The sequence below is a fragment of the Anoplopoma fimbria genome, chromosome 13 (assembly GCF_027596085.1).
Source record: "Anoplopoma fimbria isolate UVic2021 breed Golden Eagle Sablefish chromosome 13, Afim_UVic_2022, whole genome shotgun sequence".
Taxonomy (NCBI): domain Eukaryota; kingdom Metazoa; phylum Chordata; class Actinopteri; order Perciformes; family Anoplopomatidae; genus Anoplopoma; species Anoplopoma fimbria.
In genome coordinates, this window is record NC_072461.1 from 24,205,732 (window position 1) to 24,277,820 (window position 72,089).

General features: G+C 40.0%; 2 protein-coding genes across 2 annotated transcripts; one reads left to right on the forward strand and one right to left on the reverse strand.

Annotated features, from left to right (window-relative positions):
* Positions 1 to 20,375: 20,375 nt before the first annotated feature.
* hs3st1l2 (heparan sulfate (glucosamine) 3-O-sulfotransferase 1-like 2) lies at positions 20,376 to 48,638 on the forward strand. The gene is made up of 3 exons (XM_054611095.1): positions 20,376 to 20,618; positions 44,175 to 44,692; positions 47,084 to 48,638. Exons 2-3 carry the CDS (start codon positions 44,402 to 44,404, stop codon positions 47,747 to 47,749), a joined length of 957 nt encoding a protein of 318 aa, XP_054467070.1. The 5' UTR covers positions 20,376 to 20,618; positions 44,175 to 44,401; the 3' UTR covers positions 47,750 to 48,638.
* Positions 48,639 to 56,313: 7,675 nt separating this feature from the next.
* LOC129100966 (histone H2A.V) lies at positions 56,314 to 58,815 on the reverse strand. Its single transcript, XM_054610534.1, has 5 exons — positions 58,671 to 58,815; positions 57,872 to 57,949; positions 57,666 to 57,779; positions 57,444 to 57,573; positions 56,314 to 57,282 (listed from the first exon to the last, which is right to left on the reverse strand). Exons 1-5 carry the CDS (start codon positions 58,671 to 58,673, stop codon positions 57,221 to 57,223), a joined length of 387 nt encoding a protein of 128 aa, XP_054466509.1. The 5' UTR covers positions 58,674 to 58,815; the 3' UTR covers positions 56,314 to 57,220.
* Between the last annotated feature and the right edge of the window lie 13,274 nt (positions 58,816 to 72,089).

Consider the following 72,089-nt stretch of genomic DNA (forward strand, 5'->3'; position numbering starts at 1 on the left):
AAATTCAGCAAAACTGAAATTTGTTTGTGAGCATTTTTACAAAACATGCATTGACCCCCTCTCAGACACACACACACACACACACACACACACACACACACACACACACACACACACACAGTTGTGCACACACTCCTCAGGGCTTGTGTCATCCCCTCATCATCATTAGGCTCACAGGAGACCATGCAGATCTGTTGTCCTTACCGATGTCAGTCATGAAAATCATCTTGTTCTTCCCCCGTGCGCACACACACACACACACACTCACGAACACGCACACACACTATTCTACTTTCTGGAGTGACGGCCAGACTGACACAGCTCCTCTGGACAGTTGGGTTTGTGTCACCAGCTGTCTTGGATGCATTTTCCTACCAGGCTGAAATGGCAGCCTCGCCTCAGTCCCCTGGCGAGCTACACATCATTAACCGCCATCTTGGCCCTGACGCTTGCTGCGTCCCTCAGAACCAGAGGGAGGCCACGGACAGACTGCGTGGAAGTGTGTCTGCTGTGATTTATGTCGATGAATGATGACTGGGAAGGAAGTTTTTTTAAGAGAGAAACCGAGTCATTATTTTTGGTTCCAGCTTTTTGAAGTCTACTTTTTTGTAAATAAACATGTAGTAGGACACAAAATAAATCAGTGTATTAGGTTCATGGAGACTTATTTTTTTTTACAGTTGTTGGAATTAAAAAGAAGCAGAACATTAATCGAAACAGACGTCACTTTGTTCCCCACTTTGGTCCGGACTGAATTATCTCAACAATTATTGGATGATTTCGTTGAAACTTGGAACAGACATTCATGTTTTCACAGTCTTATACTTCAACAGTTTTTACGACAAAATGAAACTTCCTTGACGTGCATTTGAAATTATCTTTTAAATTAACAAACATCATATGTGTAACTCATGCCACAATTCAAATGGAATCAAATCATTTCTTGTATCTTGCCATTGATTATCATACTTTTTATTTTTTCAGAAATAAGGTTCCATGGTGGTTCAATGGAAGAGGCGTGACTTTGCCTCTCTATATGTGAGGCGCCTTGCTAAATTGAGTGCTTGCATACTGTAGCAGCGTCGTTGGTGGTTCAGAAAGTCGTCTCTTCCAAATATCCCTGGAGAGCTTCCTTCAGCCCCTGGTATAATGTTGTTATGACGGTTGAGCTAATGCAGCATCCTCTCATGTTGTGTGGCTGCTTCCCTCAGGAAGTGTGTGTGTGTGTGTGTGTGTGTGTGTGTGTGTGTGTGTGTGTGTGTGTGTGTGTGTGTGTGTGTGTGTGTGTGTGTGTGTGTGTGTGTGTGTGTGTGTGTGTGTGTGTGTGTGTGTGTTTGTACAGAGTGTCTCAGTGAAGACGAGCAGAGGAAGGGATGAGGGTTATTACAGTACATTAAGAGAGGGATTATAGCATACTGACCATGCTGACATCAACATGTTAGCTAATTGAGATGGGGGGTGGGGGGGTATACTCTCTGTTTACCAAATCCTCTTTGGGCTCAGACGGAATAAAACACTTAGAGACACATAGACACTTACACACAAGCTAGGATTAAAGAACTCTTTTTGAAAAGTTGTACATGACCCACAACTGTCTGATGAAAACCTGAGATGGTCCGCCTGAAAAGATGGACCTCAATGGAGCCAGACCCAGGTGTTAAAGTTTTACTCTATGAACTGTAGACAACAGATTTCTCCAAGTACACATATCGTATTTGTATCTCAAGTTACAGTTACAACATGTTTACATGTGTTAATGCTCATAATCCTCCTTGTTTTTCTCATCCTGGCTGTCCTGCAGCACCTCTTCTCACCCTCTCTCTGAAACGCTCGTTGTAGCGCTTGCTCCTCCCTCCAGAAAGCAAAGTCTGCTCTGATTGGTCAGCTAGCCCGCTCTGTTGTGATTGGTCAACATTTCACATTTCCAAAAACTCTTCCTCCAGAGCTCCAGCTCCGTCTCTCTCTTTTGTTGTTTGAGGGCCAAACTAGCAGGAAGGAGTTTTACGTCACTTCTGTAACATTATGACCTCATAAAGTTACATTGTGACCTCACAAAGTTACAGAAGTGAAGGAGAGAATTCAATGGAGCCGTTTCAGGAGCTCAGGACCTTCTGAGGGGAGGGTAACTCATTTTAGGCGTGGACTTCAGGTTTTACACTCTACGGACCTTTTACATGTACAAAAATATATATAACACACTAAAGGAGAGGGAAAAAGTGGAAAAGCATAATAGGGCCACTTTAATACTTATTTATTCATGATTACGTTAATAACATACGAAATAAATTGGTGTGATATCTTTGAATTCCGGCACATTATTTTTATATGTTTTGCTACAAATTCTGGATGAGATCAGCCAGATGTGAAAGTCTGTACGTGTGTAAATGTCTTGAGACAAGACAAGACTGACTAAATCTGTGGTAGATTCGAGACAAAGGGGACGACTTGCAGGTCAAGGAGATTCGCAAATCGGTCTGCAATCAGTTAAAGTTAAACACTAAACAAAACCAAAGATAACTCTCTGGCATGAGCAAGTCAGCTGAAATGTATTCAGTTCGTTTTTAAATGTTTTGGTTTTTTTTACATTACTGCTGTGACTAAGGGGCCTAAAACAACGGTAGATGTTGCTGTCTCCTTGTCAGCTCCTGAAGGGCCCAATCACTTGTATCATGCATGCACAGATTCGTAATATCAGCGAATGTTACTGCAGCCTTGACCTGGATGTAGCTCAATAAATTATACTTTGACGGGTCATTTGTGCGGCAAGGAGCAACATGTTGAGCGGTTGATTTGTGGGTCACGTGTTCGAGGCCAAGGCTCAAAGCCGCTTTATCGCCGTTACAGTGCGACTCATGTAAAATTCATAGATATTTTCAATCGAACATACAACCTCTTCTCCGCCCACGTCCTTCATATTCTGCTCTCCGCTCTGCTTTTTGCCTTGTTTCCTCTTCTTGTTTCCTATTTTGTCTCCTCATGGTTTCCTCACCTCACCTCTTTTTGGTTCCTCCACTTCCCTCTTTTTTTCCTTTTCTTGTTTTTGGTCACCCTGCCTCCTCTCTTCTGCTTCCCTCTCCTTGTTTCTTCCGCATTCCATATTTCTTATTTCCCCCTTGCTCCATTTCCCGTCTCCTTATTCACTTTCTCATCTCCTCTTTGCATTTCCTTTTTCTGCTCTCATTTTCTTTTTTCCACTCTTTGCCTCCTTTCCTCTCCTTTCTTTGTTACCTCTCGTGCCTCCTCTCCTCTCTCTCCTTGTTTTCAGTCCTATCATTACCCTGCCTCCTCTCTTCTTCTTCTGATTGTTTCTTTTGTTTGCTATTTTCTGCTCGCCTCATTTCCTTTTTTGTCCCCTCACCTCTTATCCTGTCTGTCCTCATTTCCTCTTTGTATTTCCTTTCTCTGCTCTCCTCTCCTTGTTTCCACTCTATGCCTCCTTTTTCTCATATCCTCGTATCCTCTCTTGTCTCCTTACCTCTCCCTTCTTTGTTTTCGTCACCCTGCCTCCTCTCCTCTTCTTTCCTCTGCTTGCTTCTTCTCCTTTTCAGTTTTCTCTTCTTCTTACTTTCTTTTTATGTGTCCTCATTTCCTCTCTCCCTTTCTTCTCTCTTCTGGTTACCTCAACACTTATCATTTCCTTTCTTCTCCTTTACCTTTTCCTCTAAAATCTCTTCCCCTCTCTCTCTTTGTTTCATCTCCTGTCTTCGTCTCCTTTCCTCTGCTCCCCTCTCCTATTATTTCCTCCTTTCTTGTTTGGTCTTTTCTCCTCCCCTAAATCTATTTCCTCTCTCCTTATTTCCTCTCTCCTCTCCCCTTTCCTCTGCTGTCATCCAGCCACAAAGGCTCAGAGGAGCGTCATAGTGGAGCATCTCTAGGCTCAGGGCTCCAGACACAACACACCCAATTCACTGTGCTGGGCCAGAGGGAGCGAGTCCGACAGAGAGAATTAACAATGAGCAACACTGACAACAATAACATGAGCGTTCTTGCTTAAACCAGGCAAACTCATTAAGGTTTCCCCTTCATGAGCATTTTTTTTCAGTACTCCGATGTGAATAAAAACTCAACCAGAGAAGCAGCTCTTCTTAAAGCAACCACATGTGGAATGGATTATTTCATGATTCAGTATCATCTTTCAAATATCTTTTTGTCTGAGACACTGTGTAACTTTCAGTCCTTAAAAAAAGGTACCACGTGAAGTTTTTCACCACTAGAGGTGCTATGGATCAGGGTTTTAACAAGTGCTCCTTGTTTTCTCTGGTTAAAGCTTGGTTTATAATCGCCGGCACAAGGTGTGCACGCCAGAAAATGACGTAATTGAAAGTCTTTGTGATTATGCATGCACGATAAGAGCTTTTCAGATGTGACTGTCACAAATATTCACTGATAAAAGCACTTTTAACAAGACTAAGGAAGAAGGCCAATTGTTTAAATGCTTAAGGAACTGGTGGTTTTAAAAAAAAAACATCTATATTTGAGTCTATATTTTACCTGCAAAATCTAATTGTTTGCAGGATATTCAACCTTTTGTTTCTTAACAATGCATCTAATACTTTTACACTATTTTGCCGGTTACACTTGTTGTCTTCTTACTCTTACAGTACATTTTGTTCGTCTGCTACATGGCGCTTTGGAGAATAATGTGACAAACAGAGCATTTGTTCTTGCTCGCGCTACGGTAGAAGCTTTATGTGGCTAAACACGTGGATGAGGCAATACACTTTTCTGCCGCTTACCTTGAAATTCAACTGACTTACAGAAGGTGGAGGTGATTGTGAAGCGCAAATAATTATAGCTTCAAACGCATAAAGAGGAAGACTGCAAGCTAGCATTCATTGATGTAAACATTGCACAATTATGATATTCAAAAACTTGGTTATGCAGGTGTTTTATGAGCAAGGGAATACATTTAATGCATTAGTTGGACCTCACGTATTCTCACACATTTTGTGTAGGCACTTTTAAGTCTGTGTCCCTCGATCAGATCGTCTGTGAGTTGGGTTTAGAACCGAGGGGTGCCAAAGTCAGACAGAATTTCCTATTTCTACACACACTGGCTTTTTTTAGTGCAGTAAAAAGTTTCACATTTGTTCAGGGCATTGAATTATCAACCAGCAAAATGTTGAGGTGAAAACTACTTTTAATCAGAGGACCATTTTATTCAAACATCAAAAGGATGATAATGTGTAAATATGTTTTTTTTTTTACAGCTGGTAGACATAGTGCAATATTTTGTTACGATGTTAAATCCCTTCCAGATTAATATTATCATATGAAACTGTTGGATATTAAATGTGGATACTACAAAGATCAGAGCAAATGCATTTAACTCATTGTAATTAAAAGTGAGTAAAGATAACTTGCTGCATCTCTCTGACCCGTCTCTCTATGATTTCTTAATGTGGTAGAAAAAAAGTATGGTATGTGCATTTTCAATGTTTGGTATTTTGAAAGGTATCTGAGTCCTTAACCCTTGGCATGCTTTATGTGAGATGGCTCGGGTGTCTGGAGGTTAAGATGAGATGAAGACCTTGGAGATGTTCTCGACTCCTGTATAAATTGTCTGGACCGACGGTTACACAACATCGATTTGCCTCCTCCCTGCTGGTTATAAGTGATTCCATGTGATCTGGGGCAAAGTGCACAAAGCTGAGAGGTTGTAATGTTACTTTCAATTTTCGGAATATTTCTGCATGTATGCTCTATCAAGATCTTCATGACTTCAGATTGGTTTTGAAATAAACCAACGTATCCTCACACAACGGTTTCGTACGATATCCTACAAAAACGTTTCTCCTCATTTTTCATGCTTTTACCCACGAAAGCCCAGCAACACATGTCAATTTCCACTCGTTACACGCATACTGTCTTTTCAAATTATACTTCCATCCTCACAGGAACAAACTCAGCCAACAAAACTACTTAGGTTGAGGAAAAGATCGTTATTGGAGTTAAAATAACAACAGAAGTGCCGTTATCGAAGTTATGTGACGAATAAATTAACTCTGACTTATCGTCTTATCGTCTAACGGTCTCCTGGCTGAAAGATCGCTGCTTGTTAGACCCATCCACCTCCTCTCCCGTGGATCCTTTGTGGGATTATAGGGTCTTTATACTTCCTGGTTCAAACATATATGGATAACATACAAATTATAGCACATTACTTATTAGGAATAGCTATAAATGTTGGATGAGACCAGTCTGAATAAATTTACATATTCAAGTAAGGACAACTGGGAATCTTACAATAATTCCTTTTATTTATCTATAGTGAAGATTGACTTAAGTAGAATTTTTTTCACGTCACTATCTAATAATGGCATAAAATTACCTAAAGAAATCTAAATAAATGAACTTTAAAATGTATGCAGTGAGGGAAAAATATCCCAAAGTGGGGCTGTAAACAGGGAAACACTCACTTAAAGCTCATTAACCTCAGTAGTGCAGAGAAGCAGGCCTGCAGTGTCTGATTAAATGCAGGATAAAGAGAAGCCCCTTTGTGCAAAAAGAAGCTGCAAGCAGCTGTTCAGCCTTTAAACTCAGTCAGTCTCTGGTCGGCTGCCAGTGGAGTCGTCCCTCGAGGATGTCAGAGAGCGTCCTCTCGTCTGTCTCGTTTCAAGCTTCTGGAGCGAGTGATCTTTGTTCACAAATATCGGTTGTACCAAAAAGTTTTAGCTCAAACTTAAATATCCATGCTGGACACAAACCATTAAGTCAAATTTAGAGAATGGAGAATGAAAAAAAAGGTCCTTGATTCTTCTGTTTGCTAAGAAGATATTTTAAGAAATTGCAAAAAAACTATGTTGCACGTGACAAAAAAAAGGTTTCGCTTCGATATAAAGATTTGCTGTGGCTGCCTATTTATATCTGAAATCTCTAAAAAATAACCAAATTTGACGAGAAACTCACACCAGAAAACACTTGAAAACTGAAAAACAATCTGTATAAATGTTTCACCAAAAATAAAAGTTGAGATCAAGTTCTCAACTGAAATCCCCTGCTACCTGGGGTGGTAAACGAAAATCTGTCTTGAGCAGTGAAGCTCCTCTGGTTGTCTGGTTGTATAGAAGTCTATGAGAAAATGACTTGATTTATTCCCTCAGTAAACATTGTAAACATGAGTTTATGGTCTCAATCTCTAGTTTCAAGTCTTCTCCAATACATCATGATGTTCATTTAGTTAATTATGGTCCATTTAGAGTCAAATAGACCATAAAGAAGAGTATGCTTTAGGGCGTGGCTACCTTGTGATTGACAGGTTGCTACCACGGCGTTGTCCGGTCTTGGAGCTGTCTGCGTTTTCGTCTTACAACTTTAACCCTTTCATAGTGTTTCTTTCAGTTGATGATAGTTAACTTTAACATTTATATCACCTAAAAATGTATTTTCCAGCTTTCGGATGTCACTTGTGTTTCGCAAAACAGATGGCAGCGGCCAAAATGCCGAACACGAGGGTTCAAAACTGTAGTCCAAACTAATCTGTGACATGGTGAGGATGTCCACTTACTATATACAGTCTATGGTCTTAACTAATATGAGTCTTCACATGGCAGAGAAAGCATATCTTTACAATCTTCATTCCTAAGCTGTTGCTACACTGACTGAAAGCAAAGCTTGAAAAACTCTCGTCAAACAAAAACGTGTGATTTCCTCTGTAATGAACCATGTCTTCAATCAGTCTATCATGAAACTATTTCCCTTCAAATCCGTTTCAGTGGTTCTTTGTTTTATTGCCACCCAGATGTGGCTGCTTCCTGTTTTTCACTGTGAGCTATGTGTTTGTAATTCAAGCCATTTAAAACTGATTATGAGATCAAGCTCATCTCATCTTCTAAAAGAGATGAAAAGGGCAAATGTTGCCACATCTGACTTTTACTACAAGTTACTTTTCTGTGCGGCATATTTACGATGCTTAGAAGTATATATTGTGGTTATTGTTGAGACCGGGGCTGTTGTTTGCATTTTGGGGTCCAGTGAGATTTTCCTTTGGGAACCCACCAATCATTTCACCACCTTGATTTCAAACACAATTTCCTTTTTTTCTAAATCAAAAGAAGATTCTCTTCCAGGATCTAAAGATTGAGGGTGTCCTATACAACAGATTGTATAGCCTCAAATTTGTCGTCGGTGATTGTGAGCAAAATAAATTGATTTGACTTATTGTAAACTCGATCTCTCTTGCATGAGGCTGTTGTTTTTGTGTTGTATTTCCTTATATTTTCAATATCTTTTACACACCAAGCTGTTCATACATGCCAATAAAATACGGTTACCAATTACAGGGACTATATCTTTAGTATAAAGTATGAAAACAGTGTTTTCTGTGGATTATTCAGACTTTTTAGTGGTCATGCTTTTAATGGTGCATATTCCTCTTCATTGTTTTGTGTTAGAAGCAAAAATCTGATTAAAAAATGTGTGGCGAGATAACACTGAGAACTTATTTTTTACCTTTTTTGAGTAATTTGGGTAAAAATTCACCACTAAAATATTCTCAAAAGAAGATATTTTTGGAATAATTAGTGTCATGAAATGTTGGAATACCATCTCGTGGCTTAATTTGCCTATTTAATAACTTTAGGTTGTATTCATGGATAAACTTACACAATAAAACCACAACTGCAAATATTGTAAGTTATATATTGGCAGCATATAAAAATGTCATATTGGCACGACAGACAAAAATAGTATTGTAGGTCATGGTTTTAAGTCTGAAGCTGGAAACGTATGTCTGGTTCCAAAAGCAGGAGAGTTTGGCAACCCTGAAAAACGCTGATCTTCAGAAGCAATGCTCCTTTTCTTTGGTGTAAATAAACTAGAGGGTTGTGAAAATAGAAGAAACTTGCACATGAATGACATCTCATGGAAAAACTATTGGTGCAGAAATGATCATTGCTCAAAAATACAAACAACGAGGCAACAGTTAAACCTTTCCATTAAAGTGTTGCACAAGTTTTCAGCAAAGCTTTAAAAATCTTGTAAAAAGCATTTGAATCAGTGCACATTTTCATCATCTAAAGTAAAATGTGCTCTGTGGAGTTTTGATAACAAAAGTTACATTCAGTGTTTTGCAACAAACACATTGTGAATATCTTTGAGGTCTAAAAACTGTGTTGAATGCATCTCCTTCTGCTTTGTTTCATGTTTACTCGCTAGCGGTTTTCTTCTTTCTGTATTGCATTGCGTGTGTGCAAATGTGCATCCTTGTGCATATATGTATCCCAGTAACCCCGAAACTTTATGGCATTCATTGTGATTAAGAGGGGCTGACATGCAACCAGGACTCGAGCGGTGATGTCGCTCAAACACACTTTATATTTAAGGCTCGGAGTCGGGGGGAGAGATTGAGTGACAGCAAGCATGAATTATTTGATTAAGGCAGAAACAGCAACACGGAGACATCCATCACTTTTTTATGACATCTATTTTTCTGAATGCCAAGTTCTCCGTGTTCAGAAAAGCACCAAAAAAAAAAATTGTTCCGAAAGACAATCTGGCAATGGGATGAATGCTGTCTGAGGAGTATTTATATACTGGCAGGTGATTGGGCAGTTGAGCAAGGACAGGTGAGGTGAAATGAGCAGGAGAAATTAGGGATTGTTGGACAAGAGCAGGAGAGATTTCTCCTATCGGTGAAATTTAACTCACTAAGATGTTGAGTTTGCACCGGCATCCTTTTTCCTCTCTTACTTCCCACTCCTCATTCGTGTCTTTCCTTATTTAGTTCTCGCTAACCTACGCTCGCCGACAGGCCGCCAAAAAGTCTGTGATGTGTGTGTGTGTGTGTCTGTTTATTTAAACTATGTGTGTGTATGCGGGTGTCTGAGCGGCTACAGTCCCACCGCAGGCCTTCATGCTCGGTTCTGAATCGCTGCTTGAATCTGAGTTTTTCGTACTTGGATGACAGTTCATGTCTATTCTAGGATGTAGCACATATCTCCTACCAACATGCACTGACAGCAGTGTCAAGAAGGTACGTGTGTGTGTGTGTGTGTGTGTGTGTGTGTGTGTGTGTGTGTGTGTGTGTGTGTGTGTGTGTGTGTGTGTGTGTGTGTGTGTGTGTGTGTGTGTGTGCAGAGTCAGTGTTACAAAATGTGTCACAGCTGATCTTGTACCTATACTTCTTCTGCTTGTTTTCATACATATTTTTAGATAAAAAGCAAAATACACCTCCTGGTTTTGACAGAGCCGAGGTGTCTGCACACACCAACATGCAGATCTGTTTTTGAATAAGCCTTGAAGCGGTGGCAGCCTTCGGCGGCCGTGGTATTTTAACGTGGCCTTCCAGACCACTTCAACACACTTTTTCAACAAAAAATGCTCTTTCAACCAGGAGACCGCTGTTCGTGCCGCGCTTGAAAAGAAAAAGTCAACATTGATTTATTTTTCATGTAACTTCAATTCCGTAGTTATTTTAACTCAAAAAGCGATCTTTTCCTCAACATAACCAGGTATTGTTGTTGCCTGGACATAACAAAATTGACAGACATATATTTCGTAAAGACTGTCGGAAATGATCACTTTTGTAGAAAAACGCACCAAACATTAGAGGTAACTTTCCGTAAGATATCATACAAACTGATGTATGAGTATATGTTGGTGAAAAAGTATTTTCTGTCGGAAAAAGTCTCTTTTACTCTCCAGAGAATACATAGCAAGTTATTAGTTAGAGACCCAGTATATGTGCACAGACACAATTGCATTAACCCTGCTTCTGAGGTTTTATTTAAAATCTATCAAGTCAGCAGTTGGTTAAAAATCACAGTTGCATTTTTGTCACTTAAAGCCACAGGGACTCTGGATTTTTCACACACTTAAAACTCGAAGACTGCTAAAAAAAAAATCTGATTCAAAACATGAAATAAATTATTTTGAATTGAATTTTGAATATCAGAGTTAAACTTTGACATGAATTCAACACATTGAACGCTTGACTGACTTTTAAACCAGACAATCCAGAATGTCTCATTCATGTCACTACCTCAATTACTCTTTTTGACAAAACATGGAAACAAAACATCACTAATCTTCCAGCACCACCTTATTCATGTGAAAGTGAAACAATTTTGCTGTTCAACACTAATCTTTTATATACATATTTGTGTCCTTTAAAAAATTCAAACTGTGTTCTATGCTCATTGGTTTGACTTCAGTATATTTTAAAACCCTTGGCTTCCACAGAGGTGTTGTCACTTGTTCTGGCTGATTAGGCCTCCTTTTAAGAAGTTGTCCAACCTGAACAGACAAATCAAGTGCAATCTGCAGACACAGACCTCCCTCTGAGGCCAAAGTAATGAAAGTCACCTGTGTGAGTTTACAATAGACTTTAAAGTCCAGGTAAAGGATGTAAATATGCGTCTGATGTTTGTCACAGAGAAAAATTGGGTAATTAACCACCCAGCACAAATTTGAATTAATAAAGAATTATGACAAATATAACAAATTTGGTTTTAAAATTGTGGAAAAATAAGCAGTATTTTCTGCTATGAAAACTCTTGTTTTCAGTTTACCAAGTTAAACTGGTTCTTCACAACTGGAGTCCACTTGACTTTTCAGAGTACTTGAACTTCACTTAATTTGGCGACAGGAATTTCCAGCGTGGGACATTTACAGATGGGAAGTGAATGATACATTTGTCTTTTTTTACTCAAGGCGTTCAGAGCGGTCCCGCAAAAATGTGAGGCACAGCGTGGGAAAAACGTGAGGCGCTCAGCAATGCAATCAAAGCACTTCACTACCATTTAAACAATTACAAACAAAATACCCCAAGACGCTAAAACACTCTCTGTCTGATCAGGGCCCGATAAATTATCCTTCACACTTCCCATGTGGGGTGACAATGTGGTCATAGGGAGGGACATGTTTTCAAAAAAGGAACAAATGCAAACCTCATAATCATAAAATCCAAAGACAAAATAAGCACTTAAATATGAACAGGATGGTCTCATCCAGAATTCGTAGCTATAACTACAATAAATAATGCGCCGTAACTCGAAGATAGCCACAAAATCATTTCGTATGTTATCCTTGAATCAAGAACGAGGAAGTGTGAAGACCGCAAAAGACACATGAAGAGGGCGGGGAGGCGGTGGTTTGATCCAACAAAAAAATGAAGCCAGAAGCCTGTTGTTTGTTCCCGATGTGAAACGAATGATGACTTATTTGTCATTTAATTTGTTGACTTCAGTGAGCCCAAACGACGATCTTCTCCTAAATCGTACTTAGTTGTTTAGTTGCCTTAACTGAACTGTTGTGTACTATGAAAATGGAAGTTTATTTTGAAAAGACTGTTTGCGTGTAACGAGCGTAAATCGACACTTGCTGCTGGCTTTCATATGAAAACGCACGAAAAATGAGGAGTAACTTTTTTGTAAGGTATCATACAAATGAGGAAACGCTAACCTGAGACATGTAAGGAAGCACTCTTCAACACTTTCAATAATCAGACGTCATCCCACATGTAAACCAAACAGCCACCACCTCTTACAACTACAAAGTCTGTCGCTGAACCAGTAAGATCACAGCCTCTCCTGGGATCTCTTCTCTACTGTGGCTGCTCTCTTATTTACTCGGCCCAGACACAAAGACAAAAAACCCAATCTAGGGGCGCAAAGGTTTGACGTCCCAGCTGGCAAGCGGTTGGCTAATTAGCCTCCGTTCTCGTTTGGCCTGTCGCAGCTACACGACTCATCAGTGGCTAATGAACAGCATTTGTTCCTATGCAACATGGAGAGTTTAGCCGCTCCGGCAGAGACCAAATGTTCACCGAGCGGGGGTTTTCTCTCTTCAGAGAGCAAATAGCTGTTTATCTCAGCTCTACAAAATATGTCCAGTTAAATGAGCACAAACTCTGTAATGCAATTATTGGACTTATTATGTGACTGTGTAGTGCTCAGGAACTTTTTCTGTAATCACAATCCTTTTCTGTATAATAATAATAAAATATTTGATGTCGATGTATTTCATTAATTAACTTGTTTCAATCTTGTTGCGTATTGTCAACGGTGGTAAGAATGTTATAGAGCTTGTTTATGCTGAAACTGTTTCTCATTTACCTTCTCAAGTATTGCCATATTTAATTATGATCACTTTGTGCAAAATCAGAAGATCTCGAGAAAGTCATCCTGTTGTCAGCTAGAGATGATTCTGCCCTCAACTGCCTGCTAAAGGAGATTGTTTTAAGTCCTTCAGGTTCCCACTAAGGTCCTTTCTAAAATCGCATAAAGATTTAAAATTTAGTATGTATTATGTAGTATTTATACTGCATAGAATGTGGACTTTGTGTACGTGATAAATGCCCAGATGATTACTAGATTGGTAAGAATTGCTGAGAATGACGTGAGCTTTTAGACATATTTGACTGCCCCAAAATGCATTGCTTCTTTCAAGACCAATGAAGCAATGGCGGACTGTGAAACATACGGTTTAAATAATGCACTGGTTGGATAAGGTTATTACAAATGATGGCGAGGAAAAGCACGGGCGTACATGTATAATGTGCTGTCGAAAAAACAACTTGAGGAACTTTTAACTGGTTATGAAATAGTCTCAATGCAATACTGAAGGCTCTATATGACCTTCATATGTAAACCAGACCATCAGCGAGAAGATTGTCTATTTCTGAATAGTTATACGTTATGCTGATCATCTCTACACCTGGCAGAAGCATCTTCCTATCATCTCAGGCTCTCCATGTTCCAAACACCAAAATATGGCTCAATTTACCAAAAACGATAAATCTTCAGAACCTCAAGGAGGGGAATAGCATGACACAGAAGCAGAAGACTGAGCTTAATCGGGATATATGTGATAGTATAAATGTCTTAGAGGGTGTTTTTCCAATAAAAGTTAAGTTCATGTAAAAAGATGGATGCTGTAAACTTACCCATTGTTCTTTCCAGTCATTTCTGTTGTGCTTGAGTGAGATAACCTTTATTAGAATTTCAGTTTCAGCTCTTTTTGTGAATCAATTTATCCACAGGAACAAAACAGTCAGTGAAGCAATACAAATAATAATAATAAAATTGTAGTTTTCTTATCTGTGGCACGAAATGCTGTGAAGTAAAACGAGCAAAACAATCATATTAACAAACACAATAAAGAGAGAATTTGTGCTGCTCGTGATAAAGGCGGACTCAGCAGAAGAAATGCATCCGAAAGGTATTATCATTACAACGTAAATTTACATAGAAATAATATTACTGCAAGCAACAAAGGCCACTCAGTCCAAAGTACACCATTAAACTGAAGCCACGAGGGCAGCTGATAAAGATGTGGAGCCTCTTTTGAAGGCAAGACTTTGCATTTCCTCTGAGTTATACATCTTTTTTAAACACCTATAAAGAAACAGAGCATTGTGGAAGAGTTACTGATTTCAATAAGAGAAGGTAAATGCGTAGCTTTCAGCCAGTGACAACTTTGAAAAATGTGAAAAACAAGAGGTAGCAAATGCTCACCAAGTAATTCAATATAAACATATATATCTATGTGTTCATAGCTCAGAAATGTATTATTTAGCTGTATCTCTTGAGCTTTAAACATGAGAAAAACCTGATCAAGTCCCCACATTTCATCCTTTTGTGTTTCTTGCATTTAACAGACCAATTTTCAACAAAAACATGGTCAAACGGAGAGAGTGCATGCATGTTTTATCAAAGCCAGAGTCGCTTTTTTGTAAAAAATTAGAGCCTCAGTTTTCCCAACTCTTTTAGAAAGGCTTCGCTTTCCCAGAACACAACTCCCCTCAGGCTATGTGTTGTGCCGACCAAGCTTTTTAGCCATTTCTTCGTTTTCTTTTTACTTTCCGTTTTGGTGATGGAGCATGTTGCATAGCGTGGTAAGCATCCTCCATTTAAACCTGAATAAACTGATTATTTCAGCCACTTGGAAGCAATGGAAACAAGGTGGGAACTCGACACTGACTACGGTTGCATGACCACTAATATTCCATTATTATTCTGAAAATGTTAATATTCTGAATTTGATATGGGCTATGCAAATATTCCAAATTAGGCCTTATTCCCAATGTAGCATTTTCCAATTAAGGCATGATGGATATGTCTATTATTTTGGGTTTTGGCATCATTCTTTGGACATGGTATTGTTGGTTTACAGCGCATTTGGAGCATACGTCTAAAAATACGTTTTTACGGCAGTTTGCAACACAAGGCTTCTGTTTACGGCGATGGATTGTTCTAGTGCACAGTATTTAAAAGAAAAGCTTGGAGAACATAGTTTTGCAAAACCGGCAAAATAAATGAGGTCACAGCAAAGGAGCAACATGACTGCAGCTGGAAAAGGAAGGCAATTTAGTTCATTTTCTTTAATTCAACCTTCATATAAATCCAGTGGATTCATTTATGGCATGCGTTTATTGTCAATGATGTCAAGAGATCAATTAAAACTGAATAAATGAGCGCATAAAAAAATGATTAACAACTAAACTAACTAGACAACAAAATAACACAATTACATTCAGGAGCGCATTAGTTAGTACTCATGGTATTAAATTGACCTAAAGGTGCTGTAAGAGCCAAATATCCAGAAATATTAATAATTTACACTTGTTACATGTATACAGTCATTAAATAATAAACTCCCTTTTTAAAAAGAAACAAATTAGTACGGTTGAATTAGTACAAAACTGAAATTTCGTCAATATAACAAGGGAAGTTACGTTACTTAAGTACGACACACGAACAGAGGTCTCCTGGAGGAAAGTCTGTTGTTTGATGAACCCATCGACCTCCCCTCCCGCACGCCCTTTGTGACATTTTGCGATCTTTATACTTCCTGGTTAATAATAACATGGATCACATACCTTTTGCTTTTGTGGGATATCTACAGATAACAGTGCATTATTTTTTTGCTATATGAGAACAGCCTGCTTTAAGCGAACCCTTTCACATTAGTCAGGGTATACATTTTTTGATATATTAGAATATTGATGACAGCCTCTATAAGGAAACCCACTGTGTTCACAAACTAGCTGTAATATGCCTGCAAACTACGTAATAGTGAGAGTTTATTAAAGATGTTTACACTCAATACATTATTTCATATTTTGATTATCAGTGAGTTCAAAACAACACAAACGTTGTCACATATTTTTTGTAAAAGCCACAGCTAATGATGTATAGGTGAAAATATCATGTCAGATTTTTACATTAACATTCTCCCCATGGTATCTCTTGCTCAATTCTACTTATATAAACTTTTTTTTTTAAGTTTTGGAAGCTGTTTTTTTGTGGGTTTCCTCCCCTGCACACACATCTGGTCTCCTCCAAGTCTGAGTCGGGTTATGTAGCTCACAGCGGTGAGATGGAGAGCGGAGACGAAGAGTCCAAGTGTGCGGCTTTGTAGTCGGAGGGGTTGCTTCCTGTCCTGCATTATTAATACCTGATGTTCACAGTTGACCTGGCGCTAACACACTTCCCTCACCGGGGCCATGAATGGAGGAGTGTGTGTCTGTGTAGCGGAGAGAGACAGATAATTAAATTGGTGCTACAACATCCATGGAAGGATGAGCCCCGGCCAGTTCTTTGCACGAAATGTTTCCCTTTTTATGGAGGCAAATTGCTCAGAAATGGCTTAATCCTTATCAGAGTCTCATTGGCTGGGCGTGTGAGGTGCAATTTGTTCTCAATGATCTTCCTTAGTTCAGCCAGAATTGTCGGTTCATTACTTCCTTAAATGAGACTGGTTTCATCCCAAAAAAAGAACTGAAAAACAGTAATGCAATATAGATAATTTGCCTTGAAAAGAATTAGACGGAGCGGAGTGGAGCAGAGCGATCCGTCACAAAGCCCTGTGAGAAAACTTCACTGACAACCATATAATGAGCCTCTGTGAGGATCTCCAACCATTTTATTGTGTCTTTATCTCCCCTCTCTAAACTGGGTGGGTGAAAAGAAGAAGAAAAAATAAGGTTTGGGAGCAAATTACCCATGCTTATTTATTCAGAGATGTCGCTTCATAGAGCAACCAACCCCCTGGGTTCTTCTCACAGGCTCCAGCGAGCGCCAAATCACGGGGAGAAAAAACGACAGAATAAAAATAAAAAAAAGGGGGAGAAGAGAGAAGGGAGAGAAAAAAGGCAGTGTTTTCCCAAGAAGTTGTAAAAAGACAGATAAGAGGAGGGAGATTACAGGCCGGGGTCAGAGGAGGGGAAGGTCGAGAGACAGCAAGAGAGGAGAGGAGATAACTACCTGAACACAAAGGAAAGATGACAAAAAAGAGAGGAGAAGAGTTGTTTTCTGGGGGAAAAGCGATCAGAGCGAGAGTTAAGTGAAGCCTCGGAGGGAGGGAAATGAGAAGAGAGAGGGATTGGGGGAGGGTGGGGGTGGGGGTGATGGAGACTAACAAGGGAGGAGGGGAGGAGGGGCTGGTGGAGTGTCTCCCAGAGGGAGAGGAAGATGGCTCGGCGAGTGCGGCCCCCCGCAGACAATCTCAACGGGGGGTCAGCTTTTTGTTTTGGAGAGAAAAAAGAAAGAAAACCCTCTTCAGAAACATGGAGATACCAGAGGCTCCATATTCACTCCATATTTCAGCTGGTGGAGCAGCTTTGTTTAGAGAGACGGACGGGGGGGGGGGGGGGGCTTCTTTAAAAAATTCTATCTCCCCCCACAGTCTCACACGCCCTGCCCACCTACCTACATGATTTAACACGCATTCACTCACACAGATATATAGATGTGCAGTCTGTCAGAGATATGTTTCTCATTGTTTTGGCTCTCTGCTCCAACACGAAAAATAAAAAAAAAAGCATTTTCAATCCACTTGCATTCATAAACATAAAAAAATAATAATAAAGTATTTTGCACATTTAAAGAACCTGAATAGCAACACGAGAAATTATCAAAAAAAGGTATTATAAATACTATAAGTTGGTGTATCGGTAAAAACAAAATGTGTTTTGACTAAGTGGAAGCAGACTTGGAGAACGAATGAGGGAAAACATGAAGCATGTGATTTAAATTTGTATCAAAACTTAACTGATGACTTTGCAAACCTTATTTATTAGTGCAATAAAACATGTTTAAATAATACAAATTTCCTTAAAGGAAATACTTCACCCTTAAAATCATTTTAAAACATTTTTATATCGTTTTAATGTGACTTTGACAGTAGAGACTGGATTTTGTGTGATATAACGACATTTTTTCTCAAATTTTTCGTGCAATTTCCAACAAAAGTCAAGCAACACCTGCCAATTTCCATTCATTACGTGCATACAGTCTTTTCAAAATAAACGTTTGTAATATATAGATATATATATATTGTAAATTCCTCTATGCCATTGAGCTCCGTTGTCCTACAAATTAAAACATAAAAATCTGACTTATACTCTAAAAGTTCACCTTTAATGTATAGTAAAAGATATCAATTGCCTCTCAACTTGCAGCTAACAGTGCTGACAGAGCTAACAGTGTTTACCTGAGGGGGAACGCGAGGGTTTGGTGCTATATTTCCGCGACGACGCTGTCGATTAGGGTGGCGTTACCGTCTTTAATCGGCGTACGTGAGCAGTGCGGAGCAAACCAGTGGTGCACGCTCACATGCACTAAAATACACGAGCGGCGGGCCTGAAAATGTATGAAAACTATCAGGCAAAGCACAGAGAAGCTCAGATAACAACACAAATAGAGGGTGAGCAGCTTCATTGCTTCATTATATCTTTACATAGCAAACATTTGTTCTTTGCTATATTAATACTCCGACTGTTTAATTAAGCACCCTGACCGAATGCTTCGAGTTGCCTTAACATAACCAACGTAGTAGAAAGTGTAAAGTAGAAATTGGAAGGAAAATATGTAACACATTAATTGGGTGATATTTGCTAATGCTGTATAAGATGTATATTAAATGAAATGTTATAAGACAGGGTTGAATATGAAGTTAAAGTACAAAGTTTCATCTTTAAGGGTGTTTTAGGTTGTTTACATCCATACTTGGGCTCGTAGCCCTTCTTACCCAAAGGCGTGTTAATACAGATGTGGATATAAACACCTTCGAAACTGACGCAGAATGTTTGTATTTTCAACTTTAATTTCAAATGCGTTGCAAGAACAGAGACCAAAACCAAATACTTCAAGAAACTGTGAGTTATTGCACACCCCGTCTGCTCAGCCTACCGAGGAGCAGTTTAATGTGGATCTAGAGCAGATTATCAGGCTAAAGCTAAATTCTGTAATCGCTGTGATGGGCTTAAAGAGAATTGAGTAGGGGTCTCCTCAAGGTTAAACTGCTGGCTGTCATTTTGTATTAGCAGTCAGTGTTCATTCATGTGCTCAGCGTTTTTTTTTTTCTTCTCTGCAACATGTCTAGGGATTGATCTGGATGGCAAATTTGGCAAATTGTGTCTTTAAAAAAAACGTATTGATTGAATCATTTTTGTCTGAATTAAAGTCCTTGACGTTTTTAAAGAGGGAGCAAAGGAAAGTAAGAATGTTTTATCCTGTTTCCAAACAACTTGTTTCGAGTAATACATTAAGTTGAGTCATTTACTTTGCATTGATTCAAGTGCAGCAAGCTCTTAAAAATTCGGATTCTTATTTCTGAGACATTACTGAAGAGATGGAGATGTATTTTTGTTTTTTTGCAGTTTAACTTAAGAGGTTGCAAAAGATCTTTAAATAGAAACAATCTTGCAAGTGCATGACTGTGATCGGACATTTTTAAATCTAGAATCTTCTTTCAATGTATTCATGCCATGCTTCTCTAACGCTCAACGTCCCAACATTTACCAAGTTCTGTTCAGTCACATCAACAACCGTTGATAAGCGATTTGTCCCTGAAATGATTAGAAAAGTGAAACGATTTCTTTTCTCTCCAATGTCAAAGGCAGAGAAAACGTGGAAACACTGATATGGGGTTAAACAAAAAAGCAACAGCTCACAAAGAGAGGAGCCCATCAGAGGTATTTGGCTTGTTTTGTTGCCTTTGTGCCGACTCTCTTTAACTTATTTATGATGCTCGGGGATTCACAACAGCAAAACTGAACGACTATGAGGAGGAGAGGCAACAGAAAACAGGAGGTTAAAAACTTAAAAATCAAGCAGGAGGATCAGCTGGAGTCAAAACGGGAGCAGAGACTGATGAGGAGGTGGAGTTTAAATGTTTTTTGCTTCACGAGTCCTTCAAGGTGATCAGATGAAAGAAAAAGAAAAGACCTGATGTGGGAGATATGAACAAAAAAAGACAGAAGGAGGAGAGGGAGTGGGGTGTTTCCCCGAGGCGGAGATGTGTTTGTGTGTGAACTAATCTCTCTCTCTCTCTCTCTCTCTCTCTCTCTCTCACTCTCTCACTCACACACACACACACACACACACTCCCTCCCTCTCTTTCTCAGTCACTCAGTCAGTTGCAACAACACGCTCACCGAGGTCGGCAGCACAAAGCAGAGTCACTCTCTTACCAGCCTGCGCACACACACACACACACACTCTCTTACACTCATACACACACGCTCAGACTCGACACACACTTACTCAGCAATACCAGGGAGCTGAAGCAAGACTGACTAGAGGAAGGAAAGAAGGAAGGAAGGAAAGAAGGAAGGAGGAGAGAGAGAAGAAGTCGTAAAAGAGGAAGAGACATTTTGTGAAAACATCAATCAGGTAAGAAGTCTTTTATCAGTCTCTACTATTCACTCACTGCTTATCTTCTTTGTGGATAGCCCACTGAATCTGAAAAACTACAATGTGCATGAGTCAGGTGAAACACACAGTGTAAAGTCCCTCTTCATGCTGAGCAGGGTGACTGAGTTAACCTCATCTACCCTCACTTCTCTGCAAAAATCACACGTCTTTGAAGGCTTCTATATGTTTCACCTGACCAGTGAGAGAGTTCAGTGTAGAAGAAGAAGAAGAAGAAGAGTTGCCCGTGGTGCTTTAAAGTCCCAAATGCTGACATGCGAGGGAAAGAATGTCGAAAATGTTGAGGTTCATTCATCTGTGCAGATGAAGTTTCTTCATCTTTTTTGTGCGAGTGCGTCCAAGCGAGATCAGAGACACGAGGGAAAGTGAAAGCAGAAGCAAAATGCTGGAGGAGGAAGTTTTTAAAAATCTAACAAAAGGAGTACCTCAAAGAGTGCTTGCGTAGAGTTGCGTGGTACTCGTGCACATCGTTGTGAAATGACAAAATTTGTTTCGCATCCTTATAAAAAAACTGTTTTAAAAAGAAGGTAATTATTAATAAATTGGTTTGTATGGAAGTGAATACATATTCTTTTATAGTTCGATAAATACATTTTTTTCAACTGCCTTTATTGATGATAAATTACATTAGACATTTTTTGGAAACACTTTATATGACACCCATGTCTATAATGGATTAAAAAGCATTATAATCTGCTTATACTGTATATTCATAGTTATGAGCACTCATAAATATTCATAATGCTTTATAACAAAAATCATAACACATTACATTATACTGCATTTCATCATAATACATTTTTAGATCTAGTGAAATAATGTCATAACATGTTACGTGTTATTAAGTGTTATAATTCCAAATATGTAATCTTTTTATGCTGCATTATAATCACTCTTACTGTTATTGTTACTCTAAGCGGTTATTTTAAGTGAAAAATGATCATTAAATCTATGCACAAAAGAACACAAAAAGCTGAAAATATGTGTGTTATGATTATTGTTGTAGGCGTTATAGATATGTATGTGCTTTAAGACGATTATAAAAGGTGAAGTATGTTTATAATGCATGGGCAACATAGTGTTACTAATTTATTTTATTTTATCTTTTTGGTATCATAATACCATACTCTCTCCATCAAAAACCAAGACTGTCCGCGCCAAGAAAAATGACAGCACCAGTCGTTAAAGCTTAATGCCCGTTGTGTGATCTTATTGTAGAGCCACAAAGTCTGCAGAGGGGGGTCGAGCTGGTGGAGCGGCTCAACAAAACACTCGTTTCCTCTTTCTTAGAACATTGGTTGGTTCTCTAATCATGTGGTTACCATGACGCTGGAAATCTGATCACCTTAACAAAATCTTAATTTCAACCCAAAACCAGGAGGTTTTTCTTTAATCTTTACCAAGTTGTGTTCATAGACCAACAACGTTTTTTTGGCGTTTCATTTGAAGCACTTTTTTGCAAAAACAAAATAAGGCTTGGATTTTGTAGTGTTATCGTTTAAATTTTGTTGTGTTTCCAATAATGTCTTCCTTCTCATAATATCAAACCAAGATCACACGTCTTAAGCTTGATTTTGGCCAAACTTTGCACACATGGCAGCTAAAACAAGGCAGTAATTCACCCCTCATCATGTCACTCCCACATGAGTCCATACCATGAAGAAGACAAACGCCTGCTCTGGAGCTTCTGAAGAACTTAAACAGATTGTAAAAAAGAAAAAAAAAGAGACAACTGAAGCCGATCCAGGTCAGAGAGGCAGACATTGTGTGTTTTGACCTTCACTGTGTTTATAAATGTGAGCGGAGGAGGAGGATGACAGAGACAGAGACAGAGAGAGAGAGAAGAGATGAATGGAGTCATTGTCTGATCTGTGTGTTTGTGTGCTAAGTGTGGGGGGGGGGGGGGGGGCGGGGTTTCTTGTGTCCCAAAACAAACTGTCAGTGTCATGTGAGAGGTTAATGTTACACTAAAATGTGGCGCGGTCTGGTAAACAAAGAGATAACGTCCAATAACTGTTTCATCCGTGAGCGGTTCATGTGAATCATTGCTGTTATATGGTGTTTAATCTGTGATACTGTTACTCAGAAACCAAAAACGTGGGTTTAGTTACTTTTTTTAATAAGTAGAAGAAGAAGTGTCTGGTCGACTTTATCTGACCCACAGAAAAGCTAAACTCCTCACAGGTACCAAAGATGTCGACAAAAATAAAAAGCAAAGAAGGTCGTTAGTCACGGATGTGGTGTGGGCCCAAAAGCAGTACGACCAGGAGACAGATAAAGTTCTGGAGCTTTATTTAAAGCTGAGCACACAGCAGACAGACAGGCAGGGTCAGACTCACATTGGGAAACAGGCAGGGGATCAGGCAGACAGGAAACCAGAGGAAGCGGAGGCTAAACTCGTGGTCGGGGACAGAAGGCTAAGGTGGCTAACCGAGGCAAAGGCAAGGTAGGGGAACGGCAGGAACGCCGACGGGAAAGGAGTCGGCCAGAAAGCCAGCGGGAAAGGAGGTGCAGGCGTCGGCCAGAAAGCCGGCGAGACAGGCGCAGTCTGGATAGCCGACGGGTCGGCAGGAAAGCCGACTGGTCAGTAGGTGAAGGAGTCGGCAGGAAAGCCGAAGGGTCAGGAGTCGGCCGGAACGCCGACGGGTCAGGAGTCGGCCGGAACGCCGAAGGGTCAGGAGTCGGCCGGGACGCCGGACGGGTCAGGAGTCAGCCGGGACAGGAGTCGGCAGGAATGCCGAAGGGTCAGGAGTCGGCCGGAACGCCGAAGGGTCAGGAGTCGGCCGGAATGCCGACGGGACAGGAGTCGGCCAGAATGGCGAAGGGTCAGGAGTCGGCCGGAACGCCAACGGGACAGGCGTCAGCTGGAAAGCCGGCGGAAAAGGAACCCGAACTGGGCCTGTGATGAGGTGTCGAACGCTGGGTCCATGTCTTGGCCAGATCGTACTGTCACGGATGTGGTGTGGACCCAAAAGCAGTACGACCAGGAGACAGATAAAGTTCTGGAGCTTTATTTAAAGCTGAGCACACAGCAGACAGACAGGCAGGGTCAGACTCACATTGGGAAACAGGCAGGGGATCAGGCAGACGGAAACCAGAGGAAGCGGAGGCTAAACTCGTGGTCGGGGACAGAAGGCTAAGGTGGCTAACCGAGGCAAAGGCAAGGTAGGGGAATTCGGTGGTCGGGGACAGAAGGCTCTCTTGCCTGTGCCTCTTTGACCGGGGCACAGGCAAGGCAAGGCAGGGAAGTCCAGACAGGCAGGCAGGGTCGGCAACGGGAAATCAGTCCACGGGAAATTGCTGGAAGGTCTGACATAAATGCAACGAACGATCTGGCAGCGAGTGTGTGAATGAGTGGGGCATTTATACTGCAGGGTGTAGGTGCAGCAGAGTGAGCAGGTGAGAGGGATGGTGCTGATGAGGTGGGTGTGGCAGACAGGTGCACTGCATGAGGCTGATTAGGTGAGTGAGGGAGAGTGTGGTGAGAGAGAGGGGGCTGGGCTGTGAGCTGGAAGTGGAACTGGGAGTGGCCGGAGTGAACTGAGAGAGAGTGACAGGCAGGTGAACAGAGTGAGCCAATTAGGTGAGTGAGACAGAGTGACAGGGAGTATGGAAGACAAACTGTCAGTATTGAGGAAGAACTGTGACAGTTATGGATTCTTTAAAATCCAACAAGACAATTGGACATCCAAGTTTAATGGGATTGTTTAATAAGTATAAGGGAGTTAAATAAGTGTCAAAAACCCACAAAAGGTAGAATCCTTAAACCTACAATAACTGATATTTTAGGCAACTTGGGGGCAGCAATAACATGTTGTGAACTCAACATTGACATATCATCACCTTTTAAGTTAATATGGTTGCCAACTGTTGTTTATTTACACATCCAGCAGTTACGGGTAAAATTTATCTAGTTTCTAGCTATCTTAAAAGGCCCTAAACACCGGGGTCATTATGAATAAAAGACCCGCCTGTGAATATTTTGCATCAGAACTATTTATACCTGCACCAATAGATTCCTGCATGCAGAGGACTAACTACAGGGATCACATTGACCCAGAGCAGTCTGTCTGAGCTTAAGTGTAACTGCTATTTTTATGAGTTTCCTTGAAGTGAAATGCTCTGAGTGAATTTGAGTTTCCTCTGGTAAACAGTTAACTTAAGTATGGGGCTTTTATTGTGAAAGGTAAGAACAGAAGGAGCTAATCTTGTCTACACCGCCTTTGTCAAGGTTGAAAGGAGTAATAACGTTTTTTAGTCTCCGTTTGGACTCCTGATCCTCCGTGTTATCCTTCACTATAGTGAACGAAACTAAAAATTACCGTTGACATTTTATCACTTGACTCGTTTGCTTCTAGCTAGTTACGTGAGTTGTAAGTAAAGTAAAGTAAAGTTAACAATAACATGCTCTTTTTCTAGCTTCCTTTGAAGACAGAAGTTTATTTTGAAAGGACACTTTGCATGTAAGCAGCGTATATTAACAAGTCGTCCCGAAATGTTAATAAAAAAACAACAATAGAGGGGTACATAGTGCGTAGATCTTCGGTGCCAAGGGCTACTGACCAAGCGGAGATATTTGACTAGTTTGGAGCGAGAATGTGTTGGTGTTAAAGTACTCCTGACAAAAAAAACAACAGATTTAAATTGTGAATTAACCGCATCCAATAAGGGAATATCTGCCTCAGTAGCTGCTAAATGCTCCTCTTTATTCTCTTCATGCTATTGAGTGTTTTTGCTGAAACCTGAAACCTTAGCTGAACCTGAACGGTGAAGTTGCGGACCGGAAAACCGTAACGGAAAATGCAGACTCAGCAGTGACTCTCTGTGGGTTCATCACTACAAGCACCTACTTTTACACACAAGTTGTCATCTTATCCATTTCCTGTATAGAAATACAGATTTTAGCACCTTTAACTAGCTATTGATAAGCGACAGGCTTTATAGCAGCGCAAACAAAACCAAAGGAAACCAAATTTCTTGCTTCCATATAGATATATCCTTTTTTACTCCAAAAAAGTGATGTAAAGGTGCAAAATAGTGTAATATGACATCACTGTTTGTTATGGCAACCCAACTATAAAAAAACTTTAAAACATTATTGTTGCCTGCTTTGAGTGTGTCAAATGATTACATGAAAGAATTACAAGAAATAGCCCTTTAAGTGTCTCTTGAGAGAAACAATGCCTCATACATGCATTATTTCTTATTAACAAATATAAATTGTGAACTTGAGTTATATCCCACTTCAGAAGAGTTAAAGTGCTCCACAAAGAGTAAAACAAGAAGAGGATCACAAACCGACGAAGCAATTAAAAACCAGAGACGGTAAACAAGCGAATCAATAACAAAGTGATTAGAAGATAAAACACCGTCGATAAAATGCAGACAAGCGAAGCCGCAGCGATAAAACTGTTCACCTAAAACCGATTTTAATGTTTTTCCATGGCCTTTTTGTTTCTCTCCAAACTGTTTCCTATTTGCCTGAGAATCCAATCAGTTTAATTTCCCCCCCCCCAAAAAAAAACTGATTAAGATTATGCACTTAGAGCTTCACAGCCACAAATCCTTGTTTAGACACAATCCTAATTGTTGCAGAAAGCTGGCACCCCGGGGCCACGCGGAGGGGGAGGAACAGCAGGGTTTTTTTCAGAACAGTACCCATTTTCTTTAAAAAAAAAAAAAAAAAAAAAAAAAAAAAATAGCCAGTGGGGAGGAGTGGGAGATTGAGACATTGACGATGGAGAATTAAGGGACAAATTGGTGTAAAAGTTCGTGAGCGAGGGGCAATTTGGATCAGAAGCTAAATGGATTTATTTTGGAGAAAATTAGGAACACGGGACGATTTGAGAGGGAGATAAGAGGCTGAGAGCCACATTGACAAAGACATCGTGTCAAACCTAGAGTGGGGAGATTTGACGTGTGTGTGTGTGTGTGTGTGTGTGCTACTGTGTGTGTGTGTGTGTGTGTGTGTGTGTGTGTGTGTGTGTGTGTGTGTGTGTGTGTGTGTGTGTGTGTGTGAAGCGGGTCTCTGCCACCTTGGTAGCGGAGTACATTATGGCTGTTTGGGCACATTAAGGGGCATTAGCTGGAGGAGCATCCCTGAATAATGCATGGCCTTTATTTATGAGCAGAGTGCATACGTCCTCTGAAGCGCACTGAACCGGGGTACACACACACACACACACACACATATATACATATTGTCACATGCATATGAGTCCTCCTTTTAAGTCACTCATACAGGCTTTCAAAATCACAAAGTTTGCCGAACTGGACTTGACGTATGCTTATATAAGTGTGAAAAAGCATGACTGTCTGAGTGTGTGCATGTGTGTGTGTGTGTGTGTGTGTGTGTGTGTGTGTGTGTGTGTGTGTATGTGAGCAGCTGAGTGTGTGACTGACAATATCTTTAAGACACCTCCAAATTCCTACATGCCAACATCAAAATGAGGCGGCAGAAAGTCGGTGCGCTCCGCTGATCGGTCCTCAGGTCTAACAGAGCAGCCAATGAGCCCATTAACGTCTCACACACACACACTAACACACACGCGGTGCACTTCTACTCGTATTCAGATGACATCCGACAATCAAAAACTTTTAAGTGACATTTTTATGATTGGCTGTTCTCAGAGTTTTATCACGGAGTGCTGAATTTTCCACCAGTTTTGTTCCAAGGTGAGAAATAATTTGACGTCTACTCTCACGGAAAATTACTGCAGGCATGAAAGAGAAAGAGTCACATCATCAGCAGAGGATTGATTTTAACGATTTAAAAAGGTGATAGGAGGATTCTCATACTTAATAATAATTCTACTCATAAATGATTAATATGAGGTGATTTAAGATCTTTAGATATACTTTTTGTTAATTAAAATGTACAAATATTAACTTTTTTTTAACTCACACTTCTGAAATATTTCAATAACTTATCTTTGCAGATGTAGAAGTTCTTTAGGTTTATTGTCCAAATCAATTGTTGCATGTTTTTTTTTTGGATTAACTGCAAATAATGTACATTACTGCTGCCTATTTTACACTTAAGATGATCTACCTTCTGCTGATCAAAATTCACAACTGTGTGATTTTACAAGACCTGCGGAGACTTCTGTAATCTATCACTGTGAACAATATGCTGAGTGTTGAAAAGTTGCAGTTCGCCGTGCCCTCATCAGAGTTTGATGTTTTATTATCTTAAACTAAAACTGAAACCAAAACAAAAATAAGTAGTGAAATATATTGTTAGTAAACCAAAATTAAATAAAAACGACATGCTTTATGAAAAACTAAGCTGAAACGATGCTGCCTGGCTAAAAAACGTATACAAATTAAATGAAAATGAACATAAAATCATGTCATTTTTAGTTTTTTTTGTTTTTCTACGTCATTACTGATAAAAAGGAGACTAAATTTCTGAATTTCTGTCAACTCTTATGACATTGAACCACAGAAATGAAATGGGCACAGCCTCAATGTGATCTTGATGGTTTCTCAAAAACTCTGTCAGCATCGAAAGTCTCAATCAAGTTTTAGATAATAACATTTTCTTTTAAAACTCTGTATGTTCTTATTTAGGGATGTAGTGGTGCTTAAAGAGCTGTGGCTGGAAGGAGGCCAATGCGCTCTGGAGGTCAGTGTTAGCTGTGTTTGTCAAACCTTGGGGTCGGAGTTCATCAGCCTGGCAGTCGCCCACTCGGTCACGGTGAAGGTTCAGTGTGACTTGGCAGGGACACACACACACACAAACACCGTCAAGGCCGTCGCACCTCAGAGGAACTCCTGGTGGACGGCAGATGGAGGAAGGCAGCACGACCACACGGTTGTAGTTTGTGTTATTATGATTCCATTCTGCTTTTCTGCTTTGATTTACAGTTTAACCCCAGAGAAAATGACAGAATTCTGTTTTAAACCCAAACCCAAATCTGAGCAGAGTTAATCACCATCACATATTTTACGCTGGTCATCTCATTTTCAGGATGTGGCTACAGGTTGTGAATGTTATTTAGGCTGCCTTTAAAAACTGCACTGTGTCTTGTAGTGTAAAGTCAGCAAAACTTGTTTTAATATTTAAGTTTTCTTTGTTTTAGTTTTCGAAATTTGCAAATACCTAAATTGATTCTGCATTGGGTACAAAGGAAATTCGGATTTGATAAAATTCTATTTAAATCCAACCCCAATTAAAACTTATCAAAGCATCCATAGAGACCATACGCTCCAAACTATCCTCACTTAACCAAAAAATATGTTCTATTTCTGTCGCAGTTTTAGAGCTATGATGAGGTGATAGCATGACTAAGTATTACAACATATCCTCTAAAAGTTCATATGATATCTGACAAAAAAGAAACACATTTTTTGTGCGCTTTCCTACAAAACCAGCAACACGTGGCAGTCTTTTCAAAATAAACTTCTGAAACAACTTAGTTAGGTTAAGGAAACGATTCTGAAATACTTAGTTAGGTTCAGGCAACAAAACTACTTAGTTAGGTTTAGGAACAGATTGGGGCTTGGATTAAAATAACTACGGAAGTGGCATACCTAAATAGTGACGATTGAATCAACAATGACCTCTGGTTTCACACGGATCCTTGGTGAAAGACGAGCATTGTGTCACATGCAGTAGTCTCATGCATAGTCATGTTAAAATCAACCTCAGGAAGTGGTTTTGTTGCCCAAACCAAACTTCCTATGAAGACAGACTTTTGAAAAGACGCTATGCATGTTACGAGCAGGAAATTGACGTGCTGTCACTGAGACGTGCAAAAACTGTCGTGAGAGGGACACGAAAAGCATCACAAGTGTAAAGCTTATTACAACTGAAGCTGTGGTAGTTGACGCATTGGTGTGAGAATGTGTTGCAATTACATATGAAAGATAAAGATACATATTTAAGAAGATATATGGATGTTTTTTTCACAGTAAAGTCTTCTGTAAAGACACAAAGCTGCAGTTGATTGTTCAATACTCCAAAGGCCTAATTTAGATGTATTTCTTTAACCCTGAACAAGCACTTTGAGAAAGGCCAAAAAGCGACTTCAATGACACCACTTTTGTCAGAGAAGTTTATTGCAGATTGTTGAAGTTGAATGGACTCATTTCAGCTCTATTAATTACGTGATACTGCATTGATCCCCGGAGGGAAGTTTCCTTTCCCTTTGCCGTTCTGCGCTTAGAGCTCAGAGGTCGGCTAACGGAGCGTTGAAGAGCAGCTGTCCTGAGGGCCGGCTGGGTTTCAGTGTCGAGCTCAAGGGCACTACAGCAAGATTAGATTTTTTTTTAGTCAACACTCTGGGCTCGAGCCAAAGTTTTCAGGCTGAGGGAGGATCCTCCCACTCACGGTGAACGGGAACATCATCACTCCACCAGAGTAGAATACGCATACAGAGAAACTTAGACTGAGTGAGAATACAGAACTACATAATCTCATTATATTGGAAATGTGTAGAGAATAGTAGTTACCAGAGGTGGGACCAAGTCATTGTTTTTTAAGTCACAAGTAGAGTCAAGTTATTATTAATAAAATAATGTAAAAATGACAAAAAACCTGAAACTGAATTTATAGGAAAATTATTTTGGTAATTAAGTGTTGATTTGGGAATAATGTTGGCTGAATTAGGAAATTAATTGATTTGTGGCAAACTTTTTAAATAACACTCTTTTTAATCTTTGTGCTGAAAGGAAAGCGTTAATTATTTTTAAGTCAATAGGCTCAAGTTCAAGTGAAGTCAGGAGTCACTGGTGTTGAAGTCCGAGTCGAGTTGCAAGTTTTTTTTTATTTTGTCAAGTAGAGTCAAGTCATGTGACTCGAGTCCATCCGTCTGGTAGATACAGGAGAAGAAAAGTTTTCTGATGTGATACCTAACTCTATGTTCAAGCAGCAATTTTAGGGGTGGTTTTCATGGTGCATTTTAACATTTCAGATGATTTTCCAAACTGCCAAAAATTTTAATTATAGATGAAGCAAAAAATGTCTCTTTGTCTTCAAAGTCTAATTCCTGTCAAACTCAACTCATAAATGCAATCTAATGGTTTGTGTACTGAGACAGATATTGTCTGTTTTTTTGTGTGTCGCTCAGGAAGAAAACAATGCCAAATTGAAAATCAATTAGGATCTTTTTTCAAATTAAACACATCCATGTGACTATGCAACCATCAGAGCTAGAGACGCACTATTAAATATCGAGTTGGCACCAATGGTAGGCTGGAGTAAGTGGATTTTTGTTGCCTTTCAACCTAACTGATGTTTTGTTGCATAAACTTATTGTTTGTGACGTCCCAAAAAAACTAATTAAAGCAGACAATAATTGTCCCTGTGCACAAAATCAATAGACTGAATTTCGGGACCATTTCATAAACTTCAGTGAGAATGTGTTTGTACTGATAGTCTACACGTTCCAGTGCCCTCCTGCCTCCTGGTGTCCTGTCAATTAAAATCAATCAACCCAATCTCCCATATCGACCTCCTCTGTACAGTAACAAAGTCATTAGACACGAATCCTGGCCCCGCTCCAAAAAGTTCAGATAAAATATATAATGAAAGCGAGGTCGTGGAGGGCAAACAAAACGCCTCCAGAGGGAGGAGCAGCGCTTTGGATTTGCGGGGTGACCTTGATGGATTCCAGACAGTATGGGAGCTCAAAATCACAAGCTGGGTGGCAATATGTAAGTGTGTGTGTGTGTGTGTGTGTGTGTGTGTGTGTGTGTGTGTGTGTGTGTGTGTGTGTGTGTGTGTGTGTGTGTGTGTGTGTGTGTGTGTGTGTGTGTGATGGCTCTCATTAATTCCCAGTTCCAAATACAGCCTGAGAACTGTGCCTGTGTGTGTGTGTGTGTGTGTGTGTGTGTGTGTGTGTGTGTGTGTGTGTGTGTGTGTGTGTGTGTGTGTGTGTGTGTGTGTGATGTCTCATTAATTCCAGTTGTGGTGTGTGTGTGTGTGTGTGTGTGTGTGTGTGGTGTGACAGGGAGGAAGGAGGCGGTGCGTGGGGGTTAAGTACGAAGGCAATAAAGCCATTTAAGAGTCATAAAGTGCTTGGTCAATCAAAACCGGCCCTCCTGCCAGGCTCCTCATGTCCTCTGCTGTGTGCACGCGTTTCTGTGTATGTGTGGGGCATTGAGCATGTGTGCACCCACGTGTGCGTTGGTGTGTTAGTTGTGTGTGTGTGTGTGTGTGTGTGTGTGTGTGTGTGTGTGTGTGTGTGTGTGTGTGTGTGTGTGTGTGTGTGTGTGTGTGTGTGTGTGTGTGTGTGTGTGTGTGTGTGTGTGTCGAGGCGGTGAGCGGGGCGAGCCAGTCTGGAGAGTCAGTGGGATGCTGAGCTCAAAGCGGATGCAGTGATTAGAGTGTAATTTGTACGACTACATCACAATATGTTCCCGTGTGAAAATACATGCAGTTGCATGCAGTTGCACTTAAGTCTCTGCAAGTGAGTCAGACTTTGGGTCTCATTTGTAACCACTGCAGGACGCTTCCTGTTCTGACTGCAGATAAACACTTTCTGCAACAGTTTACACTGTAAAACATGTAATAATCTAAAGTGGCCCGAGAGTTTAACTGTTAAAAAAGGAACAGAAGGGAAACGTTCTTCCCTCATCTGTTGATTTTAATTGTTTTAATCATTGTGTGTCATTTGAAAAACCATAAAGACCATAAAGAAGAAAAAATAATGCCCATAGAGAGGAGAGAGAATGAGAAAAAGACATGAAAAATGTGATCAAATGATTAACAAAGTCACATCTGTAGAACAACACTGTGAGACGCAACATGCTGTAAAGTATCTATAATGTAACCCAATTATTGTCATTATAAGACGCTCAGAGAAAATGCTCCATCAGTGTGATGACGCATTAAAATGAAACAAAAAAAGCCACACATGGAGGATGGGTCATACAAACTAGGCCTTTACAGCGTTCTTAGCCATATCTACGCAAAATGAATGCACTGTAGTTAGTAGATATCTATCCCTCAAAAGGAAATCCTGTGAAATCCACATAAACCATCACAAGGATGTATAAAGACGACAAAAAGTCATTTCTGGCAGGCGGGAGTGAAAGTGGACGTGTCACAACAACAGCGTTGTTTCCTCCAGGAGTCTGCTGTCCGTTCCTCCTGTGAAATGAGTCAACGTTGATTCATTTGTCACGTAAATTCTTTACTTAAGTGACGGCACTTCCATAGGTATTAGCCAAACAAAGATCTTATCCTAAACCTAACTAAGTCGTTTCCTGTGAAGACCGAAGTTTATTTTGAAAAGACTGTATGCATGTAACGGTGCTGGACTTTTGTAGAAAAACGAACCGTTGTATGAGGATACGTTGAACTAACACAGGATTTTCAGCCAAGAGGCCAGTGTCCCAAAGTATTGAATTATTTTGAAGTTAGGATAGTGATTTTTGTGTTTTCCACACGAATGTTATGTTGTTTACTTTTGATACTTATTATAAGGGTTTTTGTTTGTATTTGCAATAAGTGTTTACTGGAGCCATAGTCTAGTTCCAAGGGATCTTGACCAAGCTTTCAGTACGTGTCAAGTCGGATACCAGAGTCTTGGGTCTTTGGCATCACCCTAACCTGCTCTCTTCAAGTCTTCCTGTGGAACTTTTGGGACTTTAATCATTCAAATGAATGGCTAGTTTCTTTTTTATCTTGAGCATTGAGACATAGTAAAAACAAGATCAAAACAAGTATTATAAATAAGTAAATAAGTAATCACACAGTGATAAAATATTGATTAAAGCAGGCACCTAGAAAACTCTGTTTGATATTCGTGATAGCGTCACAACCGTGCAACATGCAGACATAAAACTTTACAGGTGTGTAGTGGAGTTAAATGAAGGCCGAGTTCGGAGATGGCGGGTAGTATGTGGGGAAGGGGCCACTGGTCTGATTTGGCGTTGCTGCTTGTGCGCTCCCATTGTAAGGTAGTTTTTATTCTGATATTCAAGCTTAAGTTGGGGCAATTTGACATGAAAACACTAACATGCAGCTGGCTGACAGCTGGGAGCTGGTGCAGAGTTTAACCTCACCTGCCTGAGAATTAGAGCTTCAAAGCTGAGCAGTGACGCCGCCTGTATTATGACATGTTCGTTTACTTTCTTCTACTTGCCTGCTGAATGTCAACGTTTAAATCCTGCCTGTTATATTTCAGTTCATCACTCCCTTATTGGAATAATCAGTACAGAACTACAGCTTTAGGACATAAGGAACAGTTTGTGGTTAATCAAATACGATTGGGGTGTTTTGTAAAAGAAGTCTTGACTAGTGCAGCTTCAAAAAGCCTAAAAATAGCAGCTATCCAGGGTCTCTGTCTCTCTGTGTTGACTTCAGGGCTGAACAGTTGCGACACCAATCAGACTAATCGTCCATTTTTTTTTGGCCCACAAAGCCACCAGCAGCCGGCTTGGTTTATTACCGCCGCCGTAGGGCACCTTTTGGCCGTAACACAACACCAACTGTGGCTTCATGTGAAACCACCGCCAGCCTCTCTCATCTTCCGATTCTCTCTCACTCTCTCTCTCTCTTTTTCCATCCCTCTTCTCAGCCCCTCCTCTCTTTAATAATCCTCCGTCCCTCGGGTCTACTGCCCAGGTGAGAGGGATCCAAACAGTGGTTGCCATGGTAACCCAGCAGCAGGAGGCCAAACACACCTCTCCCTGTCCCCTCTCCCATCATCCCTCACCACTCTCCTTCCTCCTCCCCCTTTTAGCAAAAACACCATCTGCTTTTTTTCCTCTCTCTTTCACACTCCGTTTTGTTTTCCTTCTGCATGTAACCCACAAAAAAAAACACAGTTCAGGACCCAGATAATATTCGGGCTCGCTGGCCCGTGATGATATTGACCAGACACAACCCCCATCTGTCGGCTCGCCCTCGTTCCAGACGCCCATATGTACACAAGTATGACACACGAATGACACTGAATTCACCCGAAAAAAAATTAAAAAAACAAGTCGATGGTGTCTGCTGACCTCGTCGATGTGCCAAAAGGGACGCACCCAAATCCTCCCATCCCTCATCCCTACAAATACCCCCCCCCCCCCACCCGAGTGTCCCGTCACTCAGTGACAGTCGGGTTAAATCCACTGTGACAGGTCAGTCTCCTCTCACTGTCAGGCCAAGCTGTCGGGGTCACTGTCACTGTGAGAGAGACCACATATATGTTCTGTCAGTAAGTGTGTCTGTCTGTGTGTGTGTGTGTGTGTGTGTGTGTGTGTGTGTGTGTGTGTGTGTGTGTGTGTGTGTGTGTGTGTGTGTGTGTGTTAACAAGGATGTTGGCAGCAGGTGTGTGAATCAGTACTGTGTGTGTCAATATGAAGATATATTGAATATGATTGAAAGGATGTGTTACGGCGAAGGTGATCATCTTTTAATGATAATCACAACAATCACGAATAGATTTCTGGTTTGTGTTGTTTGTTGCCAAAAATATCTCAAAATTGTACTACTTTACTACTTTTTAGTGAACTTTGGTGGAGGGTCAGGCCATCGGTCAATAAATGCCTCGTTTTTGGTATGAAGCAAAGCGTGAAGTATAGAAGGAAAACTTGTTTCTGGATTCTCTTTCTTCATGAAAAATCTACTGGTGAGGCCACATCTATTCCAAAATGTTCACCATTTAGTTTTTTTGTAAAACACCACGTTTAATCAAGTACTGACAAAAGCTGGATCATCATATAATCTTTCATATGAACTGTTAGTTTACTATAACTGGTTGCGAAACTCCGGTATCTGGTGGAATGGTTTCATCGAAATGAAATGATTGATGATGAAAATATTGTGCAAATGTTTTTCCACATTTAGAACACTGGTGTGCAAGACAATTCTTTGTGATATAAACAAAATATGATTTCATCTTGTGGCACTGAAGGAAAATGATTCATTTCAATAGCCACAACTCTACGGTGACAGATTTGACTTATAAACTAATGTGTTTAAGTATTATTAAATGGATTTTGAACTACTTTAAAATACAAAACATGGTCAAAAGTATGCAGAGAAATTACACGCATATGCTCTTGGATGCACACATTTGAAAGATGTTTTAACCTTGTTGGAGAAATGTGCTCTCTGAGTTGCTTCTAGTTTCAGGAAAGTGTTTTTCATTCCACGTTTTTAACTGAGATAATATGTTTTTGAACTACTCTAAGACTACATGGCATGTGCTGGGCCCTTTGCCAGGTGGGCCATGTAAACACGCACACACACACACACTCTACAGACATGCTGCAGAAATAAGAGTAGCTCGTTTGCCCCGGCCTTGTATGCCAAAACTCCTTTGAATTAGAGCAAAATTCACTTACAATCTCAGCATGCTTTGCTTTTCTGTTTGTCTCTCTCTCTCTCTCTCTCTCTCTCTCACACACACACACACACTATTACAAAAACAGCTTGCTTTTGTATGCACATACTCACGCAAAGATTCCCTTGATAAAACTGGATTTCCTAATCAGAAGCCCCCTGAGCACTTTCTGATAAAACAGCACTGAACCCCCACTTTTACACACACACACACACACACACACACACACACACACACACACACACACACACACACACACACACACACACACACACACACACACACACACACACACACACACACACAGGATAAGGAGCAGGCACATTTTGGCGTTTGATACGGTTGACCCAGATCTTGGCGTGCACGGCTGACGATGCGAGGAGGAGGAGGAGGGGAGGAGGGGGGAGGGTTATCTGGGTGTTGTGCATGAGTGAGTGAATAAGATGATGAGTGGCTGAAAGGGTGGTGGGCGTGGGCCGAGTGGCTGCTTAGAGATTTCTACTGTCTAATTTGAAAACCAGCAGGGGGGCTGTTGGGTAAAAGACGGACAGAACTCAGCAAAGGTCAGAGCGAGAGAGATAAACACAGAGAGAGAGAGAGAGAGAGAGAGAGCCAACACATAAAATAAATGATAAAATAACATGAGGTGAGGAGAGGCTTTCAGCAGCCGCTAAACACCCCCTTTTTCCCGTCTGCGAGCCATGATGGAGGTCCGTGTTATGGAGCTACTGTATTTGTAAACTGACAACACTGACGTGTGCTGCTTTTAGCCAAAATAATCTAATCACTTACAATTGGCAAATAAAAAACTGTAGCTAAGAATCAGTTTCTTAAAGGTTCTGTTTTGGATTTGAGGGAATAATTTGGTAGAAATATAGTACAATATTCCAAGTACATTTTCTTAATGTATAATCACGGCGTCAGATAATAATAATAATATTTTGTATTTATGTAGCCTATTTCATACAGAATATGTAGCTCAAAGTGCTGCACATTTAAAAAATAAAATAAATTTAGGCGCAGATGAGAAAACGCTTGCATGTGTTGTTCTAGAGAGGAACAAAGTGCATTTTTTTTGTCGGGACATTCTGCAAACATATTACATATTCGGAGTGCTTGTGGTTTAAAGAGTATCCCTGCGTGCACAGTCTTAGTATTTCACCAGTGCACATGATATAGTTATGACTCCCTATGCATGCTTTGGCTGCACAGACAAACTTCTGAGAGAGAGCTTAAAAGAGAGAGAGAGAGAGAGGAAGAGGCTCATGTCAGGACCGACCTCTGTTTTTCACCCTCTTTATGGATTCCTCTCGACTCTGAACCCCTCTCAGGAAAAGATCAAATCTTCCACTCATGGATAAACTTAGACTATCTCTCCCCAGGCCTCCCGGTACCTGGAGCAGGGTGCCTCCAACTGCTCGCACTGATAGACAGAGTGCGAAACTCCTTGACGGGAGACGGGAGAGATGTTTTTCCACTCTCTCGTCCACTCTTTCATCTTATCTGTGAACTTTTGAAAGAGCTGGCAGCTGATAGGAGGCATTCTTGGGCTTAAAAAGGACTTTTATCGTGATGGGAGAAAGAAAAAAAAGGAGAAAACTGGACTCGTAGAATATATTGAGTATCTTTTTTCTGTACTCATACTTCATCAAACAACTTAAAACCACCATCCAAATCCTCGCTGTTCTTTGTCGTCCATCTTCTCGGCATCGGACAGATTTGGAGGCATGACTGATTCCCGTCTCTCTCACTCAGATGGCTTCATCTATTTTGATTACAGACCCCCCTCAGAGTGTTGGCCATCTTCTCTGCAGGCGGGTAATGCGGGATGAGAAATAGGACCAGCCTTTTTTTTTTATTTCTTTTTTTTTTATAACTGAAAAGCAATCACGTCTGTGGATGTGTGATGTGTATTGTGTGCCGTAACCAGCGAGCGTGATTGGCCGAGAAAGGTATACATGGAGACAAAACAGAAAAAACAGAGAGAGAAGTTTGCAGGTAAAGAAAGACAAATGGCTGAGGAAATGAAGGTGAGACCCGGTAAATAAAAAGAGAAAGGCGATGAGTCAAGAGAGTGAAAGAGAGATGGATGATGGGGGGGCTTGAATAAAAGAATGAAGAAAGGAAGGAGCACAGAGAGAGTTTTATCACACTCTCACAGCCTTGGTGATATGACAGGCTTGGCAATCCACCATGCAACCCCCTACCAGGGACAATCTTCTTTGCTGCCTTAGACACACACACACACACACACACACACACACACGCCATGTGCACCACAGCCCCATCCTGCCTCCCTGCCACCCTCCGTCTCTCCATAAAGGATAATCCTTCCACCGACCCCCCCTAAATACCATCGCTCAGTTAAAAAGATATTTCCAAGGGCCTGGATCGGAGGCGGTCCCATGCTGCGTGCTCACACAAAAGGCAAAGGCACTATGCAGATGACACGAGATACACATACACCAAAACTTATAAGATACACAAACTCTCCCGATACGCAGATGACAGCATCTGCCGTTCACAGATAATTACAATCCGACCTCCTCTCTTTTCCCTTTTTCCTTCTCTTCTCTCCATCTCCTCCAGCCCGGATAGATTACTTGTATTCATCAATATGGAGACTTCACGCATCATTGACATCCTGGCGTTGTTGTTGTTGTTGTTGTCGTCATTTGTGCTCCCCATCCATGCTGGCTAATGAGAGTCACAAGGAGCGATGAGCGGACTCTCAGCGACTCGTGTGAGCCTCATGGAGCAGGGCTGAGAGGCTGACAAAGAGCTCACGGTGGTGATAAAAAAAGAAAAGAAAAAAAAAAAAGAGTCGTCCAGCCGTTAAGTGGAGCTAATGAAGTCGGCCATTTTGTTTGGATTTTGTGATATTTGCACCAAAAAAAATAAGTGTCCCAAAATCCTTTACAATTCTGAAGTAGAGCCAGTTAAGACCTGTGTGCAGATGATTCAGAACGAACAGTAGAAAATACATTCAAACATAGATACAGACAAATTCACATACCAGAAATTACAAAGAAGAAACTAAATAGAAATGTCCTAAGTGAAGTGTGATGTGTTCCCCTGAAAAAGTATATTTCAAGGGTTATTGAGTGATGGTGATGAGAAATTGTAATATAAATTTATAGTCTTGTTTTGAGACAAATTTCTACAAAGTATTAAGTGCAAATACATTTTTTTATAATCTTATTGACATATGCTGAAGAACAAAGAATGGACTAAATTAAAGCAAGTATTTTAGAGTGAAGTGAAGGAATTTTTTCAAAATTGCTTATTTATCTACTTATTTATCTACTACAAAATTGCTTATTTATCTACTACAGCAAAATTGTAGCGAATCGAGCAAAGGCCCCTTTTTGACATGTAAACAGGGCTTTTTCTCATTTCTAAAGCCGATCCTGTGTCATTTCCAATTCGTGAAGATTAGAAGTTCATTCGCTCAAAAATATTTCAGGGCAGGAAGGTGCGCTTGTGTTTTATTTATGAGCAGCTAAGAGGCTGCTGCAGGGCATCCCCATTAGCATGGTGCCAGGGTTTGTTAACGCAACCCCATTAACAGGGATTCAAACGAGACACGAAGAAAGAAGTCAAGGAGCAGGCGGGGGTAACGGAGAACAAAAGGTGAGGGTTGAAGAGGACAAGGAAAGGTGAGAGGGAGGGAGGGAGGGAGGGAGGAGGGAGAGAGAGGAAGGTCATGAGGAGAGTTGTAAGCAACACAGTTTGACAGCAGGGGAATATTCCAGCTAACGGGAGTCACAAGGGACTCACGCTACCACTGTGCAACACACACACACACACACACACACACATCTACACACAAACCTCCCAAAAGATTCCCCTCTTTGTCTCTGTTACACACACACACACACACAAAAAAATGTGCACACTTCACTCTATGATTGGCACCAGCCCTCAGTTTGCCACTTCACATCAAAATGATGAGTGCAGATGCTCTGAATTTTGGCATTTCGTTCTGCTCGCTGCCAGCAGCTAATGTACATGAGTCAGAGTTCACATATAGGACATTTGAGACCGGTTGAATTCACAGAGAAGTGTTCAAATGACATAAGTGACTTCTAGATATACAGCCCAGTAATGGCAGGTTGTGAAAAAGTCACGAAATGCAGTCTATTGGTTTTGTGTAAAGGGACATGATTTTTTTTTTTTCCGTTTTGCACAGCACAAAAAGAATTTCAACGGAAAGTCAATTTTGATCCTTATTCGTGGTGGACACACAAATTAAATGCATAAACATGACTAAGCAACAATTAGAGCAAGTGACGTACTTTATAATATCCAAAAAAGACCAGTTTCGGTGGATGGGTTCAACAAACAGGACTTTCAACCAGAAGACTGGTGTTTGATACCGCATTTTGATTGTGGTTTTGTTGCCTAAACCTAACTTTTTTATCGTAATGTCATCCCAAAAAAAAGAAAAGGTTGTGCCAAGGGACAAGAAAAAAAATCTGTGTCCCTGTACACGAAAACAATAGATTTGATTTTGCGGCCATTTCACAATCTGACTGTGTTGCGATAAAGAAACATTTGATTAAACAGCCTGGTGTTCCTGCTGCCGTTTGTATTCTGGTCATATCGTACAAAACAGTGAAGGGAGGCTGCAACAATCAAAAATCTTTTTCAAACATAAGAAACATCAAAATGATATTGATTTTAATGCCAACTGTGCAATTTCACAAATCCTATTATATCTAGCTTAAACAAAACCAGAAACTCATTCTTCAGTTTGGCTGAAGCCGGTCATAACTTGCACATAAACAGAACATGCACTCATCGGTCGTACAGGCTTCAATGGAAGTGAATGAGACAGAGATCCTTTAGACATCCACTGAGAATCAGGTGAGTCGACAGCTGCAAGCCGACTAAACCACTGAACTACGTCCAGATGTTTAGATGATGACAAGGAGCCACAGATGGAATTTTAATGGAGCGCTGTATTTGGTTTGCCGCACGGATTGGTTTAAGGGTCTTCCGGTAATTTTGGTCTTCACTTGGAGCCATGTCAGACCACAGTGAATGATGACTGTGTGAGGAGAGCACCATTGTGGTGATGTCTTGACTTATTTTGGAAGTTCCTTTTTTTGGCTTAAAGTCTGTTAGATGTAGTTAAATAATTATATGGTTTCGACTATTTTTTTTCCAGGCGTATTGTTATGGATTTTTTCCCAAGGGGATGGAAATGTCGGGTCATTTATAAAACGTCATGATTTTATTTCACCTTGGGGCAAATACTTCACATCATATGCAGCCTCTAAATTCGCAACAATGTATTTGTAGTAGAAAGTCAAATGGGATAAAAACAACCTTCAGCTATTTTCATAATAAAATACAAAAAGCTGGCTTTGATTTTATAGATATGAAATAATTGTACAATCTTCATAACAGACAAAAAGAAGAAACCATTTAATCTTCCTCTGGAAAAAAAAAATCTTGTGTCATGCAACAGTTCTTGGATTTGCACTTTAATTGATCTCACTTGATCAGCTGGTCTAACACAGAAGAAGCAGAAAATATTAGAATAAATGTGGCAGAAGCTTGTCCTCACTGAAACACTGAAGTGAACAGTTACCACACCCATAACACCTACATCAACACACTCCTTTGCATTAAACTCCCATTCACACTCAACGAGGGATGGCAAAGGTTGCAACATCGATGACGACAATGTCGCCAAGCCGGGGGATAGCACAGAAGGTCAGGGGTGCACCGACGCTCCCTGGTGGTGCAATTAACGCTCCTCTGCAGGAACAACGCTAGACCGCGTTCCTCCTCTGAACCAGAACATTGTTGCACTAATTAATAAGTCAGTCGCATCAGGGCGGCTTCAACATAACAACAACAGGAAAATCAGAAGAACAAGAGGAGGGGTGAACGATAGGAAAGAACGCCTCACTTAAAGTTTTTATCACTGTTAAAAACATCTGAAAGCTATTTGATTTAACCATTTTGTTTTGGTAGTGTATTGTCTGATTCACCTGCTCTTTGATAACATTTAAACTCATAAACATCGCAGGAAAATGTTAGATTTTTAATTTCAGTCCTTTAAAAATCAAAGAGCAAAAGCATCTTTTTAAATCCTGCAGGGAAAAAATTACAATCATAGAAGCCAAAGTACAAATGTCTTTCCTTCCAAAGCAGCTTAAAAGACCAGAATGCAATGCAGCAACAGTGTTTGCTAACAAGTAAATCCTGATATAAACAAATTATGAACAGCTTTAGAGGGATTTTGTTGTCCACTTGGCTGCGCGTAATAAATGGAAACTCCTACCTTTTCTTGACTGGAATAAGTCCCTCTCCTGCCCTTACTATGGTTTCACCACCTCAATAGTTTTCTGACATCGTGAGAGAGAAAACACAGGTGTATATAATGACGTTAACGATACACCACTGCAGCCATCGTTAGATTAGTTACACCTGTAATATAAGTTCGAAACTGAGTGTGATGAGTCAAAAAATGTAAAAAAAAAAACAATCAAACCTTGAGTTTAAAGCAACACGCTCACACAATAACCGAAAATTTTGAAATCCCCAAAAGAAACAAAAAGTTTGTGCACAACAATGCAAATTACAACACCATTATATTCATCAAAAAATGTTCCTTTCTTTACAAAGAACAAATGAAAAGAAAGCCAGCAAACCCACGTAACTGCATCCTTATCTGTCAGAACATGATAAATGAGACAATAACTATAAAATGCTCTGATATATTTATGGAAGCCTTTAAATAAACACTGAGCTTGAACGTGCGCTGCGATCTTTATTCATCTTTCATGTGGACAGAGCCAGGCTAGCTGTTTCCGCCCGTTGCCAGCCTTTGCGCTAAGCTAAGCTAACCGTCTCCTGGCCGGGGAGTCGATCCTCTCTGGTCAAAGAAAGCCAACAATCTTGAACTATGGACGATGTTTCTGTGGGAATCTTCAGCGCTCATGGAAGTGATGTTTATTATGTCCTGTTGACCTGTTATGCTTGTCAAAGTGTGGACGACAATGTGACTACATGTCTTAAGGTGTCACTCTTAGTCCCGGCATCACAACAGAAAACTAAACCTCTGTTTCACACTTCTATTCCTTAAAAGACATTCACCCCAAGGAGATGTGGAGAACACTGGCCTGTGGTGGAGCAGCTGATCTGTTGTGTGCGAAACACATGGTGGTCTACGTGCCTTGCTCAAGGGCAAGCCTCTCACTAGTCACTGTCTCTGTTTAAATATATATTTGAACATCTGTGCCCTAGAACAAGGTTGACCACGGGTTTGTTTTGGTTTATATTTGATGCTCGGATGACGGAGGATCAGCTGATTCTTGAAATGCATGTGAAGAATGTGGGTTTTCTAACATTTAAACATTTTGAAAACCTCCCCAAATACAGATTAAACCAAACTGCAATCATAATCACTGAAGCTCTACTTCTATGCTGTAAAAACTGGTGCAGCGGAACTCAGAGGGGTGCCAGTGCTCCTCGGGGTCGCCCCTAAACCTCATAGCAGCATTCATTTTCAATGCATCTCATCTTCTCTTCTTCTCTCCGTGCTTTAGATGTAGATTAATATTTCAATATCATCTGGGACTTTGTAAAATGGCACATTAGAGTGCAGAGACATCTCAAGACATATGGGATCAGGAAACAGTTGAGCAATCGTGTGCGTGGAGCTGTGTGAGATGAAAAGAACTCTATTATAATACACCCTTAAATTCTGGGAGTGACGGCGATACTCCACCCTCCCCCACCTCGGAGCAAACATTTCATAATTTCTATTATTTTATGCAGAAGGTGTGGCGAATATAGTTGGTCGGGAAACACCTATTTCTTCCAAGCTGTGCATCTTCAGGAGACCTTTTGCTGTATTTGTATCAGAAGACGAGCATGTTGTCATGTTAATACAATATTCACACCAAACTAGTATGATAGTTCCAGACACAAGACAAAACATTAATCTACTTCTCTGTTGTTGCTAATTTTTATGCTTTGACAATTCTGTTTCCTCTTTTAAGAGCTGCAGTCTTTATATGTCGTAAAAATGTATTCAAATAAACTTGATTAAAAAACGCCGAAATACGATCTCAGTTGCATTAAAGAGGACCGAACATTTCTTGTTTATTAGCAGAATTTATTCCTTTTCTACTTTGCATTTAAAAGAATAAAGTGGTTCGTGAGGCAGCAAAAATGGACGCTAACCTTTTTTTTTCTTCTTTTCTCATAGGTTGTCCATCTGAAGAGCTTCCTCCAGAGGCCCCCTGCTGACTGATAACAAGCACTTATTCACAGCTTCATGAGTGTGTGCACATAACCTCCACTCCACCTCTCTCTCTGTGTGTGTGTGTGTGTGTGTGTGTGTGTGTGTGTGTGTGTGTGTGTGTGTGTGTGTGTGTGTGTGTGTGTGTGTGTGTGTGTGTGTGTGTGTGTGTGTGTGAGTGTGTGTGTGGCACCATGCTGTGGACAGTGATACTAGCGCTGCTGGTGCTTCTGCTGCTGCAGACTCAGCTGTGTGTGTGCTTAAGGGAATTACGCAGCGGGCGGTCCAGCTCTCCTGCCTCCTCCTCTTCGTCATCCTCTTCGTCATCCTCTTCGTCATCCTCTTCCTCCTCCTCCTCTTCCTCGTACAATGCCACCCAGCTGCGGCTGCCCGGAGCGATTATTATTGGCGTGCGGAAAGGCGGCACCAGAGCCCTGCTGGAGATGCTCAACCTGCACCCAAACGTGGAAGTGGCGAAGGCCGAGGTAAAAGACTAATAATTGTGTAACCACCAGGGGTGGAAAGTAACTGAGTAGATGTACTCCAGTACTATACATAAGTACAATCCCTAAAATTGCAGCGTGACCAAACTTGTGTTCACTGATGCATTCACCTTGAGACTCCTCAACCATATATAGTGAAGTTATATGCAGTGCCATCTACAATATTAAAATGTTGCTCAAAGGTTACTACATTAATAATCTACAGTGTGAAAGAGACCCTTCTTCAAAATGAGTGCTTTTAGTTTTGAAACTTATATATATATATATATTCTTTCCTCCAATACTTCCTGTACTTTTATTTAATGCATGACTTTTACCTCTACGTGACTCTTGTTCTATGATAGTATTGCTACAAGTACTTCAGTAAAGAATTTTACTACTTCTTCCACTTCTGACATTATCACACACGACCAAATACAATCTACTGCCAGGAACCATTACATTTAAGTCAGACAAAGTTACACCAATGCACTGAGTCTTTTATTTTTTTTATTTTTTTGAATAGATTTGGCTCAAAGAATCCCTTAAGAATTCTTCTCGGAAGAAGTAATTCAAACTGCACTTTTAACCTTTAAATCCTATTAGAGGGAAGTGAGAGCCAGCTGCAAACACACACGAACATCATTTCTAAGAAGAGTCAACAAGTTTGGACATGTAAGGTTTGGTAGGTAGAGGGAGCTGACATCCAGTAATTGGATGTTAAAAATCAGCTGATGCATCAGCGACCCACTGATCCTGCAGCGTGAAATAAACACTAAAAGCAGATTAGCTGATGCAAGCGTGACGTCAGTGCTTGAACTGATAAAACTGCTTCATTGATGCACTTAATAAAGGTACTGATGTTCTTTACTTATCCTCCTTTTCACCCAATAAACCCTGATTTTTCCAACCATAAACAAGGTAGTTTTCTTATAAGATTATGTTTTTTTTTATCCAAGCTGCTGCAACTGTATCATTTAATCCTTTTATAGATTAAGGTTAACCTGTGAACATGTTCAGGTGAATCTGTGTCCCACTCTACGTGAGCTTTTCCCCCTATTATCATCATCAGTGCAGAGCGGCACACAAACAATGAGAACAAAGTCAGCTCAGCCTTTTATGTGTTTTGTACTTACGGGGTTATGACAGATGACGGGCGTCTCGTCCCGAAGAAGATGCACAGAGAGAAATCCCGATCAGGGTAGTTTGAGGTGAAGACTGCAAAGATGGAAAGCTGGCGGGAAGGAATAGATTGGTTTGGACAAGACGGGGACAGAATGAAAAAGAGTTCAGCGTCTCATAGAAACATTTCTCATCCCTACACATTCGTTCAGTACCGCTGAGGTGAGACATTACAGGCATTTCATGTGCTGGTCAGGTTTGAGATTTTGGGCTATTTTGCTATGTCTTCTTTCAGACTAGTGGAAAGAAAACATAAAAAATATACATTTAGGTGTTTTTCTTACTTCTTTGTGTATTTGGGCCTGTCGATGTCTCCTAAATTCACCAAAAGTTGCCATTAGATAATGCATCATATGTGTATTTAAAGATAATATTTCAGAAAACTGTTATTATTCATCTGGGGAAGTTTCATAGTGATATCTGTTAGTTTCTTTGTTTTTTACCTTACTCACCTGTCTTCAAATGAAAGTAATTTTACAAAACATATATTTAAAGGTAATTTCCTCTAAATTAGTTTTTTTTAACACTGTGAGCCAGGATTCTCCACTCCAGCAGCACTTACATACACCAAACTTTCCAGTTTCATTCCTATCTATATTCTGAAGGTTATCACAGAGGGGTTTGTTCATATATCATTCATATCTTGATTTATACAACAGTTTATTCCTTAAAACTCGAAAATGGGTTGTTCTCCGGTTGTGTTTTCTGATTCATGGAATGATTAAAAAGAGAAATCCAAAATCCCCTCTGGAGAAAACCTTTGATTCTAATATTTCAACAAAACGAAACATGAATTTTGAACCTAGCTTCATCCAATGTTCATATTCAATCCAATTCCTGCTCTAGAGATGTATGCAGATTAGCGTATATTTTATAAGAGAATGCCTCTTTTGCATATTTAAACATACGATTTCAGGAAACTTAAAAAGAAAATAATTGTCTGAAGGAACCCATCATATTTTATCTATTTTTTTTTATTTCTTATTTTTCAAATGTACAGCACTTTGAGCTACATAGTCTGTATGAAATGAAAGATTATTATTATTATTATTATTATTATTATTATTATTATTATTATGTAAGTAGTTAAACTTAATCCAATTCATCTGGGGTGTCTCTCATTTAAGATACCCCCTCATTAATAAGTCACATTTTATGGACACGCTCTGCTGTCCTTGTCTTCATTAACTCCACCTTCTGTCCCGCTGTCAGGTGCACTACTTCAACGTGGAGGAGCACTACCGCCGAGGCCTGGCCTGGTACCGAGCCCAGATGCCCCTCACCCTCCCTGGTCAGCTGACGGTGGAGAAGACCCCCGGCTACTTCGCGTCCCCTCAGGTTCCTGCACGCGTCTGGGACATGAACCCCGCCGTCCGCTTGCTGCTCATCGTCCGGGACCCGGCGGAGAGGCTGGTCTCCGACTACACCCAGGTCCTCCACAACCGCCTGACCCGCCACAAGCCCTACCAGCCGCTAGACGAGCTCCTGATCCACAAGGGCCACATCGACCCGGGTTACAAGGCGCTGCAGCGGAGCCTGTATTACCAGCATCTGGCCCGCTGGCTGGAGGTCTTCCCCAGGGAGCAGATCCACGTGGTGGACGGCGACGCGCTCATTCAGGATCCCTTCCCCGAGCTGAGGAAGGCCGAGAGGTTTCTGGACCTCCAGCCCCGGATAAGCCCCGACAACTTCTACTACAACACCACCAAGGGCTTCTACTGCCTCCTGTCTGCCGGGCACGACAAGTGCCTGGACGAGTCTAAAGGCAGGCCGCATGCGCCGCTGAGCACCCAGGCCTTTAAGAAGCTCTGTCGCTACTTCAGAAAGCCCAACAAGTTGTTCTTTGAAATGGTGGGGAGGTCGTTTTCCTGGTGCTGAACCAGCAACTGTGGACACCAAACACCTCGAACAATGGCAACACATTCAGGGACACAGAGATAGAGAGACAAAAAAGTGGTTTGTGTGTTTTTTGTAGGTAGATGAGTGGAAAGATTTGTAGTCATGAACATCTCTTGTTGTTGATACCTACTCAGGTAGAAATGTGGCCAACTAGAGCAGCACATACAGTGTGTGTGTGTGTGTGTGTGTGTGTGTGTGTGTGTGTGTGTGTGTGTGTGTGTGTGTGTGTGTGTGTGTGTGTGTGTGTGTGTGTGTGTGTGTGTGTGTGAAGATGTGTGGAGAATTGAAACTGCTAAGGTTGAACACGTGGCCAACACAAACCTTTACCACAACCAAACTGGTGCCTCCTTGGATGGATGGACTGGTGCAACGTTGCTTTGACGACCGTGCCATACGCACACGAAAAACACAACTGACTGCTTGTGAGCGCTCATCTGTGTGGTGGTAAAAGAAGATGTGCAGACTTTAAAGTGATGTATAAATAGTGGTGAAAAGATGGTTTGATTCATTCATTGTTGCACTATGAACTCTAATTGTATAAATGAAAGTAAATCGAGGTTCAATGTGGACGATTTTAAACAGAAACCAACTCTCCTTGATTTTTTTTTTCGACATTTGTAACGTGTGTGTGCTAATAGAAATGTTTTAGTTGAGTCATTCTGTTTACTTCATTTTTTTGTTGTTTTACAAGATTGACTTTTAGAGAAACGTTAAGTGAAAATACCTTCTTTTTTTACTTCTTTTGAAAGTAGCCACCTTGAAAGCTTGATTTTGGCTTCTTTTTTAATTTCAAGGCCAATGTAGTACTATCGCTTGTTTGTGGGGGTTTTTTTATGAAAATGTCCTTCTAATAAATGTATTCAGTCCAACCGTCTCCTGTTTGGTACCAGACTGCATTAAAGGTTTTACTGGTTTAAAAACATCAAACATAAAGTCACTGACAGGTCTCTCTGAGAGCTCCTCTCTCTCCCTCTCAAAGTGCATGAAGATGTTCTCTGTCAGTGTGATCTAACGTGTTCTTTACATCGACGATCAAAGGGCGCCTGCGTTTCTTTTCATGGTGATGTTATTCCTGTCGAGGAATTACCCCGAGTTTCACCACTCCACTGTAACAAATCACACCAGATAGGCCACCTGAATCCTGGCTTTACCCAAAGCCAGGATGGATTTAATTCAGTTAATCTGGAACAAGCAGAAAAATTTAAATCATAGGATTAAAGAACAGGTGGACTGTTTTTACCCCAGATACTGTTTTAGTTTTATGTGAGACTCGCTGCATCACAATCCACTAGACAGGATGTGTGGTTAAACTCTTGTTTTAAGCCGTCCTAAACAGGAATAAATCAGCCAGCAAACTCCAGTTTTGAAAAGTGAAGAAAATGCAGAAGTTGATTCAATTGAGAAAACAAAGGGTCCCCAAAAAATGTATTCTGCAGCACCACAATTGTGAAAATTTCCTTTAATGTTGAATTATAAAAAAATCGGATTTCGGACTGTTGGTCCGACAAAACAAGACAATTTAAGACGTCACTTTGAGTTTAAGGAGATTGTCATGGGCATTATTCACTATTTTCAACATTTTATACACCAAACAAATGATTTAGTGAGAAAAGAATTGGCCGCTTAATCTGTAATCGAAATAATCAATAGACCACCTAGTTGGATTTATACATTAGATTGTGTATGAGAAGTGGACGTAGCCGCCGTGACGTCACCCATTGGTTTCTGGACTTGTTTTTGAAGCCTTGAATTCGGCATTACGGATATCACCATCTTGAATTATTGGAACCAGACGTGACACGAGAGGGTGGAGCTAAGTATGAACGCTGAACAACAAGTTATTAGGCTACCAGAATGTTACAAGTACCTTTCATGAACTGAAAACACACTGTGAAAGGATTGAAGTTCTCAGACAAAAACAAGGACAACTCCCAGATGGGACAACGCCGTTGTAGCGACCTGTCAATCACAAGGTAGCCCCGCCCTAAAGCCTTCAACTTGCATTCTCTCTAATGGCCATCAGGGGGCGACTGATGCAAAGAAGTCTATGAGAAAATGATCTCAGTTGATTTATTCCCTCAGTAAACATAGTAAACATGAGTTTATGGTCTCAATCTCTAGTTTAAACCATCCATTTAGTAAATTATGGTCCATTAAGAGTCAAATAGGCCATAAATCAGGGTATGCTTTAGGGCGGGGCTACCTTGTGATTGACAGGTCGCTACAACGGCGTTGTCCCATCTGGGAGTTGTCCTTGTTTTCCACTTCTCATACACAATCTAATGTATAAATCCAACTAGGTGGTCTATTGATTATTTCGATTACAGATTAAGCGGCCAATTCTTTTCTCACTAAATCATTTGTTTGGTGTATAAAATGTTGAAAATAGTGAATAATGCCCATGACAATCTCCTTAAACTCAAAGTGACGTCTTAAATTGTCTTGTTTTGTCAGACCAACAGTCCAAAAAGCTTTCTGAAATATAATTCAACATTAAAGGAAATTTTCACAATTGTGGTGCTGCAGAATACATTTTTTAGGGACCCTTTGTTTTCTCAATTGAATCAATTATCACAGTGGAGTTAAGCTCAAAATCTAACATGAAGAAAGAGCTTGCCACACACCAAAAACACTTTGTGAAATGTATAAGATTTAATCCAGTCCAGAGTATTTTAGGATTGCATGTGTCTGCCTTTTGACTTATTGATGGAGGATTTACTTTTTTAAAACAGAACCTAAACAAGCGTCCAAAAACGATTTCTTGCAGGTTTTTACTGATGATGGTTTCATGCTGAGGTGAAACGTTTTCCTAGATCTTTTCATCAGTCAAACATTAAGACTACATCATGTGTTTTCTGATTTCAAAATCAAGATTTAACATCCCTCATGACAACTTGTTTCAAGAAAATCAGTTATCCTGAATGCATCTTTTTTTGTGCAACGCAGGATTTCTTTTTTCATTTCCTCAGAAAATGCTCATTAACACATCCAATACTTTTAGAATTCATTACAAGTTGAATGGTAACTCTTGTTGCAGCATCCAGCAAAAGAAAACTTTTCTGAATTATGACCTGAACCGTTGTCAATGTGTTGTGCGGTGCTTTTCAGGCGTCTCCTCCTCACTGCAGAAGAGAATGGGAGCTGAAGGCTGACCTCTGAGTGTCCTCCTCCCCACCGTCCTCTAGAGAAAACTGTAAAAGACAGAGAGAGACAGAGAGATGTAAGAATAAACAAATGATTCTCGCTCTTTGAAGATGTGAGGCGGCTGCGTCTTTCATGTGTTTCCCTGCTGAGGCTCGCGCTCATGTGGACAATACGCCTCGTCTCACATCTGATCAGAGAAAACTTCCTGTGTTGGGATTCCTGAGTTTGCAGAAGCTTCGTAACCAACTTTATCTGGTGGTGTTTCTCTGCATCAGCTTCATCTGCAGGATTAGATGTTTTATTTGTCAGATTTTATGCATCCTTGTGTTTCTGTTGCACGTCCTAGAGATAAACTATTAGTTACGCTGAGTTTTTGGAGTTTTTTAATCTGAAGATCCAAGATGGTTATCGCTGCTTGTTATGTGACAGTAATACACTTTTCCCACGAAAGCTACAATCCCACTTGTGAATTTTTAAGCTTTCAGGTGTTTTAAAGAAGGTGGTTGCTAACAAGTGGATAAATAAGACTACAAAACGTCATCACGCCGAACACTAGTCCGCCTTTACAGCCTTGTTGTGTTTAAACTAGCAGTCATGCGACCGTGGTGTTAGTTCATAGGCTAACGTTAGCTTAATAATTCTGCCGATTCATCAACCATTAAACTGGTGGTCATTTGAGACAAAACATGTGAGTAACACATACGTTGGTTTGCCACAGAGTTTATTTTCTGCAATAATCAGAAATCAAATCCCATTGGCTTTTTGTCAAGGAAACCACTTCCTGGTTGGCTAACAAAAATGCACCATCCCTGCAGCACTCTATTATATTATATATACTCTATGATTATATTGCCAGTAGTTTTCTGGTTTGCCACTTTGACATCATGTATCGGTGTTACGTCGACGTCTGTTCCCCCATCCAGTAGTGTTTCCGTCCTGTTAAAATGATCAGAATGACCAGAAGTAAACGGTGAAATTGTTACAGTGGTTACTTAGTTATTCAGTCTCTCTTTCCATCCTTTAAAACCAGAGTTGGTGATTGCTGGAACAAGTGAAAAGACTAACAAAGACTGTTGATGCGTTTTATTTTTGTTCCAGTTGAGTTTGAATGAAGTTTGTTTTATGACGATCAGCAAAGTCTGGAGTCTGGTGGCTTTGAGGAGACGGTATTAAATGTATGTTTTGTACGTTTATAAATCATAATAATTGTCCAAGTGCCTGTTGATTTTATTTTGTATTCATTCACTTCAACGCGTGCACCTGGTTGTCATGATAAATACCAATAGAAAACGACTGCAAAGTCATTTGTCCTGAAAACTAATTCCGATTGCAACCGTGAAGTCCAAAGCCAGATGTTATATGTTTTTTTGTCCAGCAGAAAAGGGGCTTAATAGTTAGTTTTAGCTACATGAATAGTTCTAGGGATGCTTTGTGATCCCCTGACTTTTCCTCTAGCGCCACCATGGGACTTACATTTGTGATTATGAGTGAAATGTAACGCACATGGACGAAGTTTGGCCTCAAGAGTTAAGTTTTGGCAACAAACCCACTTGGTTGTGTTTAGAAAAAGACCTAGGTTTGGGTTAAAAATTGTTAGGGATTCAGTAGAAAAGGACCCACTAGCAGACACACAGCTCTTGGTTCAGAGTAGATTTAATTTAGCTCTCAAGCAAAAATCCAAAAACAGTCTCGTAGTCAACAGAGTCCAAGGCAAAGGTATCCAAAACACAGAATCCAAACAGGGCAGGTCAAAATCAGGCAAAGGTCAAAAATCACAGGCAGACAGAATATAACAAGATTAACGGAACGCTGGAAAGGCTCAGGTATTAACTGGCACGATCTGGCAGAGACTCCACCGGGCTTAAATACCCACAAACCAATCACCACAAACAGAAATCAGGTGTGCACACAAAATGGCGGGAAAACAAACAAAGACAGGGTGGAGTCAGGGCCACATGACTTTTCAAAACAAAAACAGAAAACACATGACAACACCACATGATCAAAGTGTAAACAAAAAGCACATGTTGCTGGGAAAACATAAACTCAAACAGCACGGTTACTAACAAAAAATGATCCCCTAATGGCAGAATTTCCTTGAGGAAAACTTCTCCCAGTGCAAAATGTAAATGGACAACGTGACTCAGATTTGAGGATTTATCATGCAAAGACGAGTTGGACTGTGCAGGTTCACAGAACGACTGCGTAATCACTGCTGCTCTCGCAAAGGTCAGTCCTCTTGGTGTCGCAATAAGATCCTCGCTGATTCATCACTCCTCTGAGTCAGACATGAGTAAACCAAACTTTGTTTTAATAAGCCACAGTTTTCTGTTCCTGTCACCCTTAGAGCTGCGTGTTCTTCTGCAGTCGCATCACTCATCTCTTCCACATCATTTGCAGCTCAAATGACAAAGAGATGTTCTGACACTTCCAGCCAGTGGGAACTGCAAAGGACATAATGAGACGAGCTTGACGCAGAGGTGTTGTTGGGATGCAAAGAAGTAAATCCGTAGTTAGACTGCTTTAAGTTTCTCTCAAGGAACAAAAGTTCATGAGACATCTTATGAGTGATTATGAAGATAAAGAATTGCTGCAAGAGTGAGGTTGTTATAGATTTATAAATAAGCCTGAATATGTTAAATAAACAAGCGTGAAGATTCAGACAATCACAGTTATTCAAGTATTTTTAAAGAAATAGTTTGATATTTTGGGAAATTTACTTGAATATTAGATGAACAAGTTGTCATTTACATTTTTCTTTCTTGTACAGCTTGAAAAAAACTAAATGTTACTAATCTGTGCACTTTAGAGGTGATGATAGGCAAATATCGACAAAGCCAGGCTAGCTGTTTCACCCCATTTCAAGTCCTTATGCTAAGCTAAGCGCCTACTAGCTACAAGTTCATATTAACCGCACAGACATAATGTGGTATTGGTGTTTTTCATCTAACAGCAAGAAAAACAAATAAGTGTGTTTCCCAAACTGTTAATTATTTTAATAAAATTTGTTGATATCTTTAAAGAGGTGGTTTGCTGCAACACACTCTCACAGCAGATCGTGAAATAGTCACAAAATCTATTGTTTTTTGTGTACAGTGACACAAATTGTTCATTCTTGTCGTTCGGACGACTTTTTTTATTTTATTTCTGGCCAATATTAAGTTAAAAAAACGTATGTTAGGTTTATGTAACTTGAGTTTAGGAAAAACATATCGGTTGGGCTTAAAATAAGTACGTGCACTCCAATTTAGACACAAAACGACAACAACACTTTTGTGTCCAACACTGGTCCTGTGATTGAAAGTCCTTTGTTTGTTGGACCAGCCAACATTTAATCAATATTCAATACTCTGTTAATAGGTCTGACCATTGCAGAGTCACGTGGATGTGTTAAATAAGTGTGTCCACCACAAAATATCATCCTAATTGAAATTGAAATGCCATTGTTTTCTTCCTGAGCTACAGGGGGGAAAAAACTAAATGTGTGTCCATGTACACAAAACTGATAGATTGCATTTTGTGACTATTTCTCGACCTGGGCTCGTTGTTCTGAGCAAAATATGTTACATTTTCAGAAACAAGAAAAGAGAAAGAAAAGCCTTCCATTGTAAATTCCATAGAAAGAAATAGTTTTTCAAATACTTTTACGTTTAATTAGACTATCAATACAGCATCTCTGGAGAAAAGAAACATAATTTCACCTTGATGATTGAGAAGTACTTTTAAAGGAATGATTTTGAAATGCAAAGTTAAGTATTTCAATTCATCTTCCACGACTTTTGACTCCACAAATATTGACTGAAGTCATGTTGTTGTTGTCGAGCTGTGTTGTTAAGCAAAAGCAAAGTTTTCAAGGTTGGAGCTCTTACAGCTGAAAGCATCATCATCAGAACCAAATGCCCTTCAGAACAATCACCCCTAGCAACAACACGACTGACATATTTCAGAGATGACTAGCAGACATGTGGAATATACATAAAGTACATCACATGATTCTGTCCCTTTAGGTTCAGATGACTGTAACCAATTTTATGTGAGGCCTTTTTTCTGTACAGTTTAGTGTCAAAGCCCAGTGGGGCTGTAAGATCAATCCATGGTGAACTCTTTTTTTATCGTCTTTTGGAAGGAAAGACGAGATGCTTTGTGCACTTAGAGAAATCAACAGCTGGCCACACAACGGCACCCACATGAGTCTCCACGGCCGAGTTCGTCACAGCCAGCGTGAAATTCAGACAATCACAGTTCACTTGTGTTTGTGTGTGAAACTCATTTGAAGTGATGCATTTTAAGGAGCTTGACGAATGAGAAATGAATACTGACATTCATCACCCTTCTTGAGTGGTGATGGTTATGGTTTTTTACTTTCGTATCGGCTACCAGAAAACTAAAAGAACACCAAATCATTAAAAAAAATTCCATTCCATGTATTTCTAATATGTTCACACCAACCCCCCACACAAGCGTGCTTCAAACATGAAAACATTAATTTTAAATCCTAATCATTTTACTTAAGTTTTGAAGTATGCAGTCATCCTGAATAGGAGGAAAAATGCATTTATATGATGACAAATGTGTAAAAAAAACTATTTGTATGACGTAGTATAGCCAATATAAGCATACTGATTGTGGTTTAGTGTCAGTTAATTCAAATCAATAGTTTTCTCTAGCTTACCTGAAGTCTTGAAAGAGGAAAATACAGAGAATAAACTGGATGAGATTTTTTTTAAAAAAAGGATATCTCTATAGCCATCTCAGTGGAATAATGTGAAAATAAAGATTAGATCAAATAAATCCTTTAACAGACCGCATGCCATGTTACATTTTTTATTCCACAAGTATCACATTTTGTTTTAAATCCATCTGTCTGTAATGTATTATTTTTGCAGTTCAAAAAAGACTAATGCCAAAGGAAACATGTTCACTGGGGTATTTTTAGAAATTGCTGTTACCACAATGTTGTATATTTGCTTCATGGAGCTTTGAAACAATATATTGTAGGAATATTTGATGCATGTATGGCAGAGATGGTTAAGTGAAGGAAGAATACTATGCATTGTATATTTCTACTTACTGATTTAGGTTAAAGAAAACGATGTTATGCTATTCTGAATGAAAGTGGCTCCCTCTGCTGGACAAATGCTGTAGTGACACTGCTGTATAGGTTACTCACAAAACTCCACAAAATATACATTTGCATATTTACTTTTCAATAACACCGTAGAATGCAGACGGTCGCTAGCTGGAATTATTAATTATTAAATAATCTCAGATGTAAATATTCATAAAAAACATACCAAGTCTTTGCACTTATGTTCATGTATCATTACAGTCCGATCACCTAAACTATAAGGTTTACCATATTCAAAACTGCAAAAATAACTCCAGTAGTTGTTTCCAGCCAAGGATAACATGCAATGGGTATTTATTCAAAGATAAAATACGTCATTTCCCTGAACACATAGCTTGTTGGACTTCTTTACTTGAAAATGGTAGACTTAAAAGTAGGGACATTTCAGTTTGTGCATACATTTAGATACTGTGAAAACATGTTTAAAGCACAGATATGGTTCAACCCATCTCCAAATATCCGGGTAACCACTATATAGTTGAGATAATGTCTCCACGGTGAAGGAAAAAACACAGGATCGGTGTCACCTGATCACACTTCATTTAAAGGGTAACACATTTGATGAAGTGCATTAAAACACAAAAACACTGGACATTGGGTTGCAATGAACTTTCAATGATTTTTCAGTTTGATGTTGAAAAAAAAAAAAACAAGAAAAACATTACATCCATGTGCAGTTCAAAATATATCAGTAAGTCAGTAAGGGGGAGCACCATCTCACTTTAAGCTGTTACTCAATTTGCTATCCAAAAAAAAAAAAAAAAAAAAAAAAAACTTCTTAGAAACATGTATTATAGTAAATATTGTAACTTTAAGAAAATAACCACAATACAAGTTTTTTTTTTTTTTTTTTTTTATATAAAAACGGTTTTAACAATTCTTTTTTCAGTATAAAACATTACAGAGTCCCAGGCCAATCAAACAAATTCACTTGAACAAAGTCATTTGAAATAATAAAGAAATCCCCAGTCAAACGTTCTACATTAACATACAAAGGGTTTTTTTTTTTTGTCGTTAAGGGGTTTTCTGTACTTTATTTTCTAGTTATGGGAAAATATTACAACACAAATCCTAACAATCACTCTTCGTTTGCTATAATATTAATAATAAAAAAGAACAAATGGGAACTCCTGGTCCTATCAAAGCCTAAGCCCCGAAATTTCTGGTCAACATGGCATCTATGCAGTCTTCTGCTGGCCCTTCTTTCCAATGAGGGATTTGTGGATGTGGGGAATGACACCTGAAAACAAACAAAAAGCATTGGTGAGATTAAATGTTTCACGTAAGATTAAGATAGAATTAGAGTACATTGACACCAACATAGCACGTTTGATGCATATACAAACAAGACAAAAGCTCGATAGAAAATGGAATAAATATATAGAATGCATGTCAGCTCACCTCCTCCAGCAATTGTTGCCTTGATAAGGGAGTCCAACTCCTCGTCACCACGGATGGCCAGCTGCAAGTGACGGGGAGTGATACGCTTCACCTTCAAGTCTTTGGAGGCATTGCCCGCCAACTCTAGTACCTGAGAACAAAAAAAAAAAAAACCACGATTAAACATTAATGAAAACAGAAACACTTGCATGGCGTGACAATCCAGTGCCACAGAGGGCTTACTTCAGCGGTGAGGTATTCAAGGATAGCTGCACTGTACACAGCTGCTGTGGCTCCTACACGACCATGGCTGGTTGTGCGAGTCTTCAAGTGCCTGTGGATACGACCCACTGGGAACTGGCAGGAAACAAGAGCAAAAAAGAAAGGAGGGGGTGGTTAGACGTTTAGCTGAGCCACAAATGTACACAAATAGATTGAACCATATTTACCTGCAGTCCAGCCCTCTGGGAGCGAGACACTGCTTTTGCCTTGGCTTTGCCGCTGTCTTTTCCTGCTTTGCCACCAGCCTGTAGGACAGATCACATGAAACAATGGACATTAAGAGAGGAAAAGCAGAAATGGACACATGTGTGTGTGAGGCTGTAATGTCTGCATTTCTGGCAATAACTGCCTCAAAACAAACCCAGTACGAGCAGACAAGGTTGAGTTAACTAAATATTGCTCATATATTTGCATTAAATTGTAAATTACCCCCAAAAAAACAATTCCACAAATGATAAAAGTCAACACTGCAGGTTAAACTGGGCTCACTTTCCCGCCATTCATTAATGCAACATAACATATTAAATATACATATATTATATATATATTGCATGCATAAAAACATGTATTTAAACATGCATTAAAACAATAATAATGTGATAAACCCAGTAGGGAGAAAATCGTGCAAAGCTGTCAGCGGGGCTGCAGCCCGCGGCTTAGCCTAGCCTAGCCTAGCTTAGCATGCTAACGGGTGCTAATCCACCTTCCATAAGAGGCTACAATCCTAGTTTGCGTTTCCAAATCAACCCACTCCACTACTGCAACAATAACAACCGTAAAAACAAAGTCAAATATGAAAAAGGAAAACCACGTGTGAAGTTTTAAATATGCTAATGCTAACGTGTTAGCATTAGCATTAGCATTTATTTTCTAAAAAACCCTCAAACATTTTTTTTTTTTTAAAGTTCGCGTTTTAATTATTTACAGCATAAGTGTACCGACGTCTCCAAAGGTGAAGCAACCTACCATTTTCACGTCTTGTTGTTTGATTGTAGAACTTGGAAGTAAGATTAGCAAAACAGTTTCAGGCTCCCGAGAAGCGGAGAAACAATAAACCTTCTTTAGCAGAGCGTTTAGCTATGCGACCCCTCGTGGGAGATCCTGAGAGCCAATCAGATTGTGTTTTGTTACTTCGAATCTCCGTGTCGACCAATCAGCGCGCGGCTTGCAGAAACATCCACCCCTCCCCCACCAGCGCGCCTGCCTTTTTGCACACGGGACCAGCAAGTAGGCGGGACAATGTAAACCGGACCGGTGTGTCCTTCAGGGGGCATCCGTCCCGACAGTGTTGGGTTTCAATATAAGGACACTGTCAACTTCTTTATACAGAAATTGTTTAGTACGAACTGCGTTTGCAGACAAAATGGACCAACGAACACATTATAAGTCGTATATGTTCTTTATACATTAGTTTAATTACATTGCATTACATTACAGTCATTTAGCAGACGCTTTTATCCAAAGCGGCTTATAATAAGTGTATTAAACATAGGTATACTACTAGACCAGAAGTAATTTAAGTAATTAAAAGTACAGTGCAGAAAACAAACTAATATGAATACAACAAGTGTAATTTAATGAGTCTAAGGACGTGGAGTGCTGTTTATACTACAAATATATTATGTACTTGAACGTCACCAAGGACACGGCAAACTGGCCAATGAAAACGCGAACGCTCTATCACGTGTTGTGATTGACAGCTACAGCGGCCAATCAGAGCGCAGAGAGACAACGCAGAGGAAACCTAAGCCAAGATGGCGGACGGGGACAGCGGCAGCGAGCGTGGAGGTAGTAGTGGAGGGTTTCAGCGGGAAGTGGAGACCCAGGAGGTGGACTCCAAGAGGAAGAGGAGGTGGTGGTGGAGGTGGTGAGCTCCCAGAAGGCTCCTCCATCATGGTGGACTCCAAGAGGAAGAGGAGGAGGTGGAGGAGGAGGTGGAGGAGGAGGTGAGCTCCCAGAAGGCTCCTCCATCACGGTGGACTCCAAGAGGAAGAGGAGGAGGAGGTGGTGGTGGAGGAGGAGGTGAGCTCCCAGAAGGCTCCTCCATCATGGTGGACTCCAAGAGGAGGAGGAGGTGGAGGAGGAGGTGAGCTCCCAGAAGGCTCCTCCATCACGGTGGACTCCAAGAGGAAGAGGAGGTGGTGGAGGAGGAGGAGGTGGAGGAGGTGAGCTCCCAGAAGGCTCCTCCATCATGGTGGACTCCAAGAGGAAGAGGAGGTGGTGGAGGAGGAGGTGAGCTCCCAGAAGGCTCCTCCATCATGGTGGACTCCAAGAGGAAGAGGAGGTGATGGAGGAGGAGGAGGTGAGCTCCCAGAAGGCTCCTCCATCATGGTGGACTCCAAGAGGAAGAGGAGGTGGTGGAGGAGGAGGAGGAGGTGAGCTCCCAGAAGGCTCCTCCATCATGGTGGACTCCAAGAGGAAGAGGAGGTGGTGGAGGAGGAGGTGGTGGTGGAGGAGGACACAGTGAGCTCCCAGAAGGCTCCTCCATCATGGTGGACTCCAAGAGGAAGAGGAGGTGGTGGAGTGAGCTCCCAGAAGGCTCCTCCATCATGGTGGACTCCAAGAGGAGGTGGTGGAGGAGGAGGAGGTGGAGGAGGTGAGCTCCCAGAAGGCTCCTCCATCATGGTGGACTCCAAGAGGAAGAGGAGGTGGTGGAGGAGGAGGAGGTGAGCTCCCAGAAGGCTCCTCCATCATGGTGGACTCCAAGAGGAGGTGGAGGAGGAGGTGAGCTCCCAGAAGGCTCCTCCAAGGAGGAGGTGGAGGAGGAGGTGAGCTCCCAGAAGGCTCCTCCAACATGGTGGACTCCAAGAGGAAGAGGAGGTGGTGGAGGAGGAGGTGGAGGAGGTGAGCTCCCAGAAGGCTCCTCCATCATGGTGGACTCCAAGAGGAAGAGGAGGTGGTGGACTCCAGAAGGCTCCTCCATCACGGTGGACTCCAAGAGGAAGAGGAGGTGGAGGAGGAGGAGGAGAGCTCCCAGAAGGCTCCTCCATCACGGTGGACTCCAAGAGGAAGAGGAGGAGGTGGTGGAGGAGGAGGCGGTGGTGAGCTCCCAGAAGGCCCCTCCATCATGGTGGACTCCAAGAGGAAGAGGAGGTGGTGGAGGAGGAGGAGGTGGAGGAGGTGAGCTCCCAGAAGGCTCCTCCATCATGGTGGACTCCAAGAGGAAGAGGAGGAGGTGGAGGAGGTGAGCTCCCAGAAGGCTCCTCCATCACGGTGGATTCAAAGAGGAAGAGGAGGAGGAGGTGAGCTCCCAGGAGGTGGTGGAGGAGGAGGTGGAGGTGAGCTCCCAGAAGGCTCCTCCATCACGGTGGACTCCAAGAGGTTCTTCTTGGATGTGGGGTCCAGTAAGTACGGGGTGTTCCTGCGGGTGAGCGAGGTGAAGCCCAGCTACAGGAACTCTATCACGGTTCCCCTGAAGGCCTGGGGCAAGTTTGGAGGAGCCTTCAGCAGGTATGCAGACGAGATGAAGGAGATCCAGGAGAGGCAGCGGGACAAGGTGTACGAGAGGAGGCCTGGAGGAGGACAAGAGGAGTCTGAGGAGGGCGAGGAGGTGGATGATGATTGAGGAGGAAGAGGAGGAGGAGGAGGTGGTGGTGGTGTACCTGAGATGGAGCTTGACTACATGATGCAAAAAGCCTGAAGAGAACGAGTCTGTGCATGACGACAAGGACTTTAGAAAATGATAAAGCAACAGTTAAATAGTATATATATATATATATATATATATATACATACATACATACATACATACATATATATATGTATATACATATATATATATATATATATACATACATACATATATGTATGCATATATATATATATATGTATATATATATATATATATATATATATATATATATATATGTATGCATACATACATGCATGCATGTATGTATTTACCGTATTTTCCGCACTATAAGGCTTTAATTTTCTCAAAAAACGACAGTGCGCCTTATAATCCGGAGCGCTTTATATATGGATTAATTCTGGTTGTGCTTTACTGACCTCGAAGCGGTTTTGTGTGGTACACGGCGCTCTGTCATGTTTTAGTACGACTTTAGTAAACTACAAAGCCGCACCGCAGCAGCATTACGGCCACCGTAGTCAGGAGCGTCAGGAGTAATACATACTGTGCTTCACCATCATATTACAGTGTGTGTGTATAAGGACCCAACATGGCACCGGTCAAGAGACACGCTTACGACGCGGACTTCAAACTCAAGGCTGTCAGTCACGCAGGAGAACATGGGAATAGAGCAGCTGCGAGAGAATTCAACATTAATGAATCAATGGTACGGAAGTGGAGGAAGTTTGACTGACTGACTGTTTTGTTTCGCTTAATGCGCCTTATAGTCCGGTGCGCCTTATATATGAAAAAAGATCGAAAATAGACCATTCATTGACAGTGCGCCTTATAATCCAGTGCGCCCTATAGTGCGGAAAATACGGTATTTATGGCAGTCGATGTGTCCTTGGGCAAGACACTTAACCCCAAGTTGCTCCCGAAGGCTTGCCATCGGTGTGGACTGGATGTTGCATGAATGTTAGTTAGAGTCTGATGGTGGCACCTTGCATGGTAGCCTGTCATCAGTGTGTGAATGGGTGAATGATATGTAATATACTACTGACTGTAAGTCGCTTTGGATAAAAGCGTCTGCTAAATGACTGTAATGTAATAATAATGTAATAATTTATGTATATATATGTATGTATTTATGTATGTATTTATTTATGTATGTATGTATTTATTTATGTATGTATTTATTTATGTGTGTGTGTGTATGTGTGTGTGTATATATATATATGTGTGTGTGTATGTGTGTGTATATGTATACGTATGTGTATATATATATATATTTGACTGAGAAATTACTGTCTATATAAGAGAATCATGTCCTGAAGTTTAGGTGGATGTTATAGATAAATGAATGCGGACTGCAGTAGTCAGCTCCTGTATAAGATCCCCATTGATATAAAAAAAAAAAAACCTAAAAAATATATATATATATATATATATATATATAAATCAATCGATTTTCTATTTGATGTAAAGTTAGCCCAGCAAATTAAGTTTGACAGTGCTCAAGATACACCAGTAGGTTACCAGACCCACTTCCTGCTTGAGATCTAATAGTAAGAGCTCACCTGGTGCCGACCTGTAGTCTGCTTGATGATGAGGGAGTGCAAAACGTGGGACAGACTCATACCAGCAGGTGAAGAGTGGGAACGGGACGGAGCGCCTGCATCACTCAACCGTGTGTGTGTGTGTTTTTTTGACAGACCCACAACACCCAGGGCCACTGTCTCAGCTATAGGGGGCATCCTTGGCATCTCAGGACTTCAACTGATCTGTTACAAGCACATGGCTCGTTCGGATTCTCTGGACGATCCAAACGAGTCTAAATTACCTCTTTTCCTCCCCTTCCCTCCTGGACATCCCCTCAGGTGCTAATATCCTGCTCCAATAGCTGAAACGTAGGTGGCTCGTTTCGTCTCAGGGCCGGCTAGTCCGATCAGTATTTTTTTCGGGGGGTATATCAGCATTACCTGTGCCTGCGCGTCATCCTCAAGAGGTTCTGGGTGCAGATCTGGTCAGCCAGTTGCTGCAATCGAGACGTCTGTGGCAACTGATGATGTCTCGTTTGACGCAGGCCCAGGTTTGACCCCTGTGACCCTTTTTTGTTGTCACAGGGGACACAGTGAGCTGAGGCCTCTAGCACTGGTCACGATTTTTTCGAGTAAAAGAAAAGCTTAATATTGCCGGGCTTTAGCTACGGGTCCTCAAGGGGAATCGACCTTGTTGACTTGTTTAGGGTGCGCCATTTGGATCCTTTAATCTTGAACTCGGACCATAAATGACTGAAGCAACATTCAGTCTGATTGTAAGAAAAATGAGGTCCTCTTGGGAAAACAAAAAACCCACAGTGGGGTGCTGTACCTTAAGAAAAAAAACGAAAGAAAAAATATATATACTGGGAGAGATTTACTTACTAAAAAAAATATCAAGTATAAATAGAATTATTTTTCAAAAGAGATATATTGAAATATGTCTTAGAAATACGAGACATATGTTAGATAACGCTGCCTAAAGTGGCTTATTTAAAACACTAAACTTGGATGCAACTGTCCAGGGTGATATTTCATAACTGTTTTTTTCCTAACATTTATTTTATTCCTTAGAGGAAATTAAGACAACAAATTGATAACAAAGTATGTTATAACAATTTCTAGAAACTTCATTGAAGAAGTCTGTCAGCAAACACTCAGCACTCCAGTTCACTTTACATAGCATCGAGTTGTCCCCTCGTTTTACCATGTTTTGTCACAGAAATTGGCTTTCCATCAGTTGCCATACGACGCAAACATAAACACCTGCAATCATCCGAATTTTTGTCTTTAGTGCTCCTTTTTAAAAATAGGATATTTATTTTTTTTGCATGCATGCGTGCTCTTACGCGGAGCTGCCTTGTGTTCTTTTCTTTTGCATATTCTGATTGCTGTATGATGGTATTTATCCATATTTGAGAGCGGTTTCAAGTTTTATTTCTCGCAGTTTAAAAAAAAAAAAAGTTTTAACGTTTACTTCTCAGCCTAATAATAATAAGAAAAAAGCCACAAAGTTCCCGTGCTTTGGGAAATGTCACTCTCATTGTCCCACTTCCTTTGGTGTGTAAACCTCTCGTTGAATTTTACTTTACCCACTTCAACACAGCAGAGAAATGCCATATGAGAAAAATAAACACATGGGAACAATAGTTTTTTTTTCTTCTTTTATATTCATATAAATATACTATATATAATATTACACATGAGATTGAACTACATCCTTCTTCTTGTACTGTGTTACGTGAAATGGCAGCTGTTTCAGTCGTGTGTGTTCTGCTGTAATATTCTACCGAGTTCCTTTCAACGAGAAATAAAAAAGGTTTTTTGCTCAGGAGAGGTGTGGTCTTTTTATCCTCCCACTTCAGGCTGGAGGTCTCTAACTTTACAGGATGAGTGCAACAATGTTTATATGATTTTTCTTGATATTTGCTTTTATCATTTATGAACCAGCAGGTCATATTTACAACTATTAGACAAATAAATTTGTCCATAAAATGAAAAAGAAGCAAAACAACACAAGGTTCAATGAGACATTGCTTGAAACTGATAAATTAACATTTATTTTTACAATAAACAATTGAAATAATGAAGGCACATGCAAATGATGAAGTAGTTTATAATGTAAACCATACTTTGTTGTTTTCATTTTTATCCCCTTTACATAAGATTTCATTAAACTTTTTTTTTACTTTTGCTAAATTGCTTGATTTGTTTGAAAAAATAAATCTATTCAGTTTATAATTATAACAGTTAGAAAACACAGCAAATATACACAATTTTGAGACGCAGAAAATATTTTCTTTATAGTATTTTGTGTGTAAAGGCAGCGAGTTAAAAAGTACAATATTTCACTATAGATATATATTCAGTAGAAGTAACATAAAATAAAAAATAATAGAGTAAATGTACTATCTGTACTATCTACTGTCCGTTACTAGCAAGTAGTCTAATTAAAAATTTAATTAATTTTTCTAATTAAAAAAAGAGTTAATGCTTTCTTTGTAAAAAACTACTGATTCCAAGATCAAGAGTCATTTCATACTTCTTTTCTGACATTTTACACAAGCACATTGTTTTCAGTGCTTATCACGGCATCGAGTTTAAACGGTGGAAAATGACAGACAAGTGTATCTCCAGCAGAGTGTGTCACTGAGAACAAAGAAGTTTACACAAGACAGACGGCGTGTTAAACTCTCATCCGTCTTATTCAAGTGACAGGTAACAGCTGGAGACATCCTCCGCTCTGGCTGGAGGTGTGTCAGTGAAACCACTTGCCCTAATCTTATTTTTTGTTGGCATTTGGTTTTGTATTATTGTATATTTTGCTGATGCAATGTCTTAGTACTCTGCAGAGGTATATAAAAATATCCCCTCATGTATCAGATAGTGACGGTGGTAGAAAAAGATCTTGAAGGAAAAGTATAAATAACACAATATTAAAGTTCTCCATTACAAGTAAAAGCGCATAAGATTCATCAGCAAATTGTACTTAAAGTATCAAAACTAACTCATAATGCAAAATCGCTCCATTTAAAGTGTTATATTAATCATTTATACACATTATTGATACCTTGTTGGGTAGTTTAATCTCCAACAATGCTGATCATATCTGTTATGTATAAAAATCTTGATCTAAAAAGTAACCAGTGGAAGGCCAAGTCTATCAGATTCAGTGCAGTGGAGTTGGGTAAAAAGTACAATATCTCCCTTCGTGGAGTAGAAGTAGAAAGTGCCATAAAAGGGAAATACTCATGTAAAGTACCTCACAGCTGTACTTAAACAAATATACTCAGTTGCACTCCGCCACCGGAAGAAGACGATACAGATGTAGTGTGCAACTTTTATATGATGATGTCAAAAAAAGCCAACTTTAACTATATGGCACTTTTCAAAACAAAAGCTCAAAAATGCTCAACTTGAAGAAATAAAAGGAGAAAGAGGGAGATATAAGTGACAGTGCGTAAGTATTAGCAGCTCAATGTATAAAAGCTGGTATGTGCACAACCCATTTCAGACTGTTACATTATAAAGCACCATGAAAGTCTATAATACTTAATATGTAATAATTTGCCATATTTTATCAATATATAACTTGTTTTCTATGTAAAACCAAAGGAACTTGTAACATAAGCTGTTAAATGCATGTAGAGATTTAAAAAGTAAAAATTCCCTTAAAATATAGTGAAATAGGAGTATATAAAGTAGCCTAAAATGGAAATAATCAGGTAAAGTATATGTACGTCAAAACTGTTTTGTATTAAAATGGTTCTTAGTTACACAAAAAACAACAAAACAGAAAAATTAACATTCAAAGTGGGTAAAGTAGGTGTATCAAAAAATAAATAACCCTAGTTGCAATAAAATAGTTTGATTTCAAATAAAGTGCATTTGTACAATATAGTGCTAAAACTGTAGAAATGTCTACAAATAAATGTAAACGTTTCATTCAATGATATTAATGGCATGCTTTAATACCAAAACTGAATTGTACTATACATCAGCTGATGAAAGGTTCAGTGGTTGATTTGCTCTGAAATGTTTTAAAGGTACTTGTAGTGTTGCAATTTTAATTTACTTTAATCTTTTGCTCCACTGCAACTCAGAGTGACATGTTATTTTTATGCCCCTAGATTTATTTAATTATTAATTATTATAAATATTAATATTAATGCAGAAATACACTTTTTAAGGTATTTATTTTAGGTTAAGTATAAATTATATTATTTAATATCAGCCCCACACTTACCAGCTGCAACATTAAAGTTATTAACACATTAAAGCATCAATAATTATAATCTTATATGTATTAAAACAATCTGAAAATGGGCCATCCCTCATAATGAGTACTTTAACTTTTGGTACTTTAAGTATATTCTGACGCTTAAAATTTTGAATGCTTGTAACAGAGTATTTCTGTAATAAGTAAGTAAAAGATCTGAATACTTCTACCATGACTTACTTAATCCAAAGTACAAAACACTTCACCAAGCTGACAATCTAACAGGCCTTTAATAAGTAACGCCTCCTGCTACGTCTAAGAGGTACTGAAAGTCTCCCAGCTGTCTGTGGTCTGTCAACGCCCCCAGAGAGAGGAAGGGTGATTCACAGAAAAGAATCTATTGGCTAACTGACGAAATTTAAGGTAATGACATGAAAAATTATTTTAAAAATCAAGTCCAAAAAAATGTAATATATATATATATATATATATATATATATTTTTTTTTTTTTTTTTTTTTTTTTTTTAATCTATAGCATATTCATATTAATACTACTGCCTATATATTTGATAGTGTATTAATTTGTATTCTACAGTCTGTACTGTATATAACTGATCAAATGTATTCATATTTGTATTAATGTCCATACTGTATGTATTTATTCTATAATGTATTCATAATTATACTACTGTCCATCCTGTATTTATTTGATCTATAGCGTATTCCTATTTATTCTACTGTCTATACTGTATATATTTGATCTATACTGTATTCATATGTATACTACTGTCTGTACTGTATATAACTGATCGAGTGTAATCATATGTATACTACTGTCTGTACTGTATATATTTGACAGTGTATTCATATTTATACCACTGTCCATACTGTATATAACTGATTGAGTGTAATCATATGTATACTACTGTCTATACTGTATATATTTGATACTGTATTAATATTTATACTAATGCCCATACTGTAAATATTTTTAATCTATATTGTATTCATATTTATACTACTATCTATAATGTATATATTGGATAGTGTAATCATATTTATATTACTGTCTATACTGTATATATTGGATAGTGTATTCATATTTATACTACTGTCTAAACTGTATATAATTTATCTGTAGTGTATTCATATGTATTCTACTGTCTGGACTGTATATCATTGATCTATAGTGTAGTCATATTACTACTGTCAATAATGTATATATCCTATATATATAATGTATAGTGTATTCACATGTATTTTACTGTATAAATATGAATATACACACACACCATATTTATGTCAGTCCCCTCATTCTGTATATGCAAATCTCTTACTACTGTCAGGACTTGTACTTATACCTGCTCTGTATATGTTCTTACTGTGTATATAGTGTTTTATTTACATCTACATGGCATACCCAATTTTATTAATTAAAATCAAACATTACAGCAATGCCGTTGCAAACACATCTGGTGGAGATCTGCACTTTACTGAGTGCACCCATCTAGGTTTGGAGATGTTTCATTAAAAGCAGTTTTAGTCGAATGCAGCGGTGCCATCTGAAAATCCTACAATGTCTCCAGTTACCAGTAAAACTCCTCATGGCTGCAGTACCAGTGTCTTGGTTTTTAACAGAACAGAAGTCCAACATAGAGATTGAAAACAATAATTGATCAAAAGCAAAGCATGAAAGTGAGACTTAAAGAAACAACACTATTTCTGCCTGGTGGGTCTTTAATCACTGCTGCAATCATTAAAAAGCACAAGCAGCATGTCTTTACATTTAGAAGCTACCGTAGCATAGAATTGCTAACGCTAGTCAATGATGTGCTAGCATACTCTGCTAATGTTAGCTCACAGGTTTTTAACTAGAAACGTAAAGTTATAGAAACCTTATGGTTGCTGGCTACTTAGTTACTTTCGACCACTAGATGATGCAAACGCAGCAAAATTGTGGGAAAAACTATGGAGCCAAATCCAGGCCAAAAGTCTTGATCATTTGAAAATAAGATTTGAAACTGAAAAAAAATAAGATTTCAATCTGAAAATAGGAAATATGCAACTAAAAAGTATAAGACCTCAAATATCAAAACATATATGAAAGTGAACAATTAAAATAAATATTTGATTCAAAACAATTCCAGAATTGAATCAAAATTATATTCAACCCCAAAAAACTTTTCATTCACTTATTATTATTATTTTGAATACATTGTTGTATTGTTCAAAGTTGTACTTGTACTTTTAGTTTCAACTCTTTGTTTCAAATTATCAAGACTTTTGGCCTGGATTTGGCTACATAAACAACATGAAGAGAAATGCTGATCTTGCGTTAACATGCACAGAAATCAGAGAAATGCCGATCTTGAAAAAAAGGCGTCTGCTGAGGAATTCTTCTGAACAAACATCTGTGACACATCTGTGTCATGACCTTTGTGTAGTGACCTTGACAGGAAGGATCATGGCCAACATGACGGCAGAGCTCGGTGGAAACCGACTGGTGAGCCGACACCTCAAAAAATCTCCAGTTTCACAATCTTATGCAGAATGAAGAGAGACATTCATGCTTTCTGCCAGGCTTTTGTCAAAGTTCTAACATGACATTGACTGAAAACACGAAGCAATGGAATGCCCTTCATCTGCATGCACGGCCTTGCACTGAGGCCTCAATATGAGCTAGTAGCGCCGGGCTAGCTGAAACCATGAGTGCCTCTCTGACAAAGTGTTATAGTGTCACATATTCAAAACGCTTGTCTTGACAATGTTTCACTCATCAGTGCCATGTGAGGATAATGCTAAATTCTCTGCTGCATTCTCCACTTCTTCAACTTAGCCCGGTGATTCACCAGTACAAACGCTGTTCATTTCCACTCACGTGCTCACTCACACACACACACACACACACACACACACACACACACACACACACACACACAGGTTCATTCACATAAACAGGCACGTACTCAGAGTGCTGAGTGATAAAGAGCGTGTGTGGAGAGGACAGCTCAAGGGCACGTAATACCGAGGTCAAAATGGCTGGACTGCTTACCAAGTAACACACAGGAAGTTACTCATAACTAATCGATGAGCAGCAGCCCTTTCAGCTACCTTATGATGCATCTATTAAAAAAGGGTCCATTTTGAAAGAAGCACCAGCGCAGCACAAATGTGGAGGACAACAGAGATAAAAACTTAACTAATACATGTGAACACATTTGCTCAGTTTACGGATAATTCTTGATCATTTCGAGTAATTTCATTCTGTAGACAACTAACGTATGTGAAATATATTAGGAGGTGGCTTGTTATCACAAGGCAGCCAATTATTAGATTCTAAACGGGGATTTAAATTGTCACAACTCAGGAAATGCAGGGTTTGACCCAAACGCAGACGATGCTGTCAGAATGGTAGAGCTCAATGTTTTATTGGGAAGAAGAGGTATCTAGACAGGCAGGCAGGCAGAGCAGACACACAGGTTAAGGTAACAGAAGCTAGAAAACAAAAGGCAGATCTGACTGTGAATGAGTGTATACAAGTTATATATACTGCAAGGCTGACGAGGGAAAGTGGGAACAGGTGAGCCAGCTGATTGGAGCAGGTGGAGAACTCTGTGGGCATCTGGTGGAAAGGAAGAAAACGAGATGGATTGTTTTTGCGGAAGTGGAAATGGAAATGTGGCTAAAAGGAGGGACAGCGAGCCGTAATGTAAATCAGGTTTACTACAAATTATCCACTGCTTGCTACAAGCAACACCAAATGCTGGTTGTGTTACAACTTTGCTGATAGTTTCATAACCCATCATGCACTGAACTCTAAGAGGAAAAGTTCATTCAACCTAAAGGTGTAGCATCTCTCATGTAGCGCTCCATATCCCACAGAAACAAGATATTAGGCACAGCAGATATTTTGCATCTCAGAAACTTTCCCAGCACATCCATCCCATATGATCATTAGTGTCACAGGTTGTTGTAAGGTTAAGTCGAACACACCCAAGATGCATCTGTGAACTGGTGCTTGACTAATGCATAACAATCCGCAGAATTGTTACTCATCATCCGTTAGAAAAACCCATTGCTGGATTGACAGTAAATATGGGAAAGTGATACACTCAGCGGAAAATAGAGTGATTTCAAAATTGCTAACCAATCAGCAAAACAAGACTTTTTATGAGATGCGTTACGCAATTCAATGAACATATGTTTATGTAGAGAATGTAAGTATAAGGAGGAGTGAGAGTGATGATAAGGGCTGCACAATATGTGGATATTATAAAGAGTTTAGTCATTTCCTGTTTTCAAAGCCTGCATTACAGTTAAGGGATGTACTTTTCGGAACAAACCAGACTGCTTATTTGCGCTTACCCACTTGCTCATTATATCCACATTACTGATGATTATTTATCATAAACTTCATTGTGTTAAACAGGCCCTATTATGCTATTTTCCGGGTGCATATTTTTATGTCAAGTTACAGTTACAACATGTTTACATGCGTTAATGCTCATAATCCTCCTTGTTTTTCTCATCCTGGCTGGCCTGCAGCACCTCTTCTCACCCTGTGCTCTGATTGGTCAGCTAGCCCGCTCTGTTGTGATTGGTCAATGTTTCACATTTCCAATCACAACAATTTCTCTCTTTTGTTGTTTGAGGGCCAAACTACCCGGAAGGAGTTTTACGTCACTTCTGTAACATTATGACCTCATAAAGTTACACAATGGAGCCGTTTCAGGAGCTCAGGAGCTTCTGAGGGGGAGGGTCACTCCTTTTAGGCGTGGACTTCAGGTTTTACACTCTACGGACCTTTGTACAAAAATATATATAACACACAAAAGAAGAGGGAAAAAGTGGAAAAGCATAATAGGGCCACTTTATTATTCGGTGAAAGCACCGATAGTCAACCCTATAATATTTTCGTAATATCAATATTGAGGTTTTTTAATGTTTCTCCATATCATGTTCTCTGGGTTATTGGCAGGTTTTTTTATTTTTATGTCCTGCTTGTTTTTTCTGCTTCGTCTCCCTTACAGAATCCCTCAGCATCTGGTTTTGCAAA

Bases quoted from the DNA above. Each gene is read 5' to 3' on its own strand.
- hs3st1l2 (XM_054611095.1), top strand. From the start codon at position 44,402: ATGCTGTGGACAGTGATACTAGCGCTGCTGGTGCTTCTGCTGCTGCAG. The intron at 44,693-47,083 runs GTAAAAGACTAA...TCCCGCTGTCAG, and splicing joins TGGAAGTGGCGAAGGCCGAG to GTGCACTACTTCAACGTGGA.
- LOC129100966 (XM_054610534.1), bottom strand. The intron at 57,780-57,871 runs GTAAATATGGTT...GTTTCCTGCCAG, and splicing joins CCCAGAGGGCTGGACTGCAG to TTCCCAGTGGGTCGTATCCA. The intron at 57,283-57,443 runs GTGAGCTGACAT...GTTTGTTTTCAG, and splicing joins GGCAACAATTGCTGGAGGAG to GTGTCATTCCCCACATCCAC.